General features: G+C 39.5%; 4 protein-coding genes across 8 annotated transcripts in view; 2 read left to right on the forward strand and 2 right to left on the reverse strand.

Annotated features, from left to right (window-relative positions):
* LOC103713942 (putative clathrin assembly protein At2g01600) overlaps positions 1-6,079 on the reverse strand; it is a 13,807-nt gene extending 7,728 nt beyond the window's left edge. Inside the window, exons 1-11 of one of the 2 annotated variants that reach the window (XM_008801002.6) lie at positions 5,813-6,079; positions 5,596-5,665; positions 5,381-5,478; positions 2,445-2,583; positions 2,199-2,326; positions 1,963-2,055; positions 1,750-1,800; positions 638-703; positions 476-541; positions 182-262; positions 6-86 (exon numbers count right to left, since the gene is read on the reverse strand). In XM_008801002.6, coding sequence (XP_008799224.4) covers positions 6-86; positions 182-262; positions 476-541; positions 638-703; positions 1,750-1,800; positions 1,963-2,055; positions 2,199-2,326; positions 2,445-2,583; positions 5,381-5,478; positions 5,596-5,665; positions 5,813-5,902 — 963 coding nt within the window. In that variant the 5' untranslated portion in view covers positions 5,903-6,079. The remainder of the gene's footprint in view (positions 1-5; positions 87-181; positions 263-475; positions 542-637; positions 704-1,749; positions 1,801-1,962; positions 2,056-2,198; positions 2,327-2,444; positions 2,584-5,380; positions 5,479-5,595; positions 5,666-5,812) is intronic. The other variant, XM_008801001.6, reaches the window with a different exon arrangement.
* Positions 6,080-28,880: 22,801 nt separating this feature from the next.
* On the forward strand, positions 28,881-50,681 carry LOC103713943 (hyperosmolality-gated Ca2+ permeable channel 1.2-like). The gene is made up of 13 exons (XM_008801003.6): positions 28,881-29,256; positions 29,350-29,625; positions 31,890-32,236; positions 34,072-34,218; positions 36,026-36,161; positions 37,161-37,262; positions 41,092-41,211; positions 41,362-41,442; positions 41,709-42,049; positions 43,324-43,569; positions 45,540-45,864; positions 47,921-48,154; positions 50,151-50,681. Exons 3-13 carry the CDS (start codon positions 31,923-31,925, stop codon positions 50,391-50,393), a joined length of 2,289 nt encoding a protein of 762 aa, XP_008799225.1. The 5' UTR covers positions 28,881-29,256; positions 29,350-29,625; positions 31,890-31,922; the 3' UTR covers positions 50,394-50,681.
* A 2,055-nt stretch (positions 50,682-52,736) lies between these two features.
* LOC103713944 (Ubiquitin fusion degradation UFD1 family protein) lies at positions 52,737-59,294 on the reverse strand. The gene is made up of 4 exons (XM_008801004.5): positions 59,102-59,294; positions 58,719-58,925; positions 54,239-55,540; positions 52,737-53,159 (listed from the first exon to the last, which is right to left on the reverse strand). Exons 2-4 carry the CDS (start codon positions 58,899-58,901, stop codon positions 52,932-52,934), a joined length of 1,713 nt encoding a protein of 570 aa, XP_008799226.3. The 5' UTR covers positions 58,902-58,925; positions 59,102-59,294; the 3' UTR covers positions 52,737-52,931.
* A 6,839-nt stretch (positions 59,295-66,133) lies between these two features.
* The window catches only part of LOC103713945 (glycosyltransferase BC10-like), an 11,337-nt gene continuing 5,381 nt past the window's right edge, over positions 66,134-72,089 (forward strand). The window contains exons 1-7 of one of the 4 annotated variants that reach the window (XM_008801005.6): positions 66,134-66,906; positions 67,011-67,127; positions 67,214-67,314; positions 70,222-70,293; positions 70,431-70,512; positions 70,625-70,705; positions 71,502-71,540. In XM_008801005.6, coding sequence (XP_008799227.2) covers positions 66,634-66,906; positions 67,011-67,127; positions 67,214-67,314; positions 70,222-70,293; positions 70,431-70,512; positions 70,625-70,705; positions 71,502-71,540 — 765 coding nt within the window. In that variant the 5' untranslated portion in view covers positions 66,134-66,633. The remainder of the gene's footprint in view (positions 66,907-67,010; positions 67,128-67,213; positions 67,315-70,221; positions 70,294-70,430; positions 70,513-70,624; positions 70,706-71,501; positions 71,541-72,089) is intronic. The other 3 variants (XR_015967735.2, XM_088702340.2, XM_088702344.2) reach the window with 3 other exon arrangements.

A 72,089-nucleotide genomic window follows, 5' to 3' on the forward strand; every position in this document is an offset into this window, starting at 1 on the left:
CTAACCAATCGCTCTCTAGAAACTGAAACCACTCGTGGAGCCTCTCTTATATATTCTTCCATGGTTGCAAGAAATGATCGTGGAGGCTGCAAGATGATTATTAAGAAAATGAGTTGTCCATCCAAATAATAGCCCAAAGAAGATGTGAAAATCATCAGAACCATGTTACTATCAATACTACCTCTCTCAATTTCGGGAACTGGAAATTTCTAGCAAGTTCTAGTCCCCGACAAACTTCATAAAAATCAGAAAGACTTCCAGCCTGCAAGGTCAAGAAACAACATTATTAACTAACATTTACAGACCCTCTATGCTTGTTGCAGTGCCCTAACAAGAACTCTACATTGTTCTTTTTTCTTTCTAAGGGGAGACCTCTAATTTAGTTCACCTGGAAAGAACCCTAACATTTAAAAAAAAGGGGGGTTGAGTACAAAAACAAAGCACGATGTACTTAAATATGAGATGGCAGGACTACCTGTTGTCCAGCTCTCCTGTAGATTTCAAGAGCTTTAATTGCTTCATGTCTTGGCATCTCAAAAAACTGAAATGAAATAAAAAGACATCGAAGACAATTTATTGAAACACTTTGTGAATCACCTCAAATATAAGATCAGAAGAACCAGGGAATATTATATACCTTATCAACAAGGTTGATAATTCCATCATTAATAGCACAATAAATTTTAAAGCTCTCCTTCAATACCTGAAAGCATATGATACCAAAAGAAACATGGCCAAATATTAATTTTCTAATATTTTCATGTAACGCTGCAGAATATATGGAGGACCGTACATAGAGGTCGTGTGCACCAGAATTGAATCTTGGTATTATCTTTTATTCATGGATCTTAATATAGAAAAGAAAAATATGACAGAATATTGAAATAACACAAGAACTATTCAATCTCTTTCTAAATAAATGAGTTGACAATATCCTCAAATAGATCCTAGCTTTTGCATGTCCATGCCAGCCATAATTAGAAGTTACAAGTCATCAAAGCATTTGTTTTCTCCTCAGAACATAATAGGTACAGCTAACCTCAAACTTCAAGTAATGGAAAATAATGAAACGTCATCCAAAGTAACTGGATATTCAACAGCCAGCTTATTTAAATATGATGTGGATGAAGCATTTTGGCAGTTGCTTATAGTACTAATTCTCAGTTTATTTACTGTTCCTAAAAAAGTTTTTTAATGCAGTGTCATAACCAAGGTCCGCCGTACCAGTACCGGTCGGCGTACCGGTGGCCGGCCGGACCAGTACGGTACCGATCCGGTCCGGTACGTACCGGCCGGTATCGGTACCGTACCGGCCGGTACGCGGTGGTTTCAAAAACCACAGCGCCTCGCGCTGTGGTTCTAAAAAAACAAAAATATTGTACCAGTGCGAACCGGCGGTACGAGGCCGGAACCGGCCGGTACGGGCTCCGAACCGGCCGGTACGGGCTCCGAACCGGCCGGTACGGGCTCCGAACCGGCCGGTACGCATCCGTACCAGCCAGTTCGGCTAAAAAACCAGAAAATACCGGTTTTTTAGTGGTTCCGGTACCGGTCTAGGACCGGACCGGTACGTATTGGCCCGTACCGGCCGGTACGGGCCGGTACGGCATTCCATGGTCATAACTATAAAGCATTTAAAAAAACTGATATCTCTGAGAGAAGCACCATCAATGGATCGTTATTTGTTTGAACTGGAATTAGCAAGCTTCGAAGTAAAAACTGTAGGATGGCTAAAATTGCTAGGCTTACCAGAGCTAGGGCATACTGCACCGCATAATTGCTAACAGCAGCTCCTTCTGGCTGCACATCAAAACAGAAACCAATATTAATGTGGATTAATCACCATAATTTGCAGAAAAACAGATGACCTTTCTTCTACAATTTCATAAGCCCTTGGTCATTTCTTATCTATTAATTCGAGAATCATACTTATGATTCTAGATAAGTGGCAGAAACAATTACATGACAGCCAATAAGACGATATAATAACTGCTGTAAAGCAGGCAATTGCTCCAACAACTCTTCAGTATCCAATTCTCTAGTTTTACTGTGACCCTGACAACAAAATGCATCAAAACATTCATAAAAGGGGCAAAACTTTTCATAGCATAAAAGGTAACAGCGTATATAGCCATGAGATTATTTGTGGAGTAAAATAAAAAACATTAGAATCTGATCAGATTCATAACTGTCTATACCTTTTCAGACCCTTGAGCAGGCTTTATCAAGCGCTCAGCTTCAACATCATATTTTAAAATCCTGAAGCATTCTAGTCTTTCCTCTAAAAATAATGCATAACTGCGAACCCAAGCAGAGCAGTCCCAAGCTGCAAAGTAATAAATATAAAATGATATCAACTTTCTGATTGATAATGGATTAAGATCTCTGCTACGAACTAAAGAAGTGCTCTCATATCATGATTATTGCAGGTGAAGATGAATAACCAATAGGACTCGAGTCATCCTTGAAGTTTGATAATTGAAGGATGCGTCCCCTTTGGGAGAAATTAAGCAACTCTTCACGGAATGTAGGGTCACCCTCCCTAAGAAGCCTATGGATAACTATGAGTGACTTCAACGCCACCTGCAGCACCAATGATAGAAATAAGAATCATAATGTGAGGATCACCTCCACCAACGTATGCGAGGACTTTAAGGAAGAAAATCAACAAAAGAGTGGGACACCTAGGTCGCATTTGGTTATGGAATAAGTTAGCTCGGAGTAAAAGGATTAACTTACTCCTATTCCTCTTTAACATGGAATAAATTATTCCACTATATAGGGTAGAGCAGTTTATTCCGTGTTAAGTGCAAAAAGTAGATCAACTTATTTTTAAAAAAAAATACCAATCTTACCCTGGAAATAAATAGGTTGCTTTTTTAGTTTCTGACAGGTTAAACTGGAGTAAATGTAGCAAGAGGGATTTTTCTTCCATTTTAACATCCCCCCCCCTTTATCCTGCAACATAATGCAGCCTTAAGCTTGCAAAAATGAGCGAACGAATGAATGACTGAACGAATGAATCTCCAGAAAGGTCATATGGGTGTTAATTGTTCTTTTATCTCTACCAGTAGCTTCTGCTTTTTACAACTTTTCTAATCCACCACTCTCTCTTCTCCTCTTAAGTAGGCTCCCCCCCCCCCAAAAAAAAAAAAAAACACAAACACGATCTGCTCGATCCTATGAAGTAGCCTCCTTTTAGATTATGATCTACAGCTGGCCACATCTTGATGGCCTCGATTGTCAAAAAGCAAGGAATGAGAAACCACACCATTAATGCTAATCTATAATACTTAAAATACTTAGAGTCAAAAATCAAAATCAATATATTAGAAATGTCTTACCAACGCACCGAGTGATACACAAATGGAAGGTTTTTCAATTTCAAGATCAATCATTTGCATAACTAAATATTGAAGCTGAGAAACCACACCGTTAATGATAATATGTAATACTTAAATGCCTAGAGACTAAAAGGATATGAACAATTTCTTATCAATTCATCAAGTAGCAAAAAAGTACACAGTTTTCCACTGTCAAGAAAAATAAATTGAATAGTTAAATACACTAAGAAAACACACTATAAGTATGATATAAAATTTTAGGATACACCCTAACAGAAAGTTCCATGTCAAAGTGAAAGCAAACCCTTTATGTTATCTGAAAATGTCCATTATGTGACCACTCGATACATTAAAATATGAAATACTTAAATTTTGGTTTTTGAGCACTCTCCATGTTTTATATTAAGCTTTCTACTGTTAATTTTCAACTTTGATGGCTCGTAAGTATTTTGCAACCCAGACCCTATTCGTAGGATGGTAGCTCAAATCTCTAAAAGTTACAGGTCATCATAGATATATTACAAACTCCTGCACTTGCCTTACCCCTCAATGGACATGGATTGGCTCACTTGGGGCTCTATGATGTAGGCTAAGATCCGGGGATGTTTTATATGGTCAAGGGATAAGCCTACACAACTAACAATATAAGTTTCACAAGCCATAACCGCATACAATTGAACTAAGACAAAATTGATCATTAAACTTATGATGAGCTCCATCTAGAGGAACCATCACTTCATATTACCAAAATGAGACATAGCTATTTTTGAGTGATACCACATGACAATTTTTGAAAAGATCCTTTTGAGCTGATACATAAACACTTTTCATCAACAGAAGAGTGTAAAACCACTATGATCTCCATGTCATAAAGGGTGCAAAGGTTGACTCACTTGGGGTCCTGTAACATAGAACAAGATGCTAGGCAAGTCTTATAAAGTCTGCAGATAGGCCTACACAATCAACAGTGTAGCTGACACGAATGATGGTCACACATAGGCAGTCAGGCAGTTTTTTAAAAGCTTAACGATACATGATTGATTGCCAAACTAAAGATGAGCTCCATTTAAAGGAACCATAGCTACATAAGGTTGAACCAAGATACAGCCACTTTCAAGTGCTGTAGAGAAGATCCTTTCTAGCTGATATGTGAACATCTTGCATCAATAGAAGAGTGTCAAATCACTGAAAGTCATAAAGGTTGTAGACCATGGAAAAAAATGGTTCATGAAACTTGGCAAGTAGTAATCATACATATAATCATTAAACAGCAATCCTCCGTGGCAGTATCATGTTCCTTATGCTTCATGATCTCAGGAATTACTAACTTTGGAGAATGTTTTTCACAGATTTGCACCTAAGATAGTTCAGAAATTTACATAATATTCCTTAGAAAAGGCTCTGTAAATATTTAATAGAATGCAAATATATTCTCAAAAATTTACATAATATTCCTTAGAGGAGAAGACTTTCTAAAATATTTAAATGAATGCAAATATATTCATTGTGACATATAGAATTAAGCTGAATTAAAAAGGCTTAAGTTCAAAATTTAAAGGTTGTGATAAATTCTTTTTTTCTTAATGTCCCAATAACACAAAGCAAGCATTCCCTTGTCCACAGTAATGCCATTAGAGCACTCACTCCATGCACATTGTAAAAGATGATAACAGTTAATCCCAATTTGCATCAAGAATTATTTTCAAGAATATTTAATGGTAAAGGGACTCAACATCAAGTTTAAATCCTTGTTCTTGTGCCTTCCAAGAGGCACAAGTGACTTCGAAGAGTAAAGGGTTCACTCATTCAAAAGAAAAGGTTCTTCTAAAGCTCATCCAGGTTTCAGAAGAGGATCTACTCGATAACCAATTCTGTCCCTTCATATTCCATTAAATGTCTGAGAAAACAAAGCACCAAACCAAATAACAACTAAAGATGAATGAGGCTGTGCCTAAGAGAATTAGTAGCGAGCACGGCAACGGTGAGCGACAGAAACAAGAATAGAATATGAAACGGATGAAGGGCGGAAGGATTACCGTCCAGTTGTGGGTCTTGGCGAGCCGCCGGGCGAGAGCGTGGATGCAGTAGGCGACGTCGGCACGGGGACGGGCGATGGAAGTGGCCGCCACGATCTCTGAACACCAGGGTCAGGGTAAGGTGGGAATCAACGATATGGCTGTCAAGAAGACCAAAATAAAGAAGATAAAAAGAAGAGGGGAAGGTGAAGAAGGAACGGGGAACCGAAACGCACTCCTGAGATGCCTCTCCTTGGGTGGGCACTCCACATGATTCGTGGCTTTGACAATGGCAACATCCAGGTCCTCCGATCAGGCAGCAGCAGCAGCACGCGGATCGGAACGGACGGAGTCAGATCGGATTCGAGTTACTTGAGGGTTTCGGAATTGTTTTCTCTTGTTGGATTGGGAAAAAAATCAAGAATATCTATCAAAAATTATCTATATCTTTACCTTGAAATCGCTGTTGAGGTTGGCGAGGCCAACGGTGGTGGTGTCCTTGAGGGCACCGTATGCCTTCCGCCAGCTCTGCAGCGACCCCATCTGCCCTCCTCGTCCGCCTCCGCCTCCGCCTCCGCCTCCGCCTCAACCGCACTGTCCCTTTCGGCTTTACTTTTTTGTTTCTATTTTCTTGAAAGCAGATTACGTGTTGGCTTTCGCGCCCCTGGCACACGCCCCCCTGGCTCTCTGCTGTCTCCTTGTCTTTGCCCTCGTGGCGATAAAAATGATCGACCCCGTCTCGCATTATTATATTTATCCTTATTTTCTACTGTACTTTGTACGGTAGCAACAGGATTTGATCAAAGGGTTGATGATCGGCGGGGCCCTCCATCAGAGGGTCGGAGTTGTATCATTCGCGCTAAAGTAGGATTCACCATCCTTCGAATCCATTGTTGGACCCCTTTGAGATCCGTGCAAACTATGAATGATGGAGTTTGGAGCGTTTTGATTTGTGTGGCAGTTCTCTGCAAGCGATGGATGAGAGAGTTTGGAGCATTTTATTTATGTGATGGTTGATCCAATGATGAATTTGTGCCAAGAAAGATGAATCCTTGTCCTAGATCTCCCCTCCCTTCTTTATATATTATAGCCGGCCTCTCTTCCAACATGGCCTCTTCTTTTTTTTTTTTTTTAAACGGCAATTCATATAACTCTAATGTGAGTACATCCTGCCAAATCAGAAGAAAACAAAAAATACAATGGAGGCAGGAGCTCTACTGTGGAAGTCCAGCAGATCTCTCTGGAGTGCCGTGCAACATAAGAGGCAACCCAGTCTACTACTCTGTTCGTCTCTCGGAATACATGTACTGCCTCAAACTCGTCCATCTCCAAAGCCAGCATGCGGGTCTCACGGATAAGAGGGTGACTATCACCATACCTGTCCACACCCCGGATCCAGTCGATAACTATAAATGAATCCCCCTCGAGATGCACCCGTCCGGCACCGAGCACCTACCTCGCATAGGATATGCCCTCCCACGGCTCTACCCCAACCACTGTGAGCCTAGGCGTACACCGACCACCTGCTGCAACCAGTCGCCTCAGGTGATCTCTGATGACAAATCCGACCCATCTAAACTTTCCATCCGATGCCACGCTACCATTAAGTTCACCTTGAGATGACCAAGGGGTGGGGGCACCCAAGAAGCAACGACAAACCTGGGTGCTGAAACAGTACTAAGAGTACCCCAGATGTCCCTGGCCATCCCAAGAGAACACAAGTCGAGGCAAAAGGAAACCTCCTCGGCCTGAAGCACAGCTCTATCCACCACCATCCTCACCGAGGCCATCTTGCCCTCAAACAATCGCGCATTCCAGTCCAACCAAATGTGGTAGGCTAGATATGCTCTAAGTATCCCTGCCTGAGCAAACCTAGGGCTCCGCACAGAAACTCTCAGCAGATATAGCAAATCCTGTGCCGACTCCACCAAACAAGAAAGAGGTCCAGGTGACCTCCTTCATTTTTTCCTAGCTCTGGGACACTGCACCAGCACATGCCCTATGGTCTCCTCAGCACCTGAACACATCTCGCAATACTAAGGGATCCGCACACCCCGCCGGACTAACACACTCCTGGTAGGTAGGCAGCCCCAGGCCACCTTCCAGATGAAGAGTGCCACCCGCGGATAAATCCGCATCCTCCAAATCCACTCTTCCTCAATCTGCCTGACTGGCTCCCCACTGAATAGAGCTTGGAGATCCCTAGCTCGCACCTGCGACCGTCCCGACGGCACCCACATCAGCCTGTTAGACTCCCCCCCCCCCCAATGGGCACTAGGAGAGCCAGAACCATCTCTGCCAGCTACTCCCCAAACACCTCTCGGACCAAACCAATACTCCACCTGCCCTCATCTGGGACCATCAGGTCGCTGACCCTACAGCCCGCTAAGCGTCCCGAATCCACCATGGTCGGCAGACGACCGATCGGCTGCGTGGTCACCCAGTAATCCTCCAATACATCGATCGAGCGTCCGTCGCCCACAGCCCATCTGATCTCCGGCAATACTACCCCCGCTCTGACGCACATCTCTCTCATCGGAGAGTGGTGGCGGGCTGCTCTCACTCCGGGCACCAAGGCTCCATACTTAGCCCTCAATAGCGAGGACCACATACTGTCAGGCTCCATAACAAATCTAGCAACATGGCTCACTGCTAAAGCCTCCCGTCTCTCCAGCAAGGACTACACCCCTAAACCTCCATATCGGGTCGGCTGACAGACCACCTTCCATGTCAACAAATGAATAACATCTCTACCACCCTACCTCCCCCAGATGAAGCTTCTGAGAAGCTGCTCAATGGTCCTCATAATTGCCACTCGAATGAAAGAAGTGGAAAGTAGATAAGTAGGGATCGAGGAGAGAACTGACCAAACCAAAGTAATCCTCTCCATCATAGATAGTGAATGCCTCTGCCAACCCTCCATCCTCTGCCTCAGACTAGTGATTACGCCCAAAGAATAACGCGGCTATCGTAGTATATATTGGAGTGTCAATTCCACAGGGAGAAGGTAGAAACACTAAAAGAAACTACAAAACTAAGGAGAAATATTAAAGCAGTAAAATGTGATGTGAATGTTTAAAAGTAAATTGACAATTAGATTGTAGTAGTAAAAAGATATGACCAGAATTAATGGCAGCAAAGCATCGGAAATTCCTTACTTGAATTAGGTAATTTCATTTATATTTGATCCATTGGTTAACTCAATTAGAGATCATAGCACCAGATTCTCTAATCGGAAGATATAGCATTACAATCAAAATATTTAGTGGTAATTTAAGAAAATCATTCTTCTCTTTAAAAAAAAGGATTGTTATCCTATTAGACTCAGATTCAAAGATAAAAATATACCCAATGGCAATATTTCAGCAAAAAATCACACTAACCAGATAAACAATCAAATCTAGATATAATCAAGCACCTCAACAATCTATAGAAAAGGTCATGGCTGAATCTATGAAAAGAACCAGTTCAGGAATTATCCCAACACAAAAAAAGATCTATTGATGAGAGATGATAAACAAGAATTGTATCAACATGAGAATCTATTACATAGATCAAATATAAATGAAACTACCATCATCCAAGCGAGTTCATGCCTAGCTTCACCAAAGAATTAGCTCTCCATGAATTTTTAGCTCCTCTTAATGATTTCTTTGTAATGCAGCCTTTCTCTCTCAGAACGGCGTGCTCCTCCAAGTATATATATGGTTTTGGGGCTAAAAACCCTAGGAAACACGACTTAGACACGTTTGCATGCGTTTTTCCGACTTTACCCTCAAACACCAACATTAGTATGAAGTTTCGGAGTTTCTCCAGATCGCATCTGATCTCCAAATTTTGCGTTCTTATAGTCATTAGAAAGCTTTAGAATTATAGTTTCCAAGAAAATTTGAATCAGCTCAATTAGACTTCTGTAGCTCCCAAAATCATCAAAACACCACACAAAGATCTGATCTGTCAGGGCCTAGGCTGGTGGTTTAGGAAAACCTAACTTTGCAACCTCATAACTTTCTCTCAGGAGCTCCAATTGACCTGAATCTTAATGCATATGAAACCTCAACATATCTACTTCATCCCCACCAAGTTTCATTTCATTCAAACTTCAATGGGATATTCAATCTCCTTAACTCCATTCCTACAATAAAATCACCAAAATCAATTAAAACTTGGACACTTTATGAAGTAAAGCTCAAATTAGAAAAATATTATAAAAATACCCAAATCATACTTAAGTCTTAACAATTTAGCCTAAAGTGGTAGTGTTAAAAGGTACATTTTTATGCACCTATCACTGCCTAAGGAGGGAATCATGTAAGGCCAAGTGCGATCTAAGCTCCCCCACCTCCTCCTCCGATAACCCTCCCTTCTGTGCTTCCTGAGACTGTAATCTATCAATAGCCTCCTCTTTCTCCTCTGTTCTCTGGAAAATGTTCCCCACCTCCTCACGATTCTACCTTCGCAGCCGCCTCCTAGTCAACTCCAGCCTTCGAGAAACTTAATACATAGCATCACCCCTAACCGGGGTACTCCATGCCTCCCGCACCATCTTCTAGGACCGTGGGTAGCACAGCCAAAATTTCTCAAATCTGAAAGGGGATTGAATTAAGATATATGCCTTAGTACTCACCAACAATGGACAATAGTCCAATGCAATCCTCGGCAAATGTCTAACATGATGATTAGGAAAGCTCTGGACCCACCCAGCTGTAGCACATGCTCTGTCCAATCTCTCCCAGACACGTGCCCGCCCCTGCTAATTGTTACACCATGTATACCTTGGGCCCAAGAAGCCCAAATCAATCAGTCCATTGGATGGGAGGAAGTCCTGGAACTCTTTAATCTTCCTTTTGAGGGAGAAAGGTTTTCCCCCCATCTTTTCCTGAGGATCCACAATATAGTTGAAATCTCCTGCCACTAACATGGGATAGCCAGGACTAATCATCTAAGAAGCCTCCTCCCACAATGTCCTCTAAACCTTATAATCAGTGCTAGCATATACCGCTGACAGAACCCAAGGACTACGATCACCCTCCAAAATCACCAAAACTACCTCTTGATTGCAAACATTGAAGCAGTCCAATCTGCACCGACCCTGTCCCCAAGTGATAATAATGTCTCCTGACAAATCTTGGGATTCCACCGCATAGAACCCCCACAATCTCAGAAGCGCCTTCTAGCCTTTTGTAAACTATCTTCAGAGGGCCGGGTCTCAAGTAGTACACAGATATCCGAGTTGTGCTACTGCACCAACCTGCAAAAAGCCGAGATAAAGGAGGGTTTCCCCGCTCCACGGCAATTCCACAAAATGATCTTTATAAATCACCCAAGGGAACCGCACAGCCCCCCACTCCGGAGCTGTTGCTGCCACCTGTGTCCACTTCCATGCCCCCTTCACCTTCTTGAGGTTCCCTGTTCACCCCCCTTCGCCAAGGCCATCATTTGGAGAAGAATATGCTGATACTGCCCTCCACTATTCTCTTGTGCCATATGGCACACACTACCCACAGAGCCTGTGCCACTATCTGCAAACTCCCCCAACTTCTTTCTATTGGCAACCGGGACCTTCCCATCCTCCAAATCCATAAACTTCCCTTTCCCCAGGTTTGGCACAACACTGGAACAGGACCTGTTCACCCATGCCAATTGGCACGGTTCAGACATTGAGGCCGAATCGAAAGAGAGGCTTACCTCCTTCTCCCGGCCACTGCCGACTTCGTCATCCCCATCACCCCGTCGCACCGCCGCCTCCCTCGGACAAAACCCAAGCGTCGCCGCCGAGTCTCGTTCCGACCGAAACGCCGCCACCGAGAAGGCTCGGGTCAGCCGTCGTCTATGGGGTTCCACCTCCCTGTGCCGAGAAACACCACCACTCTGCAAGACCCGTTGCTCCGCCCGAGGAGATCGTCCGTGCACTGACACGAGGGGCGGTGGCGAGCTCTTGCTCCTCCGACGAACCACCAGCCGACTGCCCTTCGCAGAGAAGGGCGTCTTCCCCCGTTCGAAGACAATGGGCCACCCACGAGCGAGCCCACCTCCAATTGATTCCTCGGCGGGCTCCTGAGGCGCTTCAACGGGCTCAGGCCCGGTCCACCCGGGCAAGGTCCACCACTAGAATTGGGCCTCACCTCAATACGGCCCAGAGAAGGTGCGGCCCGACTCGAGTCCGACCTTGCTTTTGACTTGGCGCCCGACTCGGAACCCGAACCAAGTTGGCTCGGTCCCCCCATCATCATGCCCACACCTACCTTCGAAACATCCTTCTCCGGCGTCCTTCGGCGAGCCACCTTGGACGGTTTCTGCCAACCTTCAAGCTCGACTAGCGAGGCCGCCGGTGTCGGTTTGTCTCCCCTCGGACTCGAACCGGGACTTGGAGGGGGTGACACCGGCTTCTTCCTCACACCGCTGCCCGACACCTCCTTCTTCCGAGGAGCCATCGAGGATGGCCCGATCCAGTTTGTCACTAGCCACGGACCGTAGACGCCTTCCTCCCCGGATTGCATTCCATCCTTCTGCACCCAATCTGGGACCTCCGCAGCAGACTTCCCCTTGGCACCCTCCTCTGATCCAGACATCTCCACCACCGAATCCGCTCCCACCACCGCCGGAGATGAAGACTCGCATGCCGTCGTCGAATGACCTATCCGCCCATATTTAGGATAGGGGACTGGAAGGTTTTCATAGACGAAGCCTTGCCAGAACTTAGTCTCTCTTTCTGCTGATCTCCCCATCACCATCGTCCCCGGCTTGAGCGGAGCAAACGCATCCATCTCCACCTTAACCCTCGCAAAAACCATACCTACGCCTTTGTTCTGTGCAGTCATCCAGCGTTAGGGGTTTTCCGGCCCGTGCCACGATCCTGAAGATCGTCTCCTTCTTCCAATAGTCCAGTAGCATCCCAGGTAGCCGAAGCCAGACAACCACCCACCCGACACCCTCAACCCTCGGAATGAAGTTGGGGCGCCACCTCTCCATGGCAAACAGCTGTCCTGCCACCATCCAAGGGCCATTCCCCATTGCAGACTCCCGATCGGATTCATTGGCGAATCTGATGGCAACAACGCCGTCTACCAACGTGAAACTTCCAACATCGTAATCCAGCTTCCCAACCCGTCGGACCTCCTTCGCCATCCAATCCGCTGGGACACTCCTCCCCATACTCCTCATCAGAATCGTGGCGATCCGCCACTCCGACCGCATATCCTCCAGCTCCTCCTCCGGAACCTCAACCACCTCCGAGAACCTCTCCCGCAGCACACCCAGCTCCCGTGGAGAAATGCGATGAGTGGTCCACGCCAGTTGCCTCGGGGCTCCTTTCGCCACCTCCGCCCACGTCGGGCACTTAGCCGGACTCCTAGGCCTGCTGTTTCTCGAACCTCCAGCCTTCCCCGACCCCGGCGACGCCGGCGACCCAGCCCCAAGTTCGGCCATCTCACCCAACCAGCACCCGTTCGATGAAATTCCCCATGGACCCCCCCCCCCAGAAGCACCCCCGCTCACGAGCCGATCACACCTCCTCCTCTCCTCTCTGTCACCCCTAGCACTTTTTACTAGCATTTCATATCACCACAAATTCGGCCTCCTCTTCTCTCTCCAACTTTGTGCTAGCCTCCCATTATTTTTTTAATTTAAAAAAAAATAAATTATACACATCTAATATAGATACATCCAACAAAACTAAAAAATAAAATAATTCTGATAGATACAGAATAGTAGCTACATTGAAGTGTTAACCAAAATGATTCGCGATATATGCCACCTAATTTGCAGCTCTATTTACCTTTCTATAAAACATGAGATGCCTGAAAGAGAGTGCACCTTCTAGTCCTCCTTCTCCGGCCTATCCACCCATCCTCTCCTCCTGATGGGCTAAGCTTGAGCCTTCCTCTTCTCCCCTCCCCCTCCTAATCCCCTCCTATTCGCCCTTTCTCGCTACTCCAATGCGTCAAGCTTAGACTTAGGGTTGTCCCGCTCAGGCTCATCTTAGGCTAAGGCCAGACTATATGGAAATCTTGCCCAATATAGCCTGATCCAACCCTATTTGGTCTGTTTTGAGAAATGTAGAGTTTATAAGAGGGCAAAACTAAAAGGGATGCGAAGTTTGATGACTTTCTAACTCGCAAGGGAATTTGGGAAGTCTAAGTAATGGTTATTTATTCTTAAAAATATCTGTTAGGCTTCCATGTTGTAGTTATTAGAAAAGGATCATGTGATTTAGTTATGCTCAGATTCTAAGAAAGAAAATAAAGAGACAATATTCTCGTATTAGCGGGCTTTTGTTGTTTCGGTTGGTAACCCTTTTTATCAACAACTACACTAATAGAGATCTTTAGGTTTGATAGAAAAAAGATTGATCCTTAGACCGTTGTTTCTTCCATAAGTAGCTGCATCAAGGATTGAAAGTTGAGAAATGGCAAAATTAAGGGGAAGGAGGAATTCTTTGCTAAATAAATCTAAACATTGAAAGGTTGTTAAGGAAGAAGGTGATGATTTTTTGGAAATCTGAATGCATCACCGGACAAGTTTGAAATGGTATGACCTCTTTAAATCATATATAAAATATTGTCTATAAATACTAAAAAATCAATCAATTACCCATATTTAAATCTTTGGTGGAAAGGTCCCTTTTATTCATTTTTATTTCTTTCTATACTACTAAATAAAGAGAAGAGAGAAAATAAGGTCCCTTTTATTCATTTTTATTTCTCTCCATACTACTAAATAAAAAGAATAGAGAAAATAATTTATGAGTTCAAAAACTAAAAATAATAGAAAAGGTGGATTTCTAACTCATCAAAAGAGAGATATTTGAAGTTCTGTGAGACCACCCACTCACACCATAGCTCGCAAATGCTTAACGAAGCTGGCATGCCATTGGGCTACAAGCCTACAACCAGTTCTTACTTCATGGAGCCTAGCCAGGCATGGAAACCTACTATAACATGGTTATAATTTTATTGAAGCCAATAATCAATTAAAAAATAAAAAAAGATAATCATGTGCATAATTAACTTCAAATTCTAACCTTCACTGTGTAATCACTTATGGAACCACTTTCTCCTCAAACCTCTCTCCTTCTCCCATTGGCATCCATATACACCTATTGGAACTTGATACAATATTTACTGTAATTACCCCCTTTCTCTCTCTCTGTCTCCCCTTTCTTTCAAATCCTCTATATATTCATATGAGTATTTATCTCCTTTGTGTCTCTTCTTAGCTCATAATTTATTATGTTGAGTGGGTAAACCAAGTTTAATGAAGTATTAATGAGTAATTAAGTTAGAAGATACATGAAGATGTCTTTTGACTTTCCAAGCGGTACCTTTTTGAGTTCCAGAAGGTAAACCAAATTTTTATGAAGTATTAATCAGTAATTAAGTTAGATGTTACATGAAAATGTTTTTTAACATTTCCAAGCAGCTCCTTTTGGAGTTCCATGCATTTTTTTAATAATTATCTTTTGGGTTATAACGATGCAAGTTTATATAAACGAGTAACATGGTCGCGTGCAATGCAAATTTAAGAAAATATAGAGGAAATAAAAATATAGTTATAGTTGCCGTTGTACCAATATATATATATATATATATATATAGTTATAGTTATAGATACTTATATTATATTATTTTAAATAGCATTGAAGTAAAAAAAATTGGCCCCACTCTTCTTGCATTCCTATAGAACATTGAGATAAAAGCCAGGGACGAAGCCATGTGGATTTGATAAACAGGAAGGAGGGTTCCCAAAACTATATTTTGTAATAAAATTGGTCCAACTCTCTTATTTTGTAATATAGTGTGTGCGTCTATATATATATATATATATGTGTGTGTGTGTGTGTATATGTGTGTGTGTAATATATATATATATGTGTGTGTGTGTGTATATATGTGTCTATATATATATATATATATATATATATATATATATATATATATATATATATATATATATATATATATATATATATATATATATATATATATATATATATATATATATATATATATATATATATATGTATGTATATATGTATATATATATATGAATATGTATATATGTATATATATGTATGTATATATATGTATATATGTATATATATGTATGTATATATATATGTATATATGTATATATGTATATATATATGTATATATATATATATGTATATATGTATATATATGTATGTATATATATATGTATATATGTATGTATATATATGTATGTATATATTGTGGTTCAAATTTGGCCAGAGGGTGACCATGCCGGAGGAGTCGAGGGAGCCGCCGGAATGTCGAGGAAGAAGATAAGCCACCCCCCACGCGACGTTGAACCTGCATAAAGCCTCACCGGTGGTTCCGGTGAGGCCCCTCCAACGCCCAAGTTAGAGAGTAGATTTTAGATGGATTCCAAAAGTCCCCCCATTTACATTACCTTACAGGGCTATTTATAGTCTCTGTATAGGCGTCCAGGTGGCAGAGATGTGGCCCATTCTCATCATGAAAGAAGATGGCTTTAAGCCAGATAGCACGTAGGCGTAGCTAGAACTTGCTTGGGGTGCACAGTACAGTCCGTTGTTGTGAACGGTAGGGCGTTGATAGTCGTAGCAGGGTATGGCTGGAGCAGCATGGCGTTGTCCTTGACTATCGTTGGCCGGCAGGCGAAGCATGGCGCGAAGGCATTGCGATGTACGGCCACGTAGGCGGGTGTAGCCGTGTAGGCAGGCTCGTGGATGTGGCCGTAGGCGAGGCCAAGCTCGGTGAGGTCACATCATATGTTTGACGAGGTCGGATTAAATGAATTTATGATTAATATTAGTGGATCTGTAGGATTTGCAATTTTATAATTTGAATTTATTAAATGAATAGATTTATTTTGTGCTAGAATAGATTTCTTTTGTGATAAAATAGATTTATTTTGATACCGAATAAAATATATATATATATATATATATTATTTCATTTAAGAATTTTTATTAATTGTAATTATAGATTTATTTGCTTAGTTAGGTGATATATTGCTAACAATCCAAAAAAGTGTTTGATTTATTTTTTTTAGTAATATATAATTCAGTAAATCATTCTAAAAAGGTAATAATTTGTTTAACCTCCAAGAGGTTTATCATATCTCCATTTGGACTCCTCATGGAGTAATTTTCAGATCCCATTAAAATAAAAAATTCGTAAATTAGTTAATACATAATAATTAATTTATTGAATTGACTTATTAGATCTCAATCAATTATTCTAATAAGGTAATAAATCATATAATTCACTGAATTGATATTTTAGATCTCAATTACAATAATTGATTTGCTACCACAAAATTAGTAATCAATTATTCTAATAAGATAATAAATCTTATAATTCATTGAATAGACATTTTAGATTTCAATTAAAATAATTGATTTGCTACTGTAATGTCCGGGCCCACAACCTACTAGGCCCAATAGAAAAATAGGCCCAGTTAAGGGTTGGGCCCAAATTTTACTGTAGCCAGTATAATGATTATTATAAAAAAAAAAAAAAAACGAAGGGATAAGACCGACAGGGAAGGGTGACCCCCACCCCTGCTGGCAGTCGATGCCGGCGCACCGGAGACAGAGGGGGCGGCGGCCATTTCCGGAGAGGGGAGGCATGGAGCGGATGGGACCTCTCAGAGAGGGGGGTCTCATCTTCTAAACCACTATTTAAGTCCCTGCCGGCAACCCTAAGTCGGAGGCCCCCAAGAACACTGAAAGAGAGAGAGCCGAAGCCCTGGAGCCTAAGGCGGAAGAGCCCTGAAGCTCCAAGAGGAAGGAGGGACTACGAGGGGGAGGAACGGCCCAACGGTAACCAGCAAAAATCCAGGTAAGTGGCCCTTAGGTTAAATAATAAAGTTTTAGGGAGTGGAGATACCCCTCTGTAGGGTATTCTCCCCTCTGTTTCACTGATGAAACAGAGGGGAGGAGACTGGCACAGAGAGGAAGGAGACCGGCACGGGAGAGAAGAACAGGAGGAGGGCCGTGGGCCGGACCCACAGGCTGCGGGCCGGACCAACAGGCCGCGGGCCGGCCTGAGAACGGCCCAAGCCGAGCCCACGCCACCCGGGCCGAGCCCAGCCGGACTCGGCCTGCGGGTGACAGGCCCCGGCCGTGGCTGCCCTAGGGCTGAGGGGCAGCCAAGGGCCGCCGGGTCTGCCGTGCCGGCGACCAACGCGGCCTCAAGGCCGCCAGCCTCAGCCGAGCCCCACCTCTCCGCCGGCCGAGAGGTGGTGGCGAGACTCCCACAAAAAAAAAAAAAAAAAAAGAGAAGAAAACGGAAGAGGAAGAAGAACAAGGAAAAGAAAAAAAAAAAAAAAAAGAAGAAGAAGAGGGGGATACTTACCGCGGACCACGGCCTTACCTCGCCGTGGTCGGAGCCGGAGAAGTTCTCCCGAAGGAGATCGGCCTCGATCCCACCTCCCGGCTCTTCTCCTCTCCTCCGGCACCACTTCGAAGGAGAGGGAAAGGGCCGGCCTCCCACCGTCGCCGCCCCGAAGGGGAAACACCACTCCGGGCTGGTAGATCTGGCCGGGGAGGGTTCGGTGAAGGTCGGAAGGAGGAGGAGGCGGTAGATCCGGCCGGCGGAGAAGAAGAAGGCCACAGATCTGGCCGGAGGAGAAGAAGGGGAGCCGGAGAAGAGGGCCGGAAGCATGGGCTTCGGTAGAGACAAAGAAGGTGAAGAGGCGGAAGCCTCTGGAAGGGGGGAGAAAGAACCCGATAACGGGTTCGCGGGTCGGATCCGAATCCGAACAAAAGAAAAAGAAAAAAAAAAAAAGGGAAAGGGTTTAGCCAAATTTGACTAAACCCGAGCCCAATCAAATTGGGCTAAGTCTGGACAAGCCAGACTATAAATTAAACCAAAATTAAAGCCCAATTTAAGCCAATGTAATTAATTTGGGGGCCAAATTGATCCCGGATTGACCCTGACTCAGGCCCAAACGGGTCACAGTGACCCTAAACCCGAAATTAAACCCAATTAAGCTGGAAATTAAGCTTAGTGGCCAATCGGAAGGCCAATTAAGACTTATGAGCCCAGCCAAGACCCCAATACAGAGGAATTAGGCTTGGGCTAAATTTCAGATAGAAAAGGAAATAATATATTGTTATTATGACATGATTGTAGGTGACTTAGGACTCGTCATCAGGACGCAGGAGACCTAGGAGAAAGGCGAATCACTGTAAGTAATATGTCTTAATCCTATCGTAGATCTTGTAATACGTTTTATAAGATGAACCAGTATTTTTTTATACAATTTGAATTGTATGCATGATTAGTGAAGAATGTAAGTAACCTGTCCTAATCCTGTTGTGGATCATGTTATGTTATTAATGTTTCCTAAGCATTTATTTTAAGTATATATGTTTCATACATGATATGTTACAATGCATAAGTAACTTTAATGATCCCAGAAGCTATGGCTATGTATGCAACATGATGATACTGATATTATAATCATGCATGTAAGTTTATAAAGTCTTAGCTAGCCCAGAGGCACTATAATGGGCTCAAAGATGCTACTGAGAATGACTGAGCCGCCAGTGGCTGAATAGTAACTGAGCTGCCCCGCCAGTGGCTGAATAGTAACTGAGCTGCCCCGCCAGTGGCTGAATAGTAACTGAGCCTGCCCCGCCAGTGGCTGAATTGGAATTGGGCCTGCCCCGCCAGTGGCTGAATAGTAACTGAGCTGCCCCGCCAGTGGCTGAATAGTAACTGAGCTGGCCCCGCCAGTGGTCGAGTCTGACTTCGCAGTAGCATCCGAGAGAATGGACCACGGCATGCCGGGGCACGGTTTCATATGCATATATTATGAAAATTGTTGTGATTTGCACTACTGCTTTGTTTAAATCGCATACTTATTATGCCATGATGATTATTAGATAAACATGCATGTCAGCTTCTCAAAACCCTGATTTACATGTTTAGTCTACTGGTTGATCCGGTAGGATTATGCAGGATTACTTACTGAGCCGTGTAGCTCATATCCGTTTATTTACTTTTTTCTTTCAGATCCTCACCACTGATAGCTGCCAGAGACACGTTAATTTGGTATTAGCGCTTCTTTCTTTTGGGGTAAAGCAAGTATACTTTTGTGTATATAAACTACATAGAAGCTCTGTATTTGGGTACTGACCAGCATGTCGTACTAGATGAATACACATGAAAAGATTTGGTTGGTTTGACTACTCTATTACCCAGGTATGAGGCTGCGTGCTATTGTGGGCGGTAGTCGGCAATAGCACGGCCGTGTCACGGATCCGGGTCCGGGGCGTGACATATAGTGGTATCAGAGCTTTAGGTTAAACAATAGGATAACCATAAAATGCCTAAGGAAAGGGGTAGTTAAGAATACCACCGTCATAGAAAATGTTATAATATGCTAGTTTATCATAACCTCACTTTAAAAATTTTTGACTGTTAGGCGATCATTAGGAAGATATGGACGACGACCGGAGACCACCCTCCCCGGAGCCTAGTGAGCAGTCGGTTCCCCCAGATACTCCACGATCTGCAGCAGGTCAGGCAGGCCTAGCCGGAGTGTACCAGCTTATGGCACAAGTGCTGCAACAGCAGCAGATGATGCAGCTGGCCGCTATGCCACCGGCAGGCACCTGCTATGAGAGGTTTCGCCGACTAAACCCTCCGACCTTTGAGGGTGGGCCTGACCCTATGGCAGCAGAAGCATGGATCCGGGAAATAGAGAAGATGTTCCGAGCTCTTCTTTTCCCCGATGAGGTGAAGGTCCGGCTGGCGACCTCTATGCTGACAGGAAACGCCGAATACTGGTGGACGACCATGGAGACGGCTTATGCCGTTGACGGACTTACATGGAGAGACTTCAAGAGGTTGTTTTACAACCAATATTTTCCGGATTCAGTCAACCAGTCTAAGCAGAATGAATTCTTGGCGCTGACCCAGACCGACCGGATGTCTGTTCTGGAGTATGCCAATAAATTCAACGAGCTGGGACGATTTTGCCCCCAGTTCATGGAGGAGGAGAGAAGTAAGGTGAATCGGTTTGAACAGGGATTGAGGTACGGGATTCGATCCCGAATATCCTCTCATCTGTTCTCAAGCTACAAGGATGTACTGGACCGAGCCTTGAAGGTTGAGGCTGACCTGATACGGTCCAGGAGGGAGAGAGAAGACATGAAGAGGACCCGATCGTCGGGAGCTCAGAGTAGTGGATCCGGGGGCAGCAAGGGGTCGGAGCCCAAGAAGAAACAGAACAGAAGCTGCCCCACCTGCGGTAGGAACCATGGCGGACCCTGCTTAATGAAGACCGGAGCTTGTTTCTCTTGCGGGCAGATAGGACACATCGCCCGCAACTGCCCGAGTCGAAAGAAGGACGAGCCCAGACACACTGCACCAGAGGACCAGAGATCAAGGGGTAACCCTCGAGTTTTCGCACTGACTCGACAGGAAGCCAGTGCTAGCGATCAGGTGGTGACAGGTACACTTCTGGTCAACTCGGTTCCTGCCCTCATTCTATTTGATTCTGGTTCTACGCATTCTTTCGTGTCAGTTAGCTTTTCCAGACAATTACATAGCACATCTGAGAAATTAGTGGAACCATGGCATGTTGCTACACCCCTTCAGAAAATCGCAATTGTTGACACTAAACATAGAGATTGCATAATTCAGATAGAGAAAAAAAAAAAAAAAGAAGAGAGAATTAGAGACAAATCTTTTACAGCTTGACATGCAAGACTTTGATATTATCTTGGGCATGGACTAGGGTGGTATTTCGGATACCTGGGGAGCAAGAATTTTTCTTTCAGGGCGACATACCCCTTCAGGGTGCTCCCACATTGCACTTCATTTCCGCTTTGAAAGCTGGAAAGGCTCTGAAAAAGGGGTGTATGGCCTATCTGGCCTGTGTAAAGAATGCTCAGAAAGAGATCAAACTGGAAGATATTCCAGTAGTTAGAGAATATCCGGATGTTTTTCCGGAGGAATTACCGGGATTACCCCCAGACCGAGAGATCGAATTTGATATCGACCTCGCACCAGGAGAGGGGCCAGTCTCCAAGGCTCCTGATTAAGCTAAGGCTTCAGGCTGCCCAGGATAGACAGAAAAGATGGGCTGACAGAGGAAGAAGGGCCTCGGAATTTTTGGAGGGGAACTTTGTCTTCCTAAAAATTTCACCATCAAAGGGTATTACCCGATTCGGAAGACACGGCAAATTAAGTCCTCTGAGGTTCTTGCTAGAATAGGCAAAGTTGCCTACAAATTGGCCCTACCTTCAGAGCTATCAGGCGTACACAACGTCTTTCACGTCTCCTTGTTACGGAGGTACGTCCCGGATCCCAGCCATGTGGTACCACATGAACCTCTGCAATTAAATAAAGATTTAACCTATGAGGAGGCTCCCCTGTGCATCATAGACAGAAAAGAGCAAATCCTCCGAAGGCACACCATTCCCTACGTTAAAGTCCAGTGGACCAACCACACTGAAAGGGAAGCTACCTGGGAATTGGAGGAAGAGATGCGACAACGCTACCCTCAGCTCTTCGAGAACCAAGGTATGTTTAATTTCGAGGACGAAATTTATTTAAGGGGGGAAGAATGTAATGTCCGGGCCCACAACCTACTAGGCCCAATAGAAAAATAGGCCCAGTTAAGGGTTGGGCCCAAATTTTACTGTAGCCAGTATAATGATTATTATAAAAAAAAAAAAAAACGAAGGGATAAGACCGACAGGGAAGGGTGACCCCCACCCCTGCTGGCAGTCGATGCCGGCGCACCGGAGACAGAGGGGGCGGCGGCCATTTCCGGAGAGGGGAGGCATGGAGCGGATGGGACCTCTCAGAGAGGGGGGTCTCATCTTCTAAACCACTATTTAAGTCCCTGCCGGCAACCCTAAGTCGGAGGCCCCCAAGAACACTGAAAGAGAGAGAGCCGAAGCCCTGGAGCCTAAGGCGGAAGAGCCCTGAAGCTCCAAGAGGAAGGAGGGACTACGAGGGGGAGGAACGGCCCAACGGTAACCAGCAAAAATCCAGGTAAGTGGCCCTTAGGTTAAATAATAAAGTTTTAGGGAGTGGAGATACCCCTCTGTAGGGTATTCTCCCCTCTGTTTCACTGATGAAACAGAGGGGAGGAGACTGGCACAGAGAGGAAGGAGACCGGCACGGGAGAGAAGAACAGGAGGAGGGCCGTGGGCCGGACCCACAGGCTGCGGGCCGGACCAACAGGCCGCGGGCCGGCCTGAGAACGGCCCAAGCCGAGCCCACGCCACCCGGGCCGAGCCCAGCCGGACTCGGCCTGCGGGTGACAGGCCCCGGCCGTGGCTGCCCTAGGGCTGAGGGGCAGCCAAGGGCCGCCGGGTCTGCCGTGCCGGCGACCAACGCGGCCTCAAGGCCGCCAGCCTCAGCCGAGCCCCACCTCTCCGCCGGCCGAGAGGTGGTGGCGAGACTCCCACAAAAAAAAAAAAAAAAAAAAAAAAAAAAGAGAAGAAAACGGAAGAGGAAGAAGAACAAGGAAAAGAAAAAAAAAAAAAGAAGAAGAAGAAGAGGGGGATACTTACCGCGGACCACGGCCTTACCTCGCCGTGGTCGGAGCCGGAGAAGTTCTCCCGAAGGAGATCGGCCTCGATCCCACCTCCCGGCTCTTCTCCTCTCCTCCGGCACCACTTCGAAGGAGAGGGAAAGGGCCGGCCTCCCACCGTCGCCGCCCCGAAGGGGAAACACCACTCCGGGCTGGTAGATCTGGCCGGGGAGGGCTCGGTGAAGGTCGGAAGGAGGAGGAGGCGGTAGATCCGGCCGGCGGAGAAGAAGAAGGCCACAGATCTGGCCGGAGGAGAAGAAGGGGAGCCGGAGAAGAGGGCCGGAAGCATGGGCTTCGGTAGAAACAAAGAAGGTGAAGAGGCGGAAGCCTCTGGAAGGGGGGAGAAAGAACCCGATAACGGGTTCGCGGGTCGGATCCGAATCCGAACCCGCAACCCGTTAAGCCCAAAGAAAAAGAAAAAGAAAAAGAAAAAGAAAAAGAAAAAAAAAAAAGGGAAAGGGTTTAGCCAAATTTGACTAAACCCGAGCCCAATCAAATTGGGCTAAGTCTGGACAAGCCAGACTATAAATTAAACCAAAATTAAAGCCCAATTTAAGCCAATGTAATTAATTTGGGGGCCAAATTGATCCCGGATTGACCCTGACTCAGGCCCAAACGGGTCACAGTGACCCTAAACCCGAAATTAAACCCAATTAAGCTGGGAATTAAGCTTAGTGGCCAATCGGAAGGCCAATTAAGACTTATGAGCCCAGCCAAGACCCCAATACAGAGGAATTAGGCTTGGGCTAAATTTCAGATAGAAAAGGAAATAATATATTGTTATTATGACATGATTGTAGGTGACTTAGGACTCGTCACCAGGACGCAGGAGACCTAGGAGAAAGGCGAATCACTGTAAGTAATCTGTCTTAATCCTATCGTAGATCTTGTAATACGTTTTATAAGATGAACCAGTGTTTTTTTATACAATTTGAATTGTATGCATGATTAGTGAAGAATGTAAGTAACCTGTCCTAATCCTGTTGTGGATCATGTTATGTTATTAATGTTTCCTAAGCATTTATTTTAAGTATATATGTTTCATACATGATATGTTACAATGCATAAGTAACTTTAATGATCCCAGAAGCTATGGCTATGTATGCAACATGATGATACTGATATTATAATCATGCATGTAAGTTTATAAAGTCTTAGCTAGCCCAGAGGCACTATAATGGGCTCAAAGATGCTACTGAGAATGACTGAGCCGCCAGTGGCTGAATAGTAACTGAGCTGCCCCGCCAGTGGCTGAATAGTAACTGAGCCTGCCCCGCCAGTGGCTGAATTGAAATTGGGCCTGCCCCGCCAGTGGCTGAATAGTAACTGAGCTGCCCCGCCAGTGGCTGAATAGTAACTGAGCTGGCCCCGCCAGTGGTCGAGTCTGACTTCGCAGTAGCATCCGAGAGAATGGACCACGGCATGCCGGGGCACGGTTTCATATGCATATATTATGAAAATTGTTGTGATTTGCACTACTGCTTTGTTTAAATCGCATACTTATTATGCCATGATGATTATTAGATAAACATGCATGTCAGCTTCTCAAAACCCTGATTTACATGTTTAGTCTACTGGTTGATCCGGTAGGATTATGCAGGATTACTTACTGAGCCGTGTAGCTCATATCCGTTTATTTACTTTTTTCTTTCAGATCCTCACCACTGATAGCTGCCAGAGACACGTTAATTTGGTATTAGCGCTTCTTTCTTTTGGGGTAAAGCAAGTATACTTTTGTGTATATAAACTATATAGAAGCTCTGTATTTGGGTACTGACCAGCATGTCGTACTAGATGAATACACATGAAAAGATTTGGTTGGTTTGACTACTCTATTACCCAGGTATGAGGCTGCGTGCTATTGTGGGCGGTAGTCGGCAATAGCACGGCCGTGTCACGGATCCGGGTCCGGGGCGTGACAGCTACCACAAAATTAGTAATCAATTATTCTAATAAGATAATAAATCTTATAATTCATTGAATAGACATTTTAGATTTCAATTAAAATAATTGATTTGCTAGCACAAAATTAGTAATCAATTATTCTAATAAGGTAACAAATCTTATAATTCATTGAATTAACATTTTAGATCTCAATTACAATAATTGATTTGCTGGCACAACATTAGTAATCAATTATTCTAATAAGACAATAAATCAATTTTAATATATAATTTATTGAATTGACATATTAGATTTCAATTATAATAATTGTCTAGCTAGCACTAAATTAATAATTAATTATTTCTAATTCAGAAAATTTAAACAGAAAATTTGAAAATTGATTAATCCATAATAACAAATTTAAGTTTGCACTTAGGCTTTTATAAAAATTGAATTTATGTGATTTCTAGTGATTATATTCACTAACTAATAGTGTCCAAGAAAAGCTTGTCAAAAAGGCATACATGGCTAAGAAAAGTTGGTACTTAAGTAAGCCTAGTGCTCCACCACCGATCTGGAGCTGATCTGGTTATTATTTTTTGGATATATCAACTAGACATTCAAAATTTAATACAAATTTTAGTGCAATCTTTGACATAAACTTTTTGCCTTCATTCAGATTTCTGTCTCTTTTCTATAACCTTGAATATATATATATATATTATTCCGTTTAAGAATTTCTATTAATTATAATTATAGATTTATTTGCTTAGTTAAGTGATATATTGCTAACAATCTAAAAAAGTGTTTGGTTTATTTTTTTAATAATATATAATTTAGTAAATCATTCTAAAAAGGTAATAATTTGTTTAACCTCTAAGAGATTTATCATACCTCCATTTGGACTCCTCAAGGAGTAATTTATAGATCCCATTCAAACAGAAAATTTGGAATTTAGTTAATATAGTAATTAATTTATTGAATTGACTTATTAGATCTCAATCAATTATTCTAATAAGGTAATAAATCATATAATTCATTAAATTAACATTTTAGATCTTAATTACAATAACTGATTTGCTACCACAAAATTAGTAATCAATTATTCTAATAAGGTAATAAATCTTATAATTTATTGAATTGATATTTTAAATCTCAATTCCAATAATTGATTTGCTGGAACATAATTAGTAATTAATTATTCTAATAAGGTAATAAATCTTAAAATTCATTGAATTGACATTTTAGATCTCAATTACATAATTGATTTGTTGGCACAACATTAGTAATCAATTATTCTAATAAGACAATAAATCAATTCTAATATATAATTCATTGAATTGACATATTAGATTTCAATTACAATAATTGTCTAAATAGCACTAAATTAATAATTAATTAGTTCTAATTTGAAAAATTTAAATAGAAAATTTGAAAATTGATTAATCCATAATAACAAATTTAAGTTTGCACTTAGGCTTTTGTAAAAATTGAATTTGTGTAATTTCTAGTGACTATATCTATTAACTAATAGTGTCAAAGAAAAGTTTGTCAAAAATGCATACGTGCCTAAGAAAGGCTGGTACTTAAGTGAGCCTAGTGCTCCACCACCGATCTGGAGCTGATCTGGCTATTATTTTTTGGATATATCAACTAGACATTCAAAATTCAATACAAATTTTAGTGCAATCTTTTGATATAAACTTTTTGCCTTCTTTCAAGTATCTGTCTCTTTTCTATAACCTTGAATATATATATATATATTATTCCGTTTAAGAATTTTTATTAATTATAATTATAGATTTATTTGCTTAGTTAGATGATATATTGCTAACAATTTTGGAAGGGTATTCACGTAATGTTTATGAGAGTATATACATGAAAAATCCTTTTATGCGATATATATATATATTAACTTAAAACATAATATTATATTTTATTTTATTTTAATCATATATTTTAATTATGATTGAGGCTCGAATATGAGCTTGAACTCGAGCTCAAGTGTAGCTTGGTTGATATTCGAGCCGACTCAAACGGATTTCGAGCATTGTTTTTTTTTATTGAGTCGAGCTCAAGCTTTGATATTAAGTTTTGATCGATTTCAAATTGCATTTTGAATTTCAGTATTTTAAATTAACTTGGGCTTGAGCTTTAAGCAACTCGACTCAATTCGATTCGATTACCATTATATATATATATATATATATAATAGTGATCTAGGGTTCTTTTGTCTCCAGACTAACGTGTAATATTTTTCATAGATCTGGCTTTCCGTTTTCACATAATTTGTTAAATCACTATAATGCCGGAATTTTAAAGCCATCATCACCATCATCATCTTAAACCATATCATTTCAGATTACAGGAAGAACGCTAATATTTCTATATAAATAACCAACCTGAGAGGGGAAACGTTAAAAATCACCGTTCAATTATCTGAAAATGTGGAAATAGATGACTGGCCGAATGTACGCTGGTCCGTCGATCCCATATCAGCAGCACTTAAATCTGCAACCAAACGGAAACTTTGAAATTTGAACGTGGAGTCCAGATAAGGAGAAATTATATCCAGAATCACGCCGGCCACGTGGGCAGTCGGCAATCCTCGTTCTCTTAGACCGTTGGGGTGCCGACAGGAGAAATTATTTCTCCTAGATTAGACCGTTGGATGGGCAATAAAGTCATTTTGAGTCAACCATTACTTTTCATGCGCCTCGTGTCTCGTAGGTAGCCATCCATTTCTTTTGCCTTTTGGACGAGAGTCGAGTGTGTTTCGTCCGATTCGGCCACCTCGCTTTCAGACGAGTCAGCTGCGGCGCCCACCAAGATCCGAATCCATTTCAACGGGTTGGTATGGTGTCCCTCTCATGATGTCGGCAGGCGGGAAAAAAAAGGCAAGACTCCTCAAAACAACAAACCATCGCCCCCGCGCACCGGGGATCGTTTTTAGTCCGTAGAGCTGCTGCTTCAACGGTGAACGAAGGCTGCGGATAAAGCCAGCGAAAGTCGGCGAGTGGTTGATCCTGGCAGAAACATGTCTCGATCAAGAAATGAAATTATAAAAAAATAGAATTCGACCCAAATTTCACAATTCTATATCAAAATCATTAATTCCGGCAATCTTGAAAGGTAGCCAAAATTGAGATTATTAATATTTCGGTTTATCTTGGTCCGGAAAAGTAGAAAAAAATCCAAAGTCTTAATGAAATTTCTAAGATTTTGACAATATCACATAAAGCAAGTAATTGGATCAACAAATAAAATAAATTAAAATTGATTAACATATTAGGAGATCGGTTGGAGTACATAGTTTTTGAATCTGCAGATCCATAAAGAAAAAGGAGCTTAGATTTATAAGCGATCGGTATGGAAATCTCAGCCATTATATTGATATATTGTATTGGCCAAGGTATCAAGATATATCAATAAGCAATGGGCTTATAGGCTAAGGTTATGATGGAATTATATCACATGAAGAAGTTACCAATGCAAATACAAATTAAAATAAAAATATTGGTATCAACCAATATGTTGAAAACAAGAACTGACTTATATTAATTGAAATAACTAGAACTAAGTTGCTAGTGATATCTAGGCGCGTAACTAAGTTGAGCTTCATCAAGCCTAGGCTTTTTTCAACCTACTTTGAAATTAGTGCTGAGCATAAATTCAAAATCAAACTTGATTTTTTTTATCATTTGATTGAGCTTAAGTTGAGTTTTATTCTCCATTGAGCCAAGATGAGCCCAATCTGTCATCTTGATAACATCAAATTAAGTTGAAATCAACGAGAGTTTGTATCAAATTAAGCTAGGTTTAGTCTTACATTAAAATTTAACTGATCCAAATAATTAAATTCAAAACTAAATTAATTCTAATAGATAAAAATTTATTAGATATACTAGGAAAGATTCCCCGAGCCAATGAACAAAACTCCTTTACTATAGTATATTATACGTATATATGCCACCATAAATAGTAAATATTATATGATATAATATTGTCAACTCTTAACAACAAGCCATATGGAGCCATATGTTCATACTTGGTCCAACTAATTAGTGGCACCAATTATTACCCACCGGAGCAGGTCCACGTAATAATTTCTTCCATATTTGACCTGATTTTAACCAGTTGGCACCCTCTAAAGAATTAATTTTTATATAATATTTTGAACTTATTAAGCGTATAACGGTACATTATGGATTGAGTAACGGCGTGGCGTTCCACATGATCCTCTGGACGTGTTGCAAAATCAGAAAGATTCGGTAACAAGATCTAAGAAACGAAGCGTCGCATCAGCCTAGCCGTCGTGGTCTCGCGTCTTTCCAGCGTCGCACTACATAGCCTCCTCGACGCCGACGGTCTCCGCCACTCCGCTTTCTTGCTCGCTCGCTCGTCCGCCCGCCCTATTCATGCTGTCTCTCGCTTCGTCTCCTTTACTGGTATGGTGATGATATCTCCGACTTCCTCTTGCAGTCTCTGTCTCTCTTTCTTGATCTTGGATTTCTTTCGACTTCTTACTTATTTCTTTACAGATTCTCGTTTCAATCGCGGCTGTTTTCTGATTTGAAGCGTTAACGGGTGGGAAGATTGCAAGAAAAATGAAGAATTAACACCAGACCTGACCCACTGGAAAAGGCAAAAAGCAAAAGAAGCAAAAGGAGTCTACCACAAATTTCGAGCCCTCGCCCTTTTCGGAGTTGTTGGAGTTGTTGTTGTCGAGAGAAGAATTCCTAACTCTCCCTTGCCTGGAAGCCCTCCGCCCAGACGTTTCCAGATCTTCGTGGTCCCTTGCGTATTTACCTCTCTGGGTAAACGCATATTGATCCCTCTCTCTGGTTTTCTCTCTTTCTTTCTTTTTTTTTTTTGCTTTTCCCTACTTCTTCGTTGTTCGTTGATATAATTATTCGAATTTCTTTGTTCTGGGTGCTTGGGGACAAATTTCGTCACAAAAAGATTCGACCCAACTTTGGTAGATTTGGGCTTGGTGATGTGCCGAACTTGTGCTTTCTTTCCTCTTGATAAGCACTTTGGCTTTCTAGTGATTTCCATGCTTGGTACTAACTTTTTTTTTTAAAAAAAAAAAGATTTCCGTCAATTCGAAGAATATAAATTATTATTTGGATAAAATCTTTCATTTTCTGCCAAGAAGAAGTAACAACTTATAATGGACCCTTGTCGTGCTTCTTGTTTGATGAATTTGCTGATAGAGCTAATTGATGACTATTATTCTGTGCTTGTGCAATATACGAAATCATAGAACTTGGAGTTCCAGTTCTCTTATAAACATTCTTTTTTTTTTTGGTGGACTTCATGGACTTTGATATCAATTTTAGCCTTATCATGCGGTTCTGGGAACAAAATCTATATGACATGTTTTCCACTGAGAGTAATAATCAAACTTGCAATCTGTTACCACTTCTGGGGACCACCAGTGTGCTGCATCTTGGTTTATAAGTAAAAAAAAAGGGAATTTAATTGAAGCGGGAATCAAATTTGAAAAGCTTCTATGAAGATAAAAATTATATTTGTCAGGGTACACCATTATGACAGACAAAGTAGATCTCTTCTTCTTTTCTAGAAGAAATTTGAGGTTAAATAAGATTATAGAGGGATGCTCTATGTTCATGTGCTTGAAGGTGAAGGTCCCTTGCAAGTAGTGTAAGGCATGCCTTGCATTTTTCTTTTTTGATGAATAATCATGCTTTTATGCAACAGTCTAAGTTGGAGCTAGAGTCATAATGGGTTGGGATGAACACAAGCTGGAGAATTAATCTGATGTACCATCTCAATCGCCTGAAGGAATAGTTCATCTAGCAAAACAAAACCTCTAGAAGGATACCTAGAGATAGTGACCTAAATCCGCAAGTTCTCATTGAGATTTGAGATCTTTGTCAATGGTGAATCAACAACAAACAATAGGATTCTGGTATATAATGTACAGAATAAGAGTATTAATGCTTTGCTTGATGCAATGATGAAATCCGTCATTACATTTTTCTATATAATGAGCTTGTCTCCCATAACATTATTTGAAGCTCTAGCAGGGTGCTGTAATACCATTAAAAGTTTAGAAAGAAGTGGGATGGACATTGATTTCACACTTTTCTATTGGAGGCAGATGTCATATATTAACCCTCATGAATATATATACTTTCTTATTGCTCCTTTTGTTTAGTTGATTACGGCGACAAGCCTACATATTTAATGAAAATCTTACCTTCTTCTTGCTAATATCCGCCCCCCTGGCAAAAAAAAAAAAAGTTCATCTAGCAAAACAAAATCTCTAGAAGGATGAATAGAGATAGTGACCTAAATCTGTAAGTTCTCGTTGAGATTTGAGATCTTTGTCAATGGTGAATCGGCAACAAACAATAGGATTCTGGTATATAATGTACAGAATAAGAGTATTAATGCTTTGCTTGATGCAATGATGAAATCCGTCATTACATTTTTCTATATAACGAGCTTGTCTCCCATAAAATTATTTGAAGCTCTAACAGGGTGCTGTAATACCATTGAAAGTTTAGAAAGAAGTGGGATGGGCATTGATTTCACACTTTTCTACTGGAGGCAGATGCCATATATTAACCCTCATGAATATATATACTTTCTTATTGCTCCTTTTGTTTAGTTGATTATGGCGACAAGCCTACATATTTAATGAAAATCTTACCTTCTTGCTAATATTCCCCCATGCGGCAAAAAAAGAGAAAAGGTATGGCTGTTGACTTTTAATACATGATTGTTTATCTTCGTTGTTTATGTGGATAATGAAATTTGTTGATATTATAACTTAGATAAGTTTTATTAAAGGTGATACTTAGGCTCTTCTTGATAAGGCTAACCTATAATGTGAGGTTTGTGTAATATGCATACTCATTATTAGGATATTATTTTCCCTTTCCATTCTATTAATATTAGAAAAGTCATGAGGCACTATCGTTGTCTATTGTAGTCATCTGGTAATACTAGTTTTAGAAGTGACATGCTTTTCTTTCATTATTATTTATGTTGATTCGATGATTACACGATTGGTTCCTTATTTGATGCGTATAATGGTTTATATCTGCAGGGAGATTGGTAATAACTTAATTCAGAGGCGGATATGGCCACACTTAGTGACATAGGGGTTGCTGCAGCTATCAACATACTAAGTGCCTTCACATTCCTTCTGGCATTTGCTATACTACGTCTGCAGCCAATAAATGATAGGGTTTACTTTCCAAAATGGTATCTTAAAGGTGTAAGAAGCAGTCCAACACATTCTGGAACATTTGTGCAAAAGTTTGTCAATTTAGAATGGCGTTCCTATTTGAGGTTCTTGGGATGGATGCCGGCTGCCTTAAAAATGCCTGAACCTGAGCTAATAGACCATGCAGGACTTGATTCTGCTGTTTACCTGCGGATATACTTGATTGGGTATTCTAGTTATATTCTAATAAGTTTGTTTATTGATTTATTTTATCATTTCATTGGTTTTCTTAGATTTTCTGTAGTTTTTTCAATTTATCATTTTTTTCCATTGTGTTATAATTGCATAGAAAAGAAGGGAAAGCAAAATGAAAGGGCTAGTTCTTGAGAAGCATTAAATTATAATGAGTAAAGCAACAAATTGCCCCATCTAAAATAAGTACATTAAGGAATGAAAGGGCCATTGTTTCATGGATGTAGCACCAGATTTGGATAGCATGCTACCACTAAAATCTATTCTATGCATCAGACATGGCTAGCCATTTGCATAAGTACATAATCACAGAATGCAATGAATCGACATGTTAGAAGTTAAACTGTATATGAATGTGGATACATAAACAGCTCCACATATTCATATATATAGTTGGGATTTGGGAAAGTACACTTTCAACAAGTTCACCTAAATTTTATATGTAAATGAAAGGGCCACAAAACTATCTCTCTCTGTCTCTATCTCTCTCTCTCTCTCTCTCTCCCCTCTTTCATCTCTCTCTCTAGAGACACATATATATGTTTGGGCGCATTTATGGTTACATGCAGCAGGGGACAATAACAGGAATACCGACTACAAGATTTAGTGACTGGAGTTACAAAATGAAAAATTTAAACAATGAAATATGCTCCACAACGTCTAAGATGTCTGTGTACAAAACTTCATAGGCTCTGAAAACCTCTGCCATATATATCAAGTCCTCCTAGATATATAATTCTAGTGATATGTTGTAGCATGGTGATTTGGGGTGACTTGATGCATAGGCTAATGTTTTAAAGAGATATATGGGGTTTTTGACATTTGTCAATCATATCCAATGATTTAGATTTTCATTTTGTAACTTGAACTTCATAGTAGGTGCAAAGTCGTCTCTTTACACCTTGTTTGTGTTACAACTACACCCAACACGTACATGTATACGTATGTACATATGTGCACATGTGTGTGTGCACGCGCGTGTGTGCATGAGCCTATGTTCTTGGTCAATTTTAGTGATTGATGTTGCAAAAATGAAAAATTCAAACCAATGGTTATGATTTAAAGGTCTAAAATGCCTCAAATAAGAAAAAGAAAAACATCATATGTTTTGGAGATTTTTGCCTATAAATTAAATCATTTCAAAAATGGACACACTATATCTTGTTAGAACAACTATTAGCTTGTTTTTACAATTCTAAGTATAGGTGAGAGCTATCCAAAATATACAAGTTTTCTTTTAGTCCTTGTAGATCACATACTATAGTTTATAGATTCTTATTTTATAACTCTGCCCATTGAATTTTGAAATGGGTGTTATACATAAAAACACACATATATTTGTTCTGATGGAGAACAAGTTGCTTGCTAGAGAAAAGACTTGTATATATTTTTTTGCATAGTGTTCTCTATGTATCTGTAAGGTTGTAGTGCTACTTTTTCTTATTGAAGATTTAAGTTATCAAAATTTAACAAGGAACAGTGTGCTAGGGTTGGTGAAATAGGAAACATAAATAGTCCACACAACATCATTTTGATCCCATATTTTGCCTTACTACATGCTTTCTGTTCACTTTTTTTTTGCGTAGAAAGGTTTTTGGTTCAGGTGTTCTTAGACAATGCACGTGACTCCAAGGTGGCATGGTTGAACTTATAGATTATGATTTATCTCATCTGAAGAAATTTCTTTGCTCTTCTTAGATCAATTGTTTGATTGTGTTTTGAAACTTAATTATATTTGAATCATGACTGCTGTTTGATGTCGTTTTTGTGTTGTTCTTTCTCTTCTTCTTCTTCTTCTTCCCCTTCCCAGCCTTAAAATCTTTGTTCCTATCGCAATCCTGGCATTTGCTGTGCTTGTACCTGTCAATTGGACCAATTCCACTCTGGAGAATTCAAAAGTAGTATACAGTGATATAGACAAGCTTTCTATATCAAATATCCCTAACGAATCACAGAGGTGAGCATTTAATGATTTTATCAACAGATAAGTTGCTAGTTAAAGTGTTAAGCTGATTCCTGGTTCCTGTGTTCTCAGTGTCTGGTTGCTTTTCAAAAGTTTTCTGCTCCCTGAGCTGATTAACTGATCTTTCTGTCATGGCCTTCATGTAATTTTGGTGTTAGATTACTAAAAATTTGTTTCTGCTATGACTAACTTTGCCACCTATCTCCTTGATGTCATGGAAGTTTTGCGATTACAAGGTATCTGGATGTTAACAGGTTGAACATTTTACAATTGGATTAATTTTCTAATTGCTCTACATGCTATTGTAATATCTCCTATGGGAGTTTTGGACAATGTGATCAGCTATGCAGGATGAATCCAGTCAAAATCAATGAGCAAGAGATTAAGTAGCTTTGGTTCCTTACATGCAAAAGAACATGAAAATAGTTGAAAAGTTTATACTGGAATTTGCTTGATTAAATGAAGATTGGTTCAAAGTATCATTTGTTGTTGTGATCTATTGATCAATATTCACCTATTTTAGGGCTTATTAAACATATTACTTTTGTTGGATGGTCTTGCCTTGGACATTTATTAACCTAGCATTAATTATATTCCTCTGTGTTGGAAGTGTTAGTTGGTAAATTATCATCCATAAGAATTCACTAAAAAGAATAATACCATGGTGACTGTGAGGCAAGACTTGGAAAACGATTTAGTAGAGATACTTGGATATGCACAGTTATGAATTGTGCATGAAGGAGTAGGAATAGGATCTGTAAACGAGACGATGGGTGCACACTGATGTAAGCTCAGGCACAGGCATGAGCGTGCATGTGGAATGGATGACATGGTTGTCATATGAGAGCACGGGCATGAACGTAGGCCACATGTGATGACAAGAGTTGGTGGGTGCAAGGTGGGCAAGGTGACAAGTGCACAAATGTATGAGCACAAGCATGTATGTGTTGGGTGCTTGTTAGTCATAAGCAAGGGTGCCCCTATGAAACACCATGTGCTTGTGTGAGTTGGTCCACACATTTTCCTCCTTTCTGCCCCAGGGCATATGCTTGCTTCATAACACGTTAAGCTTGTAGCCTAATTAGACCCAGGCTTGATTAGGCTCAATTTGCTTATGCTCCCAAGGAGAGTCCATAATGGAAAAATGTACAGTTGCTTATTAGTGTTGCATCCCCTAGAAGACAAGAGATATGGTAATTGCCTTAGTAAGGACCAAGGATTGCCGAACCGGTACTGGGTGCCATATTGGTCGGCGCCCGGTCCGGTTCGGTACCGGTCGGCGCCCGGTCCGGTTCGGACTGGACCGAACCGGTCGCCAAAAATCTCATCGAACTCAGTGCGAACCGACCGGTTCGTACCGCGCGCTGTGGCAAATCTAATCGAACTCGGTGCGAACCAACCGGTTCGTATCGAGCTTTGGCTAAACCAGTTTCGTCCAATTCGATCTTGTACCGGCCGATTATAGCCCCGTAGGGGCCGGAACCTTTTTATATGCCCGAATCGACCCGGTCAGAGATCAGTCGGCTCGGTTCGGCCTGAACTGGACGGTATGGCCTGGATCGGCATTTCTTGGTAAAGACATACTGATTAGGAATGAAGAATATACAGCACACTGATTACCCTATTTGTATATTTATCTTAGTCTATGTATTTTCAGTCCTTGTTCTCATGCTATATTTGTACACCAAATATATTAGATTGATAGCATTTGTCAAGTCTTTTTGTAGTTGGATGTATCCCATGGAAGACCAATCTTTCTGCTTATATCTTACAAGTTAAAACTGTTTACTTTTTGTTGCAGATTTTGGGCCCATTTGGTGATGGCATATGTCTTTTCCTTCTGGACATGCTATGTGTTGCGTAAAGAGTATGAAATAATTGCATCAATGAGGTTGCATTTTCTTGCATCAGAGAAACGCCGTCCGGATCAATTTACTGTAAGCTTATCTCAATTTTTATCAAATTATTCTTTGATATAAATAAATTTCGATTTTATATCCATACCTTTTTAGTGGATTTGAAAGAAGTTTGTTGCTCTGGTCCATCTCATAATTTATTTTTCTATAACTAAGGAATATAGTTATCTTGTCCTTTTGTATTCAACAGGTTTTTCTTATGTTGCTCTCTTGTAATTTAAAATAAGAACTGTAAATGGAGTATAAGTCTGCATGTACTTGTTCGTTGTTTGACATGCTGACATTCTTATTACAATGCTAATGTTTAATGTATTTTTTGATGGAATTTTTTATAGGGCATAGTGGATGGCATAAAAGTTGGAAAAGTAAAATGTTTTGGGGAATGACTTTATCCCATTTGTTTCCATAAATTTTTATGTCTTTGTTAACATAGTCACTTTGTATTCTTGCATTTGGTTACTATTAGGGGAGGGAAAAGTAAAATGTTTTGGGGAATGACTTTATCCCATTTGTTTCTATAAATATTTATGTCTTTTTTAACATTGTCACTTTGTATTTTTGCATTTGGTTACTATTAGGGGAGGGATTATCAATCATTGACCAAAAAAAGTAGCTGTTAATAGATATATATGTGCATACATATGCATGTGTCATGCATGATTTTTCCAATACTATTTACAGTGTTACACAACACTGGTTCAAGGACATTCACAACAAATCTTCTAACAAACATGAGGAATTATATTCCATACCAAAAGCCTATGTTCTTGCAGATTCTATTTTCTTTAGTACGCATACTTATATAAATAATTATGTACACATACTTACGTACGTGCATGTTGAGGGGGGCCATTTATATTTTGTAGTAGTGTTAGTTTCATTTGATGAATGTGGCGATGTTCATGACAACAAATTTTCTTAACGTTCTTACCTTTTTCTTTTCCTTTCCAAGTAACTTGGCTTTCTTAACTTTATTACTTGGTTCTAGAATAACTCATGGTATATTTCAATTTGTTTCAGGTCCTTGTACGGAATGTGCCACCTGACCCAGATGAGTCCGTTAGCGAGTTAGTTGAACATTTTTTCCTTGTCAATCATCGTGATCATTATTTAACTCATCAGGTTATACTTGGGCACAGTTTCCAAATTGCTATAGTTTGAAGCTTTAGAATGGGGATGTTAGGAAACGATGTGATTGACTCTCTAGATTATAGTGTTTACTTATTGAAGGCTTTTCTTAACTGTGCTATTTTTTCAATTGTAATCTAATGCAGTATACAGTCTTATATGAAATATTTTATATTGTTCAAATAAAATAGTCATGTTTCCAAGATGCAATGTACTTTTTCACTTAACTTAATGCCACCTCCCATCCAAAGTAATGTTGAAGACCAAGCAGAGTCAAGGTTAACAAGCAACATGAATCAGCTAACAGAGAGAGTGAAAAAGCAAAATTGTTCATACTTCATACCAAATGAATCAACATTCATTCCATAGCATTCTTGCCTGTGTGTTTTACTTGGCCACTAATGAAGAAAGAATGAATAAAGGTCCTCAATGTTGGCCTCCTTTATCAGTTGCACAAATATGCATGTTTGGATTTCTATGGTGACTTGGTGAGAATGTCTTCAACTGACAAAAAATGTTGACATTCCATTCCCTTGATCAAGAATCCAGCAACATTGTGGTTCCCAAGTAATAAAATCTTTTGATCACACCTTCATTGTCTATCACCTTCCCAATTTTCAAATCCCAAAATGCAAAGTGTGGGAAATAATGTCAACCATACCTACAACACCGACTAATTTGATTGTTTATTAACTTGTACTCAGCTAAAAACATGTAAAATAGAAGATAATGTGCTGGTTGGAGGTGCATTATTCCCTATGTTTGTTATGTTGGATCTGTCAAACAATAAAATTTCTGTTGGAAGGTGCCCTTATAAAGCCATAATTGGCTATATTTTAGATATTCTGTAGTTATTAATAAGATATAAAGTTATTAATAAGCTAACATGTTTCCTTTTTCCATGCATATGTGTAGACATAATGTAAGCATAAGATATTTAACAGAGTATAACTGAAAGTCTATAGATGATTTGTAGGGAACTAAGTTAATCGATTTTGGACTGAACTTGACCCTCTTATGTAACATGTAATAGATACCAAAACCCTTTCTATACTAGATTTAAGTGAGTGATCTCCTTGTATATTGATTGACATGAGCAATTTATATATATATGGATATTACTACTATTCTGGTATTATGTTATCATAATCTCCTTCAATCTAATTTAAAGTTGAGAATTTTTGTTACTAACTCATGGAGCCTCCTAGGATATCTTAGAACCTTCTAAGGAGAGAAGCACTGTAATGTTTAAAAAATATGTGATGCAAACTGTTGAATAGGTATTGCTTTGCAAGTCAGGGGTAGTAACTAAAAGAAGAAAGAAAGTGAAGGAGATGAGAAGGGAAATGTGGACTCCACCAGAAAGAGAATTAATTTGGTTCAAATAGCTTATTAATTCTTCAACATTCATTAGTGTACACTTGACTTAGTACCCTCGACATCTTTATAATGAATGTAGGTTCATTGGGACACACTTTGGATATTAGCGATGGAACTTACTCCAATACATTTAATAACAAGTATTGCTGTGCCAATATCGGAGCTCGTACCGGTCGGCTGGCGGCACGATTCGGTGCACCCCCTAGTTGTTCCGTGTCGGGCTTGTACCGACACAACAGAGGGCAGGGGAGAGGGAGAATGGGAGAGAGGAGAAGAGAGAGTGGGGGGAGGGAGGGAGAGGGAGAGAAAAAAGGGAGGGAGGGAGATAGGGAAGGCCGGTGGAGGTCGGCGGAGCGCGGCTTGACATAGCATAGAGGGTGGGAGAGAGGAAGAGCGTGAGAGAGAAAAAGAGAGAGAGAGAGAGGGAGATGGAGAGAGGAGTGGGGAGGGAGGGAGAGAGACAGAGGCCACCGGAGGGCTGTCGAGTCCTGTAGAGGGCCAGGAGTGGCGTGGAGGGGCACCGACTTCACTTAAAATTTTCAAAATAAAAAAGGGGCCATGACGGATCCCTGTTTCTAACGAAACAAGGATCCGGAGGGCGAAGCCTCTCCTCCGCCCCTTCATACCACTCCCCGACCCTTCGCAGCCCTTCGGCGCCTGCGGCGGCCTCCATCTCTCTCCGTCTTCTTCTTCCTCTCTTTCCCCCTCTCTCCCTATTTTCCTCTCTTTCCTTCTCTCTCTCCCCCTCCTTCGCCGATTTCTCGTTTTGAATAGCGAAACCGGCCCGGTCCGCCACCGGCATGGTGCGGTATGCTCCGGACCGGACAGTTCGGGACAGTTTTGCATTCTTTTTTTAATAGAATAACTTCCTATATAAATATGCAGCTTATCATTAAGTTCAAGGAACATCATGGACTCCTAACTTGGATCAGCCACCTAGAATGTTTTAATGACTGTAATACTCTACCTGAAAACAAATGCAAAAGAACAGAAAGATAGACTTTCTTCCTATGCAATATGAGTATGGGTGATGCATAAAAAATATTATATGATTATTAGAAGCTTTTGGGATTTAGTTCTGAGTGGTCGCATCATATGAATTTATGAAATCCCTTTCAAAGTTTATGCTCTCATTTTGAAAGATTTTTGGTATTTTTGGCTCTTTGGTTTCTAGAAGAATTAATTTTATTCTAGTGATTGTTGCTTTCATGTTTAGTAGCTTGTATTTTAAGTTGGGGTAGATTATGGTGCAAGGGCAAGGAATTTTAACACTCTTAAGAAAAAGAACATGGAATTACAAACAAAGCATTTCTATTTGACTAATAATAGATATTATAACTCACCAATAAATCACCTGTTTTGTGGCTGTCTTGCTAACTACACTGCTGTACTTAACAATCAATGTGCTCATTATGACTTTGTCCTCCATTTTATGACAAATTATGCTTTTCCGTTGCCTTCTTTTATGGGTGCTGTTCACAGCATAAGGAAAAGTTTAGTCCAACCAGTTGTGCTTGTCTAATAAATGATAACATGACTAAGCAGCAGATCATTTTCTCTTAGCTGTAGGACTAAGGTCCAGTATTAATCAATGGCTCACAACTTTTGAGTCTGCCAAAGCCAATTGTCATTTCATGGACCTGGATATATCATACTTACTCTGCTTTGCGATGTTATTTAGGCTGCTAGCAAGTTACAATTAATGACATTGGGACAGATGGTTATTCTGTCTGCGATTGTTGCCTTGCACTTTTGTTAATTTAACTGTAGATCAACAGCAATTTCTTGATGCGGTGCCATGCTAACTTTTGCCCTAACTTCGTATTAGGCAAACCATAGGTATGTGATCTGCCTTGATCAAGGCGGATGGCATGTTAGAGAACTAATTATTTATCATGATTGATACCTGCATCAATTTCTCATAGATTTTAGAAAGTGTTGAGGATATTGTCTTTTTTAGGTATATAAAGTTATCACATGTCCATCTATGTGTGTATATTTGTATGTGTGCTTTTTTGTGGGTTTCTCGCCCATATTGAATTTGTTTTTACATGGCATTTCATCTGATTTTACACTCCAGGATTTGCATTATATTTATTCTTCTGTTGGTGCAAAATGCTCATAACCAATTTGATTTGCTTCCTCAGTTATCTAGGCCTTAGTCCTGATATTAAGAACTCTATTAATAGTATTCAAATCTTCTTATTTTATGAAATCTTACCCAGTAGGGGATATTTGCTTTTGATCAGAGCATTGATATTTGTTCCAATAGCTAGTCATATAAGATCATTGACCTCTCTTTTCATTCTATATGTTTTGAGTTCCATTGTAAGTTGCTAAATTTTGACATGTAATATGTCTGTCATGTTTTACACTCTATTCCTAGACACAATTTAAGTTATTTGTGATTTTTGTTGTTTCTTGTATGGACTGGGCCTTGTAGGTTGTGTATAATGCAAACAAACTTGCTCAGCTGGTCAAAGAGAAAAAACAAATGCAGAATTGGCTTGATTACTATCAATTGAAATATGATCGGAATCCATCTAAAAGGCCAACTCGAAAGGTTATTTATGCAAATGATATTATTTACTTTATTTTTGGCTGCAATCTTGTGCCATTTTATTGCCCTTTTTTGTTGACATTGACAATAACAAACATTTGTTACCTCTCTTGGAAGATTCATATTTTATTTGAGTTTGTTTTGTTTCATCAGACAGGTTTTCTTGGACTATGTGGTAAGAAGGTGGATGCGATAGAATTCTACACATCTGAGATTGAGAGGTTATCTAAGGAAGTAAGCAGTATTATCCCTTTTTCCTTGCATCTCTAGGTGTGTTTACATTATATTTAAAGTATAGATATTTTTTGTCATGAAAAGATGAAAATATAGCATGCTATTTTTTGTTCATATGGTTTTGCAAATAGTATAAGGCAGTCATAGTTGAATGATTGAGGCCTCATTCAGTACTTGCTAGTATGTTGTTTAAATAATAAAATATATGCTTGTTATTTTTTCATGGAAAACTCATCGTTGCTTTTTTATGGACAATGTTATTTCAGGAGGCCACAGAACGTGAAAAGGTTAAAAAGAACCCTAAATCTGTTATGCCAGTGGCATTTGTTTCTTTTCGAACACGATGGGGGGCAGCTGTTTGTGCTCAGACACAACAGGCCCGTAATCCAACCCTATGGTTGACTGAGTGGGCTCCAGAACCTCGTGACATTTATTGGCAGAATCTACCTATTCCTTTCGTTTCCCTCATAGTTAGAAGGTTGATTATAGCAGTAGCATTCTTCTTTCTTACCTTCTTCTTCATGATTCCAATAGCATTTGTGCAATCTCTTGCTAATATTGAGGGGATCGAGAAGGCTGCTCCCTTTCTAAAGTCTATTATTGAAGTGTAAGTAAATAGCACTCTTTGAGGTCTCATGCTTCTTTTTCTTTTTTGTTCCTTACTTGGTTTGTGGTTATTTTTCTTACTTTCATTTACATTATCTAACCTAAATTCATCTCATATTCATTTTCCTTGTTGACTTTCTTATCCTGTAATTTTGCTACAGTTTACTTCCATAAGCGACTATGGGAAGGTGATATTAGTGAATGATTTTTCCTTCCTTTTTAGCAAAAGTTATGAAGAATCTCCAAAATTTAGGCAATATACATGCGGGCTGCTATCGGTTTGGATAATTGAAGTTGGGATATCTGCATGATGGATGCAAAGGTTAAAGAATAAAGCAAAAGGAATAATCAGGGTTTAAGAAAAAATATCAAAGAAACTGGATTGATTCAAAAAGCATGCCTTTTTTTTGGGTTTTTGCAATACTAAAAAAAAGTAAAGATAAAACATTGCTAAAATACCAAGAATCTTAGAAAGCTAAATGAATATTCTCATTTTTTAACTCATAAAATTGCAATTTTCTATCTCTAAATATTTCTTTAAATTATAATTCCTAGTCATAATCAGGACATGGAAATAAAAAAGCACAATATGTGTTCATTGGCATAGGAGATCCTAGAGGAAAGGACACACTCTAATGGGGCAATGTAGTTGGTTATTCATCGCATTTTGAATCTTTTAACAGTTGCACCTCCATAACCAAGTTGGTCATTGCCTATCATATTGCATGAGTTTGAAGAGTTATTTTAGATATAATAGCTTGTCACAATTGTCTAGATGCCTATGTTAAACATGTAATTTATAGTATATGCAAGATTTTAGGTGCTTCCCTGTGCGAGTCCATGCTGGCCTGTGCCAAAACAAAATGAGTTGATAGCTCAAAACCAAGACAAAAATCTTATTTTCTTTTTTTGAAAAAAATTCTTTGAGTTTTGGCATGGACACTGTCATTCTGGTTACTGTTCTAGCATCAGTGAAATCCTTGATATGTGTATATATACCCTGGGTGTTAGCAGACTGTTGCACTCATCCGTTCTTGATTTTTCCTTTTTTCATCATTATGATTGTTAAAACTATTTTTCTGAACTCTGTGCATATTTTCTTGTTACTTAATGTAAAGTTTCATATAGGAAACTAATGGAAACAAAGAATTATTATGTGAATTATGATATCTACTTATCTAGCTTTAAATAATATGCTTGCATATATCTATTTTATGATTACGAGGTTACTCTATATCTTTCACTTTCATTGAACAGCATTTGACTTTGGCACAGGCACGTTATTAAGTCATTCATCCAAGGTTTTCTTCCTGGAATTGCTCTGAAGATCTTTCTTATATTTCTACCCGCAATACTGATGCTCATGTCCAAGTTTGAAGGATTTATATCCTTGTCGACTCTGGAGAGAAGATCTGCGTCCAAATATTACCTCTTCTTAATTGTTAATGTGTTTCTAGGGAGCATAATCACCGGAACTGCATTTGAGCAACTGCATACTTTTATTAAACAGTCGGCAAATGAGTATGTGTTTGCACTTTTTCATTTACTAGATAAATGGATCTATGAAACTTTGTAAAATTTATACTTTTAACATATGTTCTCTTTTTGTTAAAGCTTGATGATGGAGGCACCCTTTTTTTTTGGTGGGGGGGGGGGGGGGGGGGGGAAGGGGGGATGGTTGTGCACCAAGAGTAGTGTCTGCATTAGCTTATAGTTTCATATCAACAATTTATTGACCTTTATCCCATCCCCTCTACAAGGATAACAACTTGTAAGAATCATTGATTGTCATAAAAATAGAAATATCCATTTCCAAATATTTGACTCTCTCTCTCTCTCATGCACACAGCCATGCATGTATGCATGCATGCACATTAATGCTCTGAAACATATTTTTGGTCAATCAAACCTTATATTCTAGCTTGATATGCAGGGGAACTGATTAGATGACAGTGGATGCAAATGACATAATTGTGTTAGTAAATCAAATGTATTATGCAAGTTATGTGATGAAAAATCAAAAAACATCTTAATATTATATAAACAAACATAAATTATCGAGATATATGTAGGTGATTATATTGATGAGCCCAAACAAGGGGTTATGGAGGGGGAAGATTGTTATTGGTGGTGAATTAAGTGGCTATGTAGGCAGAAATAAGTGAGGAACTGAGAGGCATATGATATACAATAGAACAGCAGTAATACAACAAGGTTCATTTTCTTAAGGTTCTAGAGGAGCTAGGTGACTATATTACAAAGGTTGCTATGAAATTACTTCATGAAACAAATAAGGTATTTTACATACATATAAAGAGGTGGTCAGAATTGTCTAATGATGATTATGGAGAATAGGTCATGCTTCAAGCATTGATAATTTAATCAAAGACATTGATTGATTAGAATATGTTCTGTGACTGAAAAATTATAATGCTGATCATGCAGCTTGTGATGATTTCTATCAACTATTAGGCTCAACATAGGTATACATGCACAATTAATATGAGGAGAAGAGGCACTATCTGTACCAGATCTGAATAGGCATGCTTAAATTATGGAGAACATGGTTTTTGTGATGGATGTTGATAGCAGTGTGATCTGTAACTTGTTTCCTTCTATAACTATCGCAACATTCTCCTAATGGCCTTGAATGTTTTCTCAAAGGATTACCACCTAACGATTTTGACGTACAAAGGAGTAATGAGTGCACTAGTAAAGTCCTCTTGGGCTAAGTCAGCAAGTCAAACCATCTGTCTCATGAAAATAATAAATTAAATAAAACCAATAATAATAGAAGGACAAGAAATACAGAGTGACATACACTGCAATGGGTGATATACTGATATTTTTTTATGCACTCGAACCTCCACTCATGAAGTATCTCGATATGGATATATGAATCGGCAGGATGATGTTTCATTGGAAGACAACAGACTTTTGAATTATGATGGATCCACGGCAAGGATTGACCTAGAGAATTTATTTCTTCCTACAGTTCTGAATCAACTAATATTGATATGAATGAAGTGTGGCTTTTCATGTTATTTTAAACTAGATTATGTTATTTATAGGGTTGACTTCCAAGGTTGAGTAATGGAGAAAACTTTATTAAATTGCCTAAAAAAATTTAAATCTAGATTCATCATAGTGCAATTTTAGTGGCTTTCTGAAAGTTTTGTGCTAAAAATAAGTGCTTTTTTTTGTGGTGGCAGTTACAAGCTAAATTATTTTACTTATCTAGGTATTTTTGTGTCTAAGGTTTTAATGCCCATGCTAAGGATTGTAATAATGGATCTTATAATAGTTGAAGTGCTTCATAGATTTGGTAATTGGTTACAACAATTATTAGTAGGGAACAATGTGATAACAAAACTCACTGCATCTTTTTTAAAATCAAGTGATCATGATCTGTCAATCAAAATTCATTTCAACATGTTATTTACATAAATCATGCCATGTCTTCATGCTTCATATTTGGTCTTTTCATGCAGAATTCCAAAAACAATAGGTGTATCTATTCCAATGAAAGCAACTTTCTTCATAACCTATATCATGGTTGATGGTTGGGCTGGAATTGCTGGGGAAATTTTAAGATTGAAACCTCTAGTAATTTACCACTTGAAGAATTTTTTCTTGGTAAAGACTGAAAAGGATAGGGAAGAAGCAATGGATCCAGGAAGTATTGATTTTGGTTCATCTGAGCCTCAAATACAGCTATATTTCTTACTTGGCCTTGTCTATGCTGTGGTCACGCCATTCTTACTTCCTTTCATCATAATATTTTTTGGTCTGGCATACGTTGTTTTCCGTCATCAGGTAGGCAACTCACCATTATTACCATGCTTAATCTTTCGCAAAACTTTTACATGAAAAATGTCTTAGTTATGCATATTGTTTTCTAGTCTATAGATCACATAATTTTATGGTTCATTCTAAGTGATATTGGACCTGAATTTTATTGATGTTATTAGAGAAAATCTTGTTAGATCTTGTTTTAAACATTGCATTCACAAGCCAATGTTGTTGAATTGATGACCCTTTAGCCTGGTTTTACCATGAATGCAGACCTTTTCCTAAGATTAAATGTTCTTCACAGACCTAAATAGATCTATATTATCCAGTATATAAAATGGCTTGGACATTCAAACATTCATGATGCTTGGCGAAATGTTTTCATGGATGTGGCACTGAAATCACTAGTATTACCAAAGAAATAATCATGGCTTGTTTATCATGGATTAACAACTCCTCTACCAATCTGTCAATATCTAAGTGTAATTATACACATCAGGATTTTGGCACGATGGCCTCCAATCTCCAACTTGGCTGTGAGGGCATAATATCATTATGTTTGCTCCCACTATTTTAAGTTACAATCATAGAATCCATGAGGGCCTTACTTGCATATTTGTCTCTTGCCGATGACACAAGCCAGCTAGATTACAAAAAAAAGTCATCCCACATATCATGAGGCTATTCACATTTCTGGATCATCCATCGCAATGACCTAATATGTTTAACAAAGATGTCTGCACATGTTTCTGAACGCTTGGCTTAAAGTTATTAGCTATAATGCTGGATGTTCTTAACATTCTGTCCAATTTCAAGTAGCTAATCCTTGAAACTTTCATGAAAGCAATATACCAACTGTCAGTTCGTTCAATTATTTGAGTGCAGTAGACCAAGATTTGAAACTTTATCACATAGCAGTAAATTGGTCAGAAATGAATTTATGACCCTAAAAGGTGCTAAACAAATGAATAACAACTAAATTTATTATGCATGGTCAGTTTTGTGTGTTTCAGGATTGGTTATGGCTAGCACTTCAAATGTTAATTTTGATATTGTTTTTGTGAGATAATGTAAATTAAAATTTTGAACTTCAATTAACTGCTACAAGAAATTATAGATAGTCATTAGGAGGCATATGTTTATGAAGGCAACAGCAACATCATTCTCCTTTAGGTTCTGTTCTTTGGGAGGTAAAAAACTTGGAAATCTGTATTTTTATTTGTTGGAAAAATGGCTCCGGAATTTGTTACCTATTTTGTTTTGCATTGCTACTTTTCTTGGTAAGTTGCTAAGATCTATCCATACTTCTCATAATACCCTTTAATCTATATATAATATTTATAATAATATTATAAATATTTTATATAATATTTCATATATATTATATTATATATAATACACATAATATAATATAATAATCTTAGGGTATATATGCTGTAAAGATCAAACCATGATGCATCATTTCATGATAGGTTTTGATCAAGGTATTCAGCACCCTTATGAAATAACAAATTACATGAGGGAGTTGGTCTTTTCCATTTTCATGCAAGCTTTCTAATCTTAATTATCATCTTTGTATATCACTCTAGCTCACTAAAGACCAGACTATTTCAAGTGTCAAATGGCTTCTAGCATAAGTTATTGGAGATAATAATTAAGCAAGAAAATTCACTTTGTTATTATTTTAGTAAGACAAAAACCACATGAAAAATGTCAATGCAACAAACTTTAGGTTTTTGTTGTCCAGATCATGATTTCTGAACTACCACTCTTTCTTCAATAATGTTATTTTTCCTGAAGCTAGAATGACATGTCTGGACTCCTTCTGCAGTTATAACTCTTATAGCAGATAGAAACCAGCCTACTATTGATATGCATATTAGTGGTCCATTGACATTTTGAGCTTTGCATAATAATGCTTTTATTTCTGAAGCTAGAATGACATGCCTGGACTCTTTCTGCAGTTATAACTCGTACAGCAGATAGAAACCAGCCTACTATTGATTGTGCATATTAGTGGTCCGTTGAAATTTTGAGCTTTGTATCCTAGTATTTCTTATAGAAGTTTCTATTGTCACAGATTATTAATGTCTACAATCAAGAATATGAGAGCGGGGCAGCCTTCTGGCCAGCTGTCCATGGTCGCATAATATGTGCATTAATTATATCACAGCTGCTTCTACTTGGATTGCTAAGCACAAAACAAGCTGCTCAGTCGACACCTTTGCTTATTGCACTTCCTATATTAACCATATCATTTCACAGGTTTTGCAAGAACCGCTATGAACCTGCTTTTGTTAAATATCCACTTCAGGTAATTCTATTGTTACAGTATTATCTTACTCATAAATAATGCAAGTAAATCTGTCTTAGATTTAATTTTTTCCTGCTTTTCAGTGATATTAAGTCATAGAAATTATGCAAATTTGACATCATTTCTGTTATATGGTTATGATACCATCTGTCTTTGTGTTTGATAGACTTCCTAATAGGTACTTAATATGAAAAATGAAGAAATAGAAGTTTGTATATTGTAAGGGGACTTTGTTCATCCACCCACCATCATCTTATATTCCCATTATTGCTCGACATCTAACCCTCCCTATATAGCAGCATATTAAAGATGTCATTTTGAAAGAGTAAGGCTTGCAGATGTAGCTGTATGCACTATGCACTATACATGTTTTATGCAAATACAGTATGCACCTGTAAATGGTTGACATGCCAGAAAATGTTTGCATGAGACATAGGAAATGTAAATGAGGAGTTCGGAAACAACACTAGTTAGGGAAACATATAGATGGTTTTTATCCAAACAAAGAAGGGGATGGGGGTGGGGAGGGGTTTTATAATGTGATGCAACAAGCAATAAATGCTCAATGTTCTTTTGACAATTAGATGACCTGTGAGATGCAAGATAGGAACAAAGGGAAGTTTGAGAATATTATAGTAGCCTATACTATAGATAGTTTGTATCGGGAACTTAGCTATCCATATCCAATCCATATTTGGAATGTGTTATAATTTCCAATCCAAGCCTAACCCAAATACCTTTTGGATTGGACTGGATTAATTTCGGATCAACTGCAGATCGGAAGCAAGTCAATACAATCAACTTGCTTCCCTTCTAAATTAATTTTCTCCCTTATCAGGTGGTTGATCTTTTGTCCTCTATCTCATATGCCCTAATTAACAATCATTTTTCCCTCACAAAACAGACCACTTTATATAAACTTATGACTTGGTCTATAGGACCAGTCAACAAAGTGTCAATTATTGATACCAATACACATGTATTCTCCAGGAGTGCAAACCAAAGATTTTCACATAATGATAGTGAAATCTATCCTAACAATGAGGTTATTAATTGGGCATGCTCTCAATCCGGTGAAAAAATATGCAATGACACATTGTAGTCATGTGGTGTCACTGTTCCAGAAATTGCGAAAGGTTATTTCACTGTCTTGTGGTCACCTTACATAGTTGGTAGCTATGTGAATGAGTCACCAAAACCAAGCCCATCTCTAGCTGTTTAACTAATGTAATGAACAAAAGCTTTTGCCTCAACTCATGGAGAATAGTCATCCACTGCCACTAAGCTTCTAAATATTGGCCGTGGTATATGGGTTGTTGCAGTATGGTGTAGCACCTAGTCAGTTTGTAGTTGCCCAGCTGACACTTAAGACACTGGTATTTGCAAATTTTATAAAAATTCATAAATAGATATTAATTAGAAAAATAGTAGTAAAATATTGAAACTTCTGAAGACAAAGAAGGTTAAGGAGAAGGTGGATGGGGAAAATGGCAGAGGAGGAAGCAAGATAGTAGAGAAGAGAGAAAAGCATGGACTGACTAGTGCAAGTGCTTGACATTTTCTCCCGTCTTGTTGCCACCGGTGACTGTTCACTGTTGTTTGCCTCTCATAGACTCACAAAGTCAGGGCTCAGGATTGTTTTGACCTTGTCACAGCCTGTCCTTTCAGTTTAAGGTTACAGCCATTGCAGACAATACTTCCAAAAGAAAAAAAGGTTCCATACTTCTGCTGGCAAATACCAGGTCAGATGGAACTCCTATAATTTAAACGGGCCTCCTTGAAACCATGTTAAATCACCATAACGTGTATCAAGGACATCAAAGCTTGCTACAGAGCAATCTGACGGATTCTAGTATATGAGTTTAATCATTTTTATTTGCTCCTTTTTAGGATGTCTTTAGGTAGATACAGAGTTGTTTCCTATGGTATGTATACATGCGAGATAATGTTTATACTTTTGTTGATTCTGAAATATTGCTGTAATTTTCCTTTGCAGGAAGCAATGATGAAAGACACATTAGAACATGCCAGGGAACCAAACCTAGATTTGAAATCATACCTATTAAATGCATACATACACCCAGTGTTCAAAGATGAGGAGGATGATGACAATTTTTCGATGGGAGAGGAGCGAGAATACGACAACACACTGGTACCCACCAAGCGGCAGTCTCGTAAGAATACACCAGCCCAAAGTAAATATGGTGGTTCATCATCACCTTCCCAATTACAATTATAGTATTGCATGGCAATGTAGCATTGTATACCATTTGTGAGATATTATCATGTGCATTGGTATTCCAATAGAAAGTGGGATGGGTCAAATTCGCAGCCTTACATGTGCATTATATATGTTTTCTTTGAGCCAAATTATATCGGTGTTGTATACTTCCGTCCTGCATTATGCAAACTGTAGCTTCAATACCAGGTTATGGAACTGCTTTGAGATGTCTCACATGGAAAGGAATCACCAAAAATTAACTGTTATTTGTAATCAATCATACGCCTAGTGTGAATTGATAATTCAGTTGCCTGGTGTTGCATGCCATTCTCTTATAGAAGATGTTACATGGCACTGTTATTGAAGATTTTACTGTGTAGCCTGGCTGGCTGTATCTGTAAATACGTGCAGGCCATCTACCATAAGAAATCCATGCATGGATGGTTGTGATACCACCCTCTAAGCTTTTGTTTGGCTGGTCTAAGGCTGGCACCGGCATGTACTGAGAAGGATCGTAAGCCAAACTATTGCACTGAGCCAGACCCCAAGTCTTGCAGTGCCGAGAGGCTTTCTAATTCATCCGACCCACTTCTATCCAATGTATTCCAGTGTGTCATCAACTCATTAAATTGCTGTTAAAGATTTTCCAGCAAAAGGTGGCAAACAACCCACCATGAGGTGTGTTTTGGAGATTTGATCAGATTTATGAATGGCCATATTCAATTAGATTATCTTTTTAAAAAAATTTCCAATATATCATTTATGGTTAAGTAGCACTATTCTATAAATACTGTATAGCTTTTAATTAGTTCCGTCTTGGATTGGAAGTTCATTTTTCCCCGTTGCAGAATTAACAGGGCTTTTCAGCAAAAAAAAAAAAAAAGAAAAGAATTAACGGGGCTGCATAAGAAACTCTTGAACCTATGGTATGCCGAACCGGCTCCTACCGGCTGGTACGGGTTGGTACAAATCGGTCCGGCTAACTACCGGTACGCCGAAGTCGTGGAAACCAGTACAGGTCGGTTTCGTGCAGGAGATAAAGAAGACGAAGAAAAAAAGAGAGAGCGCGGGAAAAGAGAGAGGAAGACCATTTTTGGCCGTCATTGGAGAACTATAGAGGAGCGTCGGAGGCCGGTGGGGGGCAGCGGAGCCCGGCGGGGGGCGGAGGAATCTGTGGGGGCGCGGCAGAGGCCGAGTCTACGGTCGCGTCCCTTGTTTCAAAAGAAATAGGGAATGCGGCTGCGGTTTTTAATTTGGGGACTTTAATTTGCCGATTTCACTTAAAAATTTTCAAATTAAAAATCGCGGCCGCGTCCTCTATTTCTTTCGAAATAGGGATGCGTCTCCGCCGCGCCCCCGCGGGTTCCCCCATCCCCCCGGGTTCCGCCACCCTCCACCGGCCTCCGACGTCCTTCCGCAGCTCTCGATGGCGGCCAAATATGGTCTCCCTCCCTCTCTTCCCCGCGTCCTTTCTCGTTCTCTTCTTCTTTCTCGGCTCCGGCGGGAAGAGCTTACCAAAACGAAATCGTACCGGTTCGATAGGCAACCGGTACGTCTTCGGTACGGTGGATCTTGCTTGAACCTCTTTGTTATTACTTGTTATTACTAATTTCTGACAGGACAGTTGAGTGCAAGTTTTGCAGTTCCTTACATATGCATCGTCTAAATCTCTAGAGATAGTTCCCAAAAAGCTTGGGTTGAGACGTCTTAATATTATTACCAAGAAGGTCCAGGCATGGAACATCATCAACACACCTGATATTTACATTTCTTACCGTAGTCATCATCACCAATGCGTCTATTAAATCTTTAATTTTGACAATTGTCAATAGATAACCTACTCAGTTTAAGAAACTTTAACAACATTATCCCAACTGCATATAAAGCTTGGGCTGAGATGTCTTGATATTATCAAGAAGGACCAAGCATGGAACATCAGCAACACACCTGATATTTACATTTCTTACCGTAGTCATCATGCGCCTATTAAATCTGTAATTTTGACAAGTCTCAGTAACAAAACTATTCAGTTTAAGAAACATAAGAACATCATCCCAACTGTATATCAAACATCTATACAAGTATACCAAATCTAAGCAAGCATATGCTGCAGAATTTATGATTAACTCTGAGCCATAACTTAAACTTCTTTGCATGTGGGAATCTGAGAAAGATTCTTGAGCTAGCACTCCATTTTTTACAATTTTTCTTGCAGAAGATAAAATTATAACCCACGTGCAGCATATGCTTTACCTAGTGTGCTTGACATGATTTTGCAAGTGAAGAACCTATTCTATAAACTTTAATTATATATATATATAAAGAAGGCTTCTAATTGTTAAAAGAGCAACAGCAGAAAAATTGCGTCAATTCTTCTATTATTGAAGTTAACACAAGAAAAGAAAACTCAGGATGCAAGATAAAACCACAAAGCTGGAAAAGGCGGTAACCTGACATATACAAAGCAAATATAAAACAGATTGTTCTTCGAAGCACCAAAATCCCCAGGACGACTAAATTGAAAGGACTGTTGAGCAAAAGAAATCATCCCAGCAGTCAGCTCTTCTGATGCACAGCAATCACATGGATGTCCATCTCCTTCAGCATGACAGAACGGCCACATGAATCACATGGTGCCGTTCTAGATCCACAAATACTTTCATGTTCTGACAGTCCTCTGAGCCGATCCCTGGCATCCACTGGTTCATTCCCAGCTTGAACCATGTCTCCACAGAAACGGCATGTAATCAATCGCAGAGGACAGTTTGAGGACTGGTGCAGGATCTGCCACAAGGAATGAGCAAATGGTTGCATAAATTTTCAGGTAACAGAGCAAATAGATTTGAAGAATCACAAATGATACACCTATATTCCATGAATGCTATTGAACTCTGATCTGATTTTTGAAAAAAAAAAAGAAGCAGGATAACATGAACAGCTAGCAGTTCAGCACACTTCGGAGTGAAGCTGAAAAATTGGGGGATAAATATTTTGCTGCAGACAACACAGATATACAAGAAAAACAAGAAAATAAAGCTTGCTAATTTGCAGCAAAGACGAAATAGTTTTGATCAGGAGAACATAATGCAAGCTTCAGTGGAATATTAGCAAATGAATTTGGGGACTTCTGATCCTAACATAATGCAAGTTTCAGTGGAATATTAGCAATTGAATTTGGGGACTTCTGATCCTACTTTTCAAAACTCCCAATCAAATGCCCATCTTTTGACATGGCTAAACATGCTTTTTCAAAATAATTTCAAAGAAAATATTGACATGGCTCAAGCCCGCCAAACGGGAAACCAAGGCATCTAACCAACATATCTAGAGACTAGAAATTACACTAAGTTTTCCCAAAAAGAACCACAAATAAAGCAGCATCTGATGTGACAGATTATCCAGAGAGTCTGCAAATACGTGTTGGGCAAACAGACATTATGGCAGGCTTGCTGGTTTCTAATAAATTTTACAATCTACTAACATCCTCACATGCTTCCAATGGTCAAAGATAATTACTAAAACCCTTCCGAATACAATGCATTACAATAAGCCTAGCAGAAGATAGTTAAATGCTTGCACTATTTATGTGGAATGCCAGATTCAGATCTCTCAAGAGTAGATATCTGACCAGTAACTAGCATGATATGCATTGGAAACATCTAAAAAGCAGCAAAATTAAGCATAACTAAGAATATTTCTCAACAATATAGTTCAACCTGAATGTTACTACATAAATATACAGCAATTGAGCATGCAGTAAAATCAATGTGAAACTAGTTCAGGTAACAAATTCTCATGTATAAATTGTTACACACAGAGCAGAGAAGAGCATCACAAAGAAAAACAACGCTGCAATTCCTTACCATTTCTTCCTTCTCTAGGACAACTCCACAAGGACAATGAAGTGGCTCATGAAACACCTTCATGTGCTTTTCCATCTCTGCCTGTTGGAAGGCTTGCCCGCATTTATCGCAATGTACATGATCTGCTGCTTCTTCCTTCCTAAGGACAACTCCACAGCCATCATGTTTGCAAAGAACATTGTGTCTGATACAGTAAGCTTCATGAATTACGATGCTGCGGGTGGATATAAAATGTTTACAGTTCTGACATTCTACAGAATCGACATCAACTTGAGATGAAGAATTAGCATGTTCTCCAACCCTTTGCCTACTTTTACCCTTCACAGCCACAGAAATGTCATATTTCGCCAAACCCTTGAAACCAAAGACACCAACACTGTATGTACCCCCAACCAGGCTTGGATCCTTCGGCTTGATTATTAAAACCTTGGAACCCATCTCATGAGACGACCATTCATGATGGTGCTGAGTTGGGAAAACCAATGGATGCCTAGATACATAAATATTGGTATCCCCATTGCATGCATCTGCCTCAATCTTTACCACGATATTCGAAATCCCAGTTGCAACTTTCTCCCTGATGGTGTCATCAATAGAAAACTTGTAATAATTAAATTTTCCTTCTTCAACAGTTCCTGATTCAGCCTTACCCAAAACAAGTGGCATGAGAATATGCTGATTCTTGTTGCTGTCCAAAACAGAGTCAGACCCTTCTATATCAACTTCAATGTCTGTATCTAGAACAGAAACACTAGAAGAAGGTTTTAGTTCAAGAATCCTTAGTTTGCAGCTTAGTTCTCCATAATTAACTGTGATAATATCACCTTGAGAAAGGGTCGCATGTCTACGGAGTGTTGTTTCAAGAACAGCCTTGTGGTTAGGAATGTCAGAGAAACCCATCCCATCTGGTTGTAATTTTGCATAAGTTCCTTTGGGCAAGCTAACATAGCACACCTCAATTAGAGGAACATCTGGACTGTCACCAGAGAACAAGTTGCTCCACACATGTGGTGGCAGTTCGACAGAACCTTCTTTTGCAGTAAATTCCAAAACTCCCGAATGAGTTGTCTCACGCTCTTGCTTTGCAGTAGCATCTGAACCTGGAGGACCTGAGTGATCAATTTTTGACAGCCTGAAGTACATAGGGCCTTTATCCAGGGCTCCTCGATCAGATAATTCCGTGAAGCAGGAAGATGGCAGTTTGATCTTATCTCCATAGCCATCATAAGGTAGAGCTTCAAGAATTCTGGAAAACAAAATTCCTTTCCCAAGAAGCAGACTTTCTTCAGTTTGTTGATCCGCCTGCAAAAATAATCAAAGAGTAAGACTAATAAACATCATAGCCAATGTAATGATTTGCAAGACTAAACAACAAGTCAAGATATTATGATACATTTAAATAAGAATAACAAGTAATATAGATTATTCTGCCACACCTTGATAAGAAATTATCACTGAATTACTTGTGCATGGGCTAACATTTCCCCACTCCAGAAAGTAATAAAGGTTATAAGCTCCAGAAGTTCCCTAAAAACATACTTGTAATCGTAGACAATGCTGATACTGGTATATTGCCGCTCAAAATGCAGAGATAGGATGATACAGCACACAAGCATAAGATTAAGCTGGAAGGAGTGGATTTGTTAATTGAGCTAAATCATCTCGTCGAGTAACCTTCCTGCTCAAGCATCAAGTCACATCATACTGATGTAAAACTTGGCCAGATTAAAATCTTTGAACAATGAAGGTCTTTCTTAGTGGTGAAAGTTGTACATACTGGAGAGGGAAAGAATGAGTAGATGAAAAGAGCTCGTTCAACAAGCCAGCTTCTACACTGGGTTACAGAATCCCAATAATGTGGAATGTCATCCAAACATGACCATTGCTGATCACAGTAATCAATTATCTCAGATCCAAAACCTTGATGGATCAAATTCAGATCCTTAAAGCCATGTACGATTCCAGCATAGTTTTATTTGGACTATTCAAATAGGAGTAAGTTGGTGGCAGAAACAAAAGAATAAAGCTGAATTAGATGAATAATCTATTCAACCATTTTGGTCAAATAGTTTTATCCAGGTTAAAGAAGAATAAGTACCTAAAAGTAGAGGTCGCAATTTCTAAACCATATTCATCAACCAGCCGAGTCCCCTCAAGAAAGCATATAATCGGGTCAGGTCTGGGGCAGTCAAGAGGAACCCAATTACAGATATATCAGGTTTGATTGACACCCTAATGCAATAGGCACCATGGTTTGGATGAGCCCCTAAAACCTGGTCCTAGGCCCCCTAGAATAGTTGTGAAACTGCTATTGCCAGAATGAAGCTTAATAAGTGGGATTTGTTTAGATCTCTTCTAATTTATTCATAAGGCAAACAGATCCAACGGATCTAAATTTACTGGGTATAGGTCTACATCTTGCTAAACTTGATGATTGATTATATACTAGGCAAGTGGCTCCAATTGCATTTATACAAATGGATGACTTGCGTGTTTGTTTGATTATATAGAAACAGGAACATGGGAATTAACAGCTCACCAGTGTTATCTAAACATTCAAATCCATCTCCAAAAATCTGTGTCAGATATGTATTTGAATCTATATGTATCAGATACTTGGATGCTTATGAAGCTCTTTAGTAGCCACCTTTAAAGATTGGAAGAGAGTTAAAACTCTTTCAACAATGAGTAAGTTGAACTCTTCCAACAATGAGTTAGATAGTCTAATATGATATTAGGAGTGATTGGTTGTTCTTTTTCGAGCTTTCTTAAGGATGTAGGTATTGAAACAACTTTGCAAAATATTGTTTTGACAACATCCTTGAGTTAATTGAGATGTTCTAATGAGAAACATATGTATTGAAAGATCTTAACAAACAATATCTTTTTAATATTTTCTTTGTAATGTTTAAACAAATAATATTTAAAGGTATAAATATACAATGTAGTCAAATTTATATGTTATCCTACATATCCACCATACCTCTCTTTTTCCTCTCGCCGTGTTAGACACTTAGATATATGTGTTTGAATCCAATTCTTGCATTTGTGTCTATGCAGCATTGCAACTACTCACATTAAGTCAATTATAGCGTAAATTGTACCAGTGGGCAATATAGGTAATTCTAGAATGGATTAAGCATGGTTCGCCGTACCAGCCGGAACCAAGCGGTATGGAGCGCACCATACCAATTCCATACCAATACCCAATATGGATAGCGTACCAACACACAGTACGGATATTGTACCAATATTCGCTACAAATAGCGTACCAATATTCGATACACCAAAAAATTTTGTACCATACCGTACCGACACAGTGCTAGTGTGGCACCGGTACGAGATCCGGTACCAAGACGGCAAACCTTGGGATCAAGCCTTGTGCCCTCCTTAGGAAAAAAATGCTATAAAGATCTATACTTCCGGAAAGATCTTAAATGGCCAGGTAGAATTTTGAAGGTAGATATAAAGCTTAGGAAAGGATCAAGAGGTAAGTAGAAAAAAACCAATATTTCAGATGGAAAGGTGGACAAGAAAATAGAACTCTGTGTGGAAAAATGTCTTTGCTAGCTGACATAGATAAGCAAGGAAAAGGTACGTAAGAATAAGGAAAGGTGAAAGAAAATGTAGGCAAAGTGCAATGGCAGAATATCTAATCTGTGGCTTGAAAAGAGTGGTGCTGATGAAGAGGCTATCCTAGTCATCTCAATCTGCATAAACAGGAATTCATGTTCCTATAATTATCCTAAAAGTTTGCTAATTCAGTATCCTTGGTTACCAATAAAATAGAAATGCTCCGGGGCACCCATTTTGCGCACAAGAAAAGTTGCTCAGCCATGGCAACTTCATACTCTACCAACATCTACGTATCGCACTAATTCCCGTGAGAGGCATCAATCCCCCCATGTCATGCGGCAGAATAGACTTTTTGTGTGCATGAAAGCAGCACTCATTGCATTAATCTCAGGAAAAATATGATGATAACCACTTCCAACAGAATGGATGGGGTGTTAAGACCTAAACAACCTCAAGAGGTCAGATTCAGACCATCCTTTTTTGGAATAGGACGAGCCAATCAGGTATCAGTTGGGGTGCTATAAATAGGTTCTACGGATGCCTTGGCAAATTCCAGGTGATGTTAAGATTATTAAGACCAAAGTACACTGGATCGAATAACCTCTTCGGGCACTGATCTAACCCTAGGTGGTGTGAATCTTCACTGCAAAAAATGTACCTAATTTGAAGTATATCCTCTCACTTGCGATTAACTCATCTCCATGAGAAATAATTTTAGAACTAGTGCCCTAGGTCACAAAGTTTATGAAGTAAATCAAGATGGCATCGTCCGAGAGCATCCCTGCTACAATAGGAAGAATCTTTTCTCTATTCTAGCAATAGCAAAACCGTATGGATCAAGAAAAACAGAAGAATAGGGAAATGAAGAAGAAAAGATCGATGGATCGATAGCTAGATAGATGACCTCGAGGCGAGCACGGGCGGCGTCGAGGCGTTTGGCACTCTGGGCAGCCTCGATGGCATCGCGCCGACGCGCGGCTTCGGCCTTGGCCTTCCGCTCCCTCTCCAGCCGGGCCTTGGCCCTCTCCTTCCGCTCCCTCTGATCCCTCTCCAGCTTCTCCCGCGCCGTCCGCAGCTCGAAATCCATCGTCGATCAATCGATCAATCACCTCTGCAAAAAAATATATATATATATTTCTACACTTATAAGCCAAAGAGATCGGTCGGCAACGCAAGGCTCCTCCGGTGATCACTCCAATCCAATCCAATCAAATCAAATCAAATCCAACCCAGCCTCGGTACGCAGTCTTGTTGCACGAATGAATTCTATTTCAAGTTCATACGTACCCGTACAGCGAAGGGAGGAGGCTGGTGGTTTGTTTGATTTCGTGGAGACAAAGGAATCAAAGCAGCAGGAGCAGACACTTTTCTCCTCCGCCCGCCCGACCGCCTGCCGACGGAAAAATAAAGAAGCCTCCAGAGGAAGGATGAACGCGTTTGCCTTTCGACAGCCGGATTTTATTGATCGGGTCTTCTTGACAATTTTTAGTTGGTTCAGGTCCATCGCCATGACTCCATCCAACCCGCAAAGCATCGCCACAAATGCACATGATTTGGATGGTGCTGATCTAACCAATAATTACCCTTTATCAACCTACATGGATAAATTCCGGAATACGATGAGGATAATGCTTGATGAGTTTTTCTTTAAACAGTTTTAACTTGATCTCACGAGCTACACATTTTACCATAACGTAATTCAGGAAAATAAGGGATAATAGAGAATTTTTTTCTTCTGAAATATTACTTTTATCTTTATCTTATGAATCATGATTACATTGTACTATGGTATGTAGGGTTCTAGCATGCTATAATGGGCAGCGGAAGGTAGGAATTTTAAAAATTTCTTGATAAAGTTCCTTAACATGAAACCCTTATAAGCCAAGATCACCTTAATGGAAGCAATCAAATAATATAATATAAATGCAGAAATAGAAGAATACCTTTAACGCTAATCCGATGTGCAGAATTTCTACTAGGTGCCCAAGTGTTCACCCTCCAACGTTTATTCACACGAAAACTTGATTCAAGTCTTAAGCTCCAAAGACTTTGATCCTTAATGCAGAATTCTTCTAAAGAACTCTAATGGCTTGCTTTCCTTTCTTTCTATTTTTTTTAACCTTCTAAAATCACTTCTAATTCTTTTGTCCTAAAGAAGACCACCTTGTCTTGGCTTAGGATACACTAGAAGCAATGCTAGAAAGAAAGAAACTAATGTAAGAAAGAAAGAAGAGAGGAGTGGGGTGGAGTTGAAATGATGAAACCCATGGAGCGCTAGCCTATTTATAATAGGCGTAGAGATGCATCTCCAAGGGATGCATCCCATCCACACATCCTCTCATGAAAGGGCATCATCTAAAGGGCCATATCAAATAAGAGGAGGCGCAGATCAAGTGAGAGGGTGTATCAAATGATATGTCCTTTATGTGGTGCCATATTTTGACCAAGTCAACATCACATGCCAATCACATGTCCATCACGCCTCACTTCTTGATCTTTCATGATGATGATCCAATGGCTCCAATGCAAGGCGCCATTCACTTGACCCATTATGTCTTCATCCAATGGTGAGATTAAGATCCAATGGTCAATTATGATAGCCATCCTCTAACCCAATCCAATTGGGTTAAACCAACTCTCCATTATGTCTTCATCCAACTGTAGATCAAGATCGAACGGTCTAGATTGAATGATTTATCAAATCTAATCCAATTAGACTCAAACCAAGCCAATTAGGTGCCAACTCTTGGCTAACCCATATTAGAACATGATCTAATCAAATTAGATCAATTAAGAATCAGATTCGAATCCAATTCGAATCAGGAGCTAAGGGTTTGCAACACCTGCTACGGTGTCTATCTTGCAAACATGATCTAATCCAATTAGACCCTTGATAAGTTTTCTTATGTGTGACCCATTGGGTTCCATACTTAGCCAGCAATAAGTATGAGTACGAGTTGACCCAACTTGATTAGAACTCTTCTAATTGATTTAAGTCCAAACTGCGCGAACCCGAACTTAACAATTAGAATCCTTTCTAATTGGTGATCGAATTAAACTCTTTAATTCGATCAAAGCTATAAGACAAGATTGACGTCTAGGCGTCTAGCAACGTGTCATGTCTACCTGAAAAATATGAAATTTGGTAGAAATACCAAAAATACCCTTTAGTGGCAAGTTACCGTGCAATTCAATCCTTTAATCAAACTGCATTCCGAATATGTATATGAGTATGAATATATGTCAAACTCAATTTCATATTCATATATTTCTCAATCTTCTAAGGATAATTCGAATAATGAAACATTAGAAACTCTTTCTAATTTTCATTGTGCTTTGATCAAAGGCTCCCTGAATTATCATATGATTAGAATAAATAGGATGCGATCTTCTCTTACTAGAAGTGATTAATTCCTTATTGACCTACTCATAACCTTCGTACACAATCCACCATATCCAGAAGACCTCGTACACAACTTATTGTCATGAATGAGTGGAAACCAAAAATATGGATTTATGTGCACAAGATACTATGGTGATCTCAGGTCAAAGGATCAGTTGCACAACTCCCACTAAGAGAATCATTTTTTGACATATAAGTAAGAATTCATAAGATTTCTCTTTGTAGGTCAATTCAGTAAACTCATTCCTCTAAGGAGCACCCACATCTTTGTATTAGTGTCTCAGACAAGTGATTGTGAGATCAATCACCCTCTACATCGAGCATACATAAGATGTGCCAGTCTTTCCGGTAATATTGATCCCCGCCTCAATGCACCAATGACTGAGAATATTCAAGATTAGGATTTTAGGATTTTAGGTCTCACTAGTATGATCTCATCATAGCCTCAAAACTATTGCCCTAATCTAAGAAGTTTATCGCAAATATAATCCACAGCATATGATAAAACACAATGCCTTTATTCATATTTAGATATCATGTACATGATTTGGAAAATCAAAAGAAAATCCTTCGCAGGAAAAGTCTTACAAGGAAATCCCTCCTAAGGGAATAAGGGAAGTAGGTCATTTTCATATTGCGATTGGCTTGTAGGGCATCTACTCTTTCAATCTTCCACTTGTATTAAAGCCAATCGCCCTTATATTTCATCCCCATACAATCGAGGTGGCGATCGAATTGCTATTGTGGTGGAGCTTTAGTGAACGGGTCTGCTAGGTTGTTCTTTGTGTCTACTCGTTCAATCACTATGTCTTGTCTCTCGATGATCTCTCGAACGAGGTGGAAGTGTCTTAGAATATGATTGGATTTGTGATGAGACCTTGGTTCCTTTGCTTGAGCAACAGCTTCAGTGTTGTCACAATAAACTGAGACTGGTCCAGCAATCTCAGAAACTACTCCCAACTCAGTGATGAACTTCTTCATCCAAACAGCTTCCTTAGCGGCTTCACTCACAGCAATGTATTCTGCCTCAGTAGTTGAGTCAGCTACAGTTTGCTGCTTGGAACTCTTCCAGCTCACTGCACCACCATTTAGGGTAAAGATATACCCTGAAGTAGACTTGCTATCATCTGGGTCTGACTGAAAACTAGAATCAGAAAATCCTTCTAGTTTCAACTCTGATCCTCCATAAACTAGAAAAATATCTTTAGTCCTTCTCAAGTACTTAAGAATATTTTTCACAGCTATCCAATGATCCTCTCCTGGATCAGCCTGGAATCTGCTTGTTATGCCTAAGGCATAAGCAACATCAGGCCAGTACATAGCATACATAATCGATCCTACTGCCGAAACATAGGGAATAGAATTCATTCTATTTCTTTCTTCAGATGTCTTAGAAGACATCTTCTTAGAGAGACGTATGCCATGACTCATAGGCAAGTAACATACATCATTGGAGTATAAGTTCATGCACCATCTATTTTTATGCGAATGTCGCATTTTTTAGCAACAATAGGTGCATACTTTAAATTTTAAATATTTTTGACATTAGATGTTTTAGAAATTCTTTTTTTTATTTCTCGTATTTCGGTAAACCCTAATGACTTCTTGGCTTCTCACAATTCAAAATCTTATCCCAGGAATCCTGCTACTTAACATAGAATCCTAATGGGGGCGAAATGGATCGTTCAATCCACAACAAAAAGGCCGCCCAATTTTGGCCCGATATACGCCAATGCCGACCAGTTGAATTTTCGATCTAGCCCAGAATCAGCCCGGCCTCGGACTCTGCTAAAAGCTCCATCAATCTCCAATATTCACCGACTCGCCACGACCGAGCTCGGAGCAATCAACTTCGGTAGTACGTCCTGACCCTCGAGCTCGGGGCGCTCCACTGAGCACACCTCGGAACCCGAGAGCCGAGCTATTCTCAGCACCCGTCTAATCGGCCTCGCCAAATGCATGATGCGACCTCTCAACGGGTTCGACCTCGCGAACAATCGCACCCATATGTGCGCCCACACCCTCCTACCTGGCCATACATTGCAACGCCACCGCGCTACGCTTCGATAGCTGGCCCTCGACAGTCAAAGGACAGCACCATGACTACTTCGGCCATATCCTGCTACGATTGTCAACACCTTACCGTTCTCAAGAACAGACGTCACCATATGCCACCGGCCAGCCTTAGCTGCGTGCCATTCGACTCAGAGCCACACCCCTCCTCTCATGATAAGGGTGGACAATGCTTCCGCCACTTGGGCCTCTCCACCGGTAGTACTACAAATAGCCCAGTCATGTAACTTCTAAAGAACTTTTTGGTTGGACTAAATTTATCCCATTCTAACTTGATCGTCGGAGGACCCTCACCGGAAACATCGATGAGGCTTTGTGCAGGTCCACAGCCACCGCCGCACAGGAGGTGGCCCCCGTCTTCTTCCTCCAACGACCGGCGGCTCCCTCGATTCTTCCGACATGGTCACCCTCGGGCCAGATTTGAACCACAACAAATCCCAAGAAAAGATTTTATATTTTAAGGCATCTTGGTTCTTTATTTGTTGGATATTACAGGTGAAAATTTGCAATCATTTTTTTTAAAGCTTGATATACAACATTTTTGCCTTGAAGAAACGTGACCTCTAAAATATAAATAATATTTTTTTTATCTATTGATCAGCAAGCATCTCTTTGAATGGTAAACATATCTTTTGCAAGTAATTCAAAGTATTTGTGATCTCTTTTCAATAATAGGTCAAAAACGACGTCAAAATTTCTTTCACATCATTTTATTTGTAGGGCACATAATGGCATTCCAAGTAGACAACTTAATCCTTGTGTTCTTAAAATAATAATTACAATTCGTCAAATATGCTTTTCTTCATGTACCACAAAATATAAAAAAATTGTATTTATTTGAAAGCCAATTTTATAATGCCAAGTCCATGTCAAATATAATAATAAAAAATTAGCATTTGGATCAAAATATTATTAACTATGTTTAAAATCATATTATTCTTTTTTTTTTCCCTCAAAACTATAAAACAAGAACAGTTAAAGCATCGTACTTAAAGATCCAGTAATAACTCTTGACACTCCAAAATATTTTATTTTTTAATTTTATTGGATGTATCCGTACTCGCCAGTATGATCCATCCGCCTTAATGTGTGTGTATATATATATATATCATACTTGTCAGACTTACACATACAGCTCATTAGGTGAAAGTTCAAAAAATTTCTCGTTAAGAATGTAAAAGAAAAATCGAAAAACTACTTTTGATCATGTACAATATTATTGCAAACATATCTTACACAAGCTCTTCCAAAAAATATTCCAACAATAGTATAACCTATGAATATTTTGTGATCTCATCTGAGCTGTTTTAAGAGGGAGGGGAAAAAAAAAGTGAAAGGAAAAATATTTATCCTATTTTTATTAAAAAATTACAAAAAAGTTTTAAAGAGCTGGAAGTGATTGTTTCGCCACCTTAATTTTTTTTTCATATACGGGCACAAAAAACTCTAGTGATATTTGGGAATAGGCTATGTATGATAAAATGAATTGGTACTTATACTATAATATTTTTCTTAATGTTAATATGCATATTTCATCAAAAAATATTAATATGTATATATATATATATTTTTTTTGAATTGACCTAAAAATATTTTGTAGCATAATTTTTATTTTTATATAAATGTTTAATTAATTTTTATTTTTAAAAATATTGTTTTTGAACTGGTGACCTGCCACGCTAGCTGGATCTGTGGTTTCGCAGCCGACCACACCTTCAGCATATCCAGCAAAGGGTCCCACCAATATTGCTTCCATGCCTAGCCGCGATGCCTGCCGCGTGGCCGGCGGTGGGTTACGTGGGTCTGGTCACCAAGACCACGGATATGGACCCAACTCCTGCTTCACCTTTCAAAGTCTGCATTGCCGCGTGACACCTTAACAATCTCCTTCAAAGTATTTGATATATTATTGTTATTATGGTCTGGAGAAGATATCTTAATTTTGACCACACGCCGCCTGTGAGGCATTGCGTCATGCCCACTCCTAAAGAATATATTGATGGTAACTAACATGTTTTCAAACTACTTATAAAATATTAGCAGGCCTACGTAGATGAATCTAGACAGTAGTATATGCTGCACTGTCATTATCATCATTACTATCGTAAGTATAACTAGCAGGATTAAAAGCAAGAAAATAATAAAGCGATAGGGGAGTATCCCCTTGGTGTGTCTAAAAAAGATCTTTAGAGTGTTGGGTAGCATAGACGGCAACCCAATCAATGGCTATGTTCGTATTTCGATACACATACACAGCCTGAAAGACGCTGCAGTCCTCCATCATCCAACGGATATTATAGAGCAGAGGATTTCCATCTCTCCTCTATCGTTTCTTTTTTATCCAGTCGATCATCGCCGCTGAGTCCTTCTCAAAAAAGGTACGCTCAGCCCTCAATACCCGTCTCGCGTAGGTGATATCTTTCCATATGTCCTAAGCTCCGCTCTTATGGTTGTCAATCTAGTGGCACTTTGTTTCTTAGCAGTAATCAACTTAGAATCATGACTCTTGATCACAAAATCAATACTTATTCTCTCTTCATCACCGAATGCACTACCATCAAAATTTACTTCGGCCGAGAGCGGGCCTTTCAAGAGACAAAAACAATCCTAGGCGGTCATCTCAAGAGCGTCCATTCCTAGACTGTCGTTACAGGGCTTACAGCAAGGAGTATCGCATGCTCGTGTTCCGACACGTGATAGGCAGCGTAACAGCCCACAAGGGCGGTGGACGTTGGAAGTGCCGCGGACGCAGCGATCCCATGTCAAAGACGCACAGACGGCCGTGATCGTGCGTTGGGCGGATGCTTAATAAATAAATTCTTTAATAAAAAACCAAAGATGACGTTATTAACTAGTAAAATAAATAAATTGCTTAACCAAGGGTTGCTGCTGAGTTACGCGGAGCCGAGGAAACCGCGTGGAACGCGCGAGAGGCGAGAAAAACAAGAGAGAGAAAGAAAGATCGAAGCATCGAGCAAGCAGAGAGAACCAGACCGGCGTCTCCGCCGCAGTCCCACGCACCAACCTATATAGTTTAAATCACCGCCAAACAAGAAGAAAGAAATACGGCGACAACGCCGACGGTACGCCAATACCAGCAATACCAGGTTGATTACCAGTAGTAACGGTATAAGAATTAAAGAAGAGTAGAAAGGGTTTATTTGGCGGCAAGGGAAGGCAACAGGGAGGCGTGGGGAGAAAGGGGAAGAAAGACAGAGAGAGAGAGAGACGTGACGTCAGGGGACGATGACGGCCAAGTGAATTAAATGACGTTGTTTCGATAAATGCGAAAGACGACTCCTCCTAATCGATTCTTTCTTTCTTCTTGGCCGTGACGGGGACGATGATGACGACGACGATGAAGAAGAGGCTGCCGCCGTCTTCGTCGCCGTCGATCCGGCAGCACTTCTGGCTGGGGCTGCAGCTGGTGCTGTCCCTCTCCGTCCTTGTCTGCGTCCTCGCCCTCTTCCGCCTCAATTCCCAATCCCAATCCTCTGCCGCCGCCTTCTCTTCCCTTCCATGGTCCTCCTCCTTCGCAGGGACTCCCAAGATCGCCTTCCTGTTCCTCGCTCGCTCCAATCTCCCCCTCGATTTCCTCTGGCACGCGTTCTTCCAGGTATCGTTGATCGACTCTCTCTCCCTTTCTCTTTCTCTCTCTTTCAATCCGTTTCCTTTTTTTTCTCCTTCGGTTTCAATGGATGATTGGCTGGTGTTCTGCAGAATGCCGAGGAGGGAAATTACTCCATTTACATCCATTCCGAGCCAGGTTTCGTCTTCGATGAGTCGACCACGAGATCCGCCATTTTCTGCGGCCGTCAGCTCAACGACAGCGTCAAGGTCTCTCTCCTCCTCCTTTCTTGATGAGTCTTTTTTCCTCTTTTTGCTCTTTTAACACGGGGGGCGTGTTTGGTGGTCTGGTGCAGGTGGCGTGGGGAGAGTCGAGTATGATTGAAGCTGAGCGCTTGTTGCTTGCAACCGCCCTCGAGGATCCTGCGAACCAACGCTTTGTTTTAATCTCCGACAGGTACTTTTATGTCCACCGTTCCTTGGTGCGCTAGTGCTATAATTATTCATGTTTCTTGCTATATCATGTTAAAATTCGAGTCTTTATTCTTTGTTGCAGACTGAAATAACAGGTTCGTATTCTTCTTTCAGGCTTAATTCTAAAAATTTAAACTTCTGCGTGAACTTTTGCCTTCCTCGAGCAGTTTGCTTGGGGCATGGTATTCCATATGATCATTCTGTTTCTTGTTCATATTTATAGAATCAATATTCGCATGTCAGGATATTGTGTAGCTGAATATTTGTGCAATAAGAAGGTGGGGATTACTTTCTTCTTCGCATGAAACAAGCAGGATGCTGTCTGCTTGTACTAGTAATATCCAGGAGATTGAATTATGGCTGAGCCGGTAACTGATTCATGGGTCAAGAAAGGCAATTGACAAAACATAGCCACCATTATTCTATTTCCAGTATCATCTCTTTAGATATAACTTGCAATTCAACCTCAGCTTTTGATTTAGGGAAACTCCTATTACTACTCTTTCAAGTTTAGTGAATCAGTTTATCACCTAGATTTCCAACCTCTTGTGCATAGCTTTAACGTCAATGCTTTGGTGAAGTAGAGAAGCTTAATTTTATTTTCTTGACATTTTTCTATGCCTATCCCAATGACTTGGTTTTCAATATTTCATTCTATCATTTGATATACCTGGCTAGATGAAAATAACAAATCCTTCCTTTGTAGGTAAGGTAGAAACTGGGCGGGACAAACCACAAGCCTTTTGTCATCTAACTTTACAAGAACATTGCGGTGGATGTGTGTTTGTGTGGTGTTCCAAGTTCTCCCTCAGATTTCGTCAACTTTATGATCAGTGACTGAGGTTGTGAGAGTTGCAAAGTATCACGTAAGCCAAGGAATACCCTGGCATGTATGCTGACTCATACACAGACAAACACCAGTCAAGTGCCAATAAGAGGGATTGGACCAATATTTTTTTGTGTTTTCTTTTAAAAACTTAGATTGTCAAAATCTGCAGGGATGCTACTTAGTTACACGACATATTGCCTTGTTAATTTTCTTTTTCCCATTAAGTATGTTAATTAATGTACAACTTATCCTAGAAACATGCAGTCTGCAATCAAAATGTTGCCCTTTCGTTCAAAGTAAGGTTGTTTTGCAAATGGTTTTATTGGTTTCCAATTGACTCTTTTTAAAAAGATTTGTTTCTCTTTTTCTCTTGATATTTGGTCCAATTGATGTTTGTTTTCTTTTCTTCTTCTTTTTTTAAACTGAAATGGTGCTTCTTTAGTTTCATGACTCAATTCATATTTATGATAGATGAGGCTTAATTTGTTGAAGAACTCCAGTAAAATTATGCTGATACTTTCATATAGCATGGGTAAAGTAGAAGACATCTCTAAGTATCCCCTAAGGGAGCTTAATTAACATTGCTTTGGTGATTCTTTGTGGAATCTCATATCACGAAGCATCAGTTCTTCACTTCTTTTTTTTTTTTGCTTTTCTTTTGAAGTAATATGGTGATCTATTGTTTTTATTGTGTCATTCCTTGTGTGAGATAAGTATTGAAGTTTTGACTAAAACCTATAATTTTAGTAATTTTGGTCTGTTAATTGCCGAAAATAATCTATTTCAGGCTTTCAGTCAGTTTCAACAGTTTTCCTAAGCTGTGTTGTTTCTGCTAAAAGCCTAAAATTGACTTATACAAGGCTAAAAGTCTAAACTGTAGGTTACATCCATCTATTTTTAGGTTCAGTTTGCTCACCAGTGATCAATTGACCTTTCAAGAAAAAATTTGTAAGATAAATAAATCTCAAAGTTTGCTAGTTTTGAGTGAGTGCAAAGTTGTTTGGCCGCAAGAAATATAAAGGAAGCAAACTTTTTTAAACCTTCTTATATTTTAGTGCCTTGATATTCTAGTGGATTGAAAAACAAGATGTTGTCCAGTCCTTTCCTAAGTCCAACTAACAATGTTTGATGGTGTCACCCCTATGATGGATACACTGGTCTATTTGGTTAAAGATTAAAGCCATATAATTGGATTTGAACATTAGCCTTTCACAAAGTATGTAATTATGCCAGCATACTGTGACTTCTTTTTAGAACATTGAAGGTGATGTTAAATTTTAATCATAGATATTATATAATGATTTGTTACGCTCAAGGTTTGCTGTACTAATCGATACCAATGCGTACCGTACCGGTACTAGATCGGTATGCAGTATAGAAGCCGTGCTGACACTCAGTATGCCGAATTAGGTACCATAATGGGCATATCAACACTATAATAGAATGGTACCATATAGGATTCGATACCGAGACGGCGAGCCTTAGTTTCACTACTTTATGTCATAAAAGTTAAAATGAAAGATCTTTGACACGTATAGAGCTTGCTATGGTTGAGGTTGTTTCTTTGGAAAATTGACTTGCAAATCAGTTGTGATTACCCCTATCCTCCTTAGGTTCTATCAGTGCCATCAAATAGACATAATAACAAAGGAACTTCTTTCCCAACTTAGGATCAGCTCATCAAGTAGGAAAAGGAGAAACAGAAGTTAAACTATCTAGGTACTGGAGATGTTCTTTTTGCCTCCTTGTTACCCTTGAATTTCTGATGAATCATTCTTGATTGGTTAATGCCATTTTTCTAAACTAATTATCTCAGATTCAGTTAAGTTAAATCATTCCAGAAATGATTCAATTATTATCATTCTTTGCATCATCTTTTCATATTTTTTGCATGTCAACCTTATAACCTTCCTAATAGTATTTCCCCCCCCCCCCCCCCCCCTTCTTGCCCAACCTTTTAGCCAACTACTGTGGTTTAATGTTCTTAAAGTTGGATACCTTGAAGCTTTGTAGTTAATACTTGTGGATTCAGTTGTTTGATTATGATATTATTTATTGCAGCTGTGTTCCTCTTTACAACTTCAGCTATATATATAGCTACTTGATGTCTTCTTCCAAAAGTTTCGTGGACAGGTAGTCAATGACAAAGGCTGAGCATAGTTTTATTATATTGAATTTTGTTTCTTATGATTCGGCAAGCTTTTAACATATGAAAAAATAGATGGTACCAAGCTTTATAAAATCTCTTAAGCTGTATTGCTTCCCTCCAGCTTTCTTGACAAAAAGGAAGGACGCTACAATCCCAAGATGTCTCCTGTGATTCCAAAAGACAAATGGAGAAAAGGATCCCAGGTTTTTCCTTTTTTTTTCATTTTTCTTATAATATATGCAGTCAAATATTATTTAGGTTTTTTCTTTCAACTATTAAATTGTGCTTCTAACTGCATTAGCTGTTGTATTTCAGTGGATAACCTTGGTTAGAAAACATGCCGAGGTTGTCATTGCTGACAATGTTATCTTTCCAGCATTCAAGAGATATTGCAAGGTAAGGCAGTGTTTAATAAACAAAGATAGTTCTTCTATGTGTGATACTGATTTTTTTGGATTTAATCGGATGTATTTTAGAAATTTGACCATAAATTAAATATCCACTATTCTTCTTCATTTGTTATGCATGCGATTATCATGGTATGATGCAACTAAGAATGACAACAAGATATTTATGCACGTCCATGGCCTCATCTCATTACTCCTTTTCGTTTCCACATGCATATAATGTACCTCATTACCAGACGTGTCAGATGTAAACAACCTTAAATTTGTCTTTTTGGAATAGAATCTTAAATGTGATTCAGATGACATGGAGGCAATCAAAGTTCAGGTTGCTTGTATTTTCCCTCTGAAACAGGTAGTCCAGCCAACATATATATAACCAAGCAATTAAATTCAACTAAGTATGTCAGTCAACCCCGAACTGAAAATAGCAATAAAATTGCCTCCCAAAATTGCAAGATAGAACTTATATATCTGCTGCTAGACGGTAATATGATGGATTAGAAAAAGCATTCTGCTACCTAGATATTGGCATTGATTGCCCTGGGGACTCAACCTCTCACTGATTTATAGAGGTTGTCTATGACGGGTTTGCTCACAAGACAAGAATGCCCTTCTATAGCCTAAACTCTATTCTACTCCTTTGCTCAGTCTTGTTGCAAATATGACACTATGGCACTTTCCGAACTTTTTGAATGAAAAGGTTTTGGTATGTACCATGTAATGCTTTGATATGATTATGAACCTCATTAGGATTATCTAAATCTTTCCTGCTTGCCCTTTTGCAGCGACAAACAGCACTAGACCCCGGGAGAAAACAAAATATTGTGAGTCACCTCTTTTTCTTGATTGTTGTAGTTGCCCCAAAAGGGCCTTTTGAGATACAAATATGGTTCTTGGTTGTTTTTAGCTGTAGATATATGGTATTCCATTCATATAATTATGTTTTGGAAAAACTTTTTTGGTTTTCATTGTATATGATAATACTATGAAATTCCTTCTAGCTTTAATATATTGACATCTTTCTTAATTTTATTATGAGAAACGACTAGGATTTTTGGAGTGCATAATGAATTCATCTGTTGCATGCTGTAAAATCATAAGAATCAAAAGTACAAGATGTACTTTCTTAATGATGCGGCATCTGTGCTGATGAGACTTATAGGGTCAGGTTTATATGAAATATTCCTGATCAAGATGATGATAAAAGTATGATTTTGTTGTGTCCAAGTAAAATGATTAATTTGCATGGATCTGAATGCTAGTTTGGTAAGCTTATCTGACAATTTAGATCCTAAAATGCCATATGGCTTAAGCTGCATATGGAGTTTTTTTTTTCCTGTTTCAAGATCATGCTTTTAACTTTTTTTCTTAAT

Source organism: Phoenix dactylifera, chromosome 1, assembly GCF_051530095.1.
Source record: "Phoenix dactylifera cultivar Ajwa chromosome 1, Ajwa_hap1_PhDact_Kaust_v1.1, whole genome shotgun sequence".
In the NCBI taxonomy this organism is placed as follows: domain Eukaryota; kingdom Viridiplantae; phylum Streptophyta; class Magnoliopsida; order Arecales; family Arecaceae; genus Phoenix; species Phoenix dactylifera.

Bases quoted from the DNA above. Each gene is read 5' to 3' on its own strand.
- LOC103713944 (XM_008801004.5), bottom strand. From the start codon at position 58,901: ATGGATTTCGAGCTGCGGACGGCGCGGGAGAAGCTGGAGAGGGATCAG. The intron at 55,541-58,718 runs GTCATCTATCTA...TTATTTTTGCAG, and splicing joins CCGCCCGTGCTCGCCTCGAG to GCGGATCAACAAACTGAAGA. The intron at 53,160-54,238 runs GTAAGGAATTGC...TCCTTGTGGCAG, and splicing joins TCCTAGAGAAGGAAGAAATG to ATCCTGCACCAGTCCTCAAA.
- LOC103713943 (XM_008801003.6), top strand. From the start codon at position 31,923: ATGGCCACACTTAGTGACATAGGGGTTGCTGCAGCTATCAACATACTA. The intron at 42,050-43,323 runs GTAAGTAAATAG...ACTTTGGCACAG, and splicing joins CTAAAGTCTATTATTGAAGT to GCACGTTATTAAGTCATTCA. The intron at 43,570-45,539 runs GTATGTGTTTGC...CTTTTCATGCAG, and splicing joins ATTAAACAGTCGGCAAATGA to AATTCCAAAAACAATAGGTG.